This window comes from Manihot esculenta, chromosome 17 (assembly GCF_001659605.2).
Source record: "Manihot esculenta cultivar AM560-2 chromosome 17, M.esculenta_v8, whole genome shotgun sequence".
NCBI classification, from domain to species: Eukaryota; Viridiplantae; Streptophyta; class Magnoliopsida; order Malpighiales; family Euphorbiaceae; genus Manihot; species Manihot esculenta.
Window position 1 is genome coordinate 6,212,253 of NC_035177.2, and position 72,089 is coordinate 6,284,341.

The 72,089-nt window shown below is 40.6% G+C and overlaps 1 protein-coding gene across 3 annotated transcripts; it reads right to left on the bottom strand.

Annotated features, from left to right (window-relative positions):
- Window positions 1-30,184: 30,184 nt before the first annotated feature.
- Window positions 30,185-41,814, bottom strand: LOC110618100 (protein SENSITIVE TO UV 2). 3 transcript variants are annotated; one of them, XM_021761148.2, is made up of 12 exons: window positions 41,401-41,814; window positions 41,078-41,116; window positions 40,508-40,626; window positions 39,656-39,753; window positions 39,185-39,534; window positions 38,210-38,278; window positions 36,782-36,864; window positions 35,510-35,824; window positions 35,318-35,424; window positions 34,291-34,436; window positions 31,966-32,162; window positions 30,185-30,813 (listed from the first exon to the last, which is right to left on the bottom strand). In XM_021761148.2, the coding sequence occupies exons 1-12, from the start codon at window positions 41,794-41,796 to the stop codon at window positions 30,561-30,563; spliced, it is 2,172 nt and encodes a 723-aa protein (XP_021616840.1). In that variant the 5' UTR covers window positions 41,797-41,814; the 3' UTR covers window positions 30,185-30,560. The 3 variants fall into 3 exon arrangements, with proteins under 3 accessions (XP_021616840.1, XP_021616839.1, XP_021616841.1); XM_021761147.2 differs by having other exon boundaries at window positions 39,185-39,537; XM_021761149.2 differs by lacking the exon at window positions 38,210-38,278 and having other exon boundaries at window positions 39,185-39,537.
- Between the last annotated feature and the right edge of the window lie 30,275 nt (window positions 41,815-72,089).

A 72,089-nucleotide genomic window follows, 5' to 3' on the forward strand; every position in this document is an offset into this window, starting at 1 on the left:
CTGGGTGTCTATGATCCGCACTGGCTGCTCAACATAGGTGAGATCCTCTTGGATCTCCACATCAGGCTCACTAAGAACCTTGCCCGGATCTGACACAAATTTCCTCAACATTGAAACATGGAAAACCGGATGGATTCTTGCCATTGAAGCAGGTAAATCCAGCTTGTACGACACATTCCCAATCTTCTGCAAGATTTCAAAGGGTCCGATGTATCGTGGAGCTAGTTTACCTTTCTTCCCAAAGCGAACCACTCCTTTCATTGGAGACACCTTGAGCAATACCAGATCTCCCTCCTGAAACTCTACCTGTCTTCTGCGGATGTCTGCATAACTCTTCTGTCTGCTTGCAGCAGTTTTGATTCTCTCTCTGATAATGGGCACCACCCGGCTGGTGATCTCTACTAACTCAGGCCCTGCCAAGGCCTTTTCTCCAACTTCCTCCCAGCAAACAGGTGACCTGCACTTCCTTCCATATAAAGCTTCATATGGAGCCATCCCGATGCTAGCATGATGGCTGTTATTGTAGGCAAACTCCACCAAAGGTAGATGTTGCCTCCAAGAACCGCCAAAGTCCAGCACACACATCCTAAGCATATCCTCGATAGTCTGGATGGTCCTCTCTGACTGTCCGTCAATCTGAGGGTGGAAGGCAGTGCTGAAATCCAATCTAGTACCCATGGCATTCTGCAGACTCCGCCAAAACCTGGAGGTGAACTGGGGTCCTCTATCCGACACTATCGAAACCGGAACCCCATGCAGCCTGACGATCTCATCTACATATACCTGCGCCAACTTGTCCACAGAGTAGCCACTCCTGACAGGGATGAAGTGAGCAGATTTGGTGAGTCTGTCCACAATCACCCATATGGAGTCCATTCTGTTGGACGCCACCGGTAACCCCACTACGAAGTCCATAGCTATATTCTCCCATTTCCACTCTGGAATAGGCAGCGGGTTAAGCATTCCAGCCGGCTTCTGATGTTCCAGCTTCACCCTCTGACATACTTCGCAGGCGGACACAAACTGTGCCACTTCTTTCTTCATCGCTGGCCACCAATAAACCTTCTTCAAATCCTGATACATCTTGGTGGCTCCGGGGTGAATGCTGTATCTTGCATTATGAGCCTCCCTCATAATGTCTCCTTTTAGCCCTATGTCATCTGGTACACACAAACGACTCCCATAGCGGAGGATCCCCTTACTGTCAAATCTGAACTCACTGTCCTTGCCTGACTGAACAGTCCTGGCAATCTTTACTAACTCTGGGTCCTCATGCTGTTTCTGAGCCACTTGCTCTAGAAACACGGGTGTCACTCTCATCTGGGCCACTAAAGCACCGGTACCAGACAACTCCAACTGTAGACCTTCATCAATGAGCTTGTAAAACTCCTTCACCACTGGTCTCCTCTCTGCCGTGATGTGGGATAGACTGCCTAGTGACTTCCGGCTTAGGGCGTCTGCCACGACATTCGCCTTACCCGGATGATACTGAATCTTGCAATCATAGTCACTCAGCAACTCTACCCATCTCCTCTGTCTCAAGTTCAAATCTCTTTGACTCAAGATGTACTGCAGGCTCTTATGATCTGTAAAGATCTCACATTTTACCCCATAGAGGTAATGCCTCCACATCTTGAGCGCAAAGATTACTGCTGCCATCTCTAGGTCATGTGTGGGGTAATTCAACTCGTGCTTCTTCAGCTGCCTAGAAGCATAAGCAATCACCCTCTCATTCTGCATCAGTACACAACCCAATCCCACCCGGGACGCATCACAAAAGACTGTAAAGTCCTCATCACTAGATGGCAGAGCTAAAACTGGTGCTGAAGTCAACCTCTTCTTAAGCTCTTCAAAACTCTCTTCGCACTGGTCGGTCCACAGAAACTTCTGATTCTTCCTGGTTAGTCTGGTCAGAGGAGCTGCTATTTTCGAGAAGTCCTGAACGAACCTCCTGTAGTAACCTGCCAAACCCAAGAAACTCCTGATCTCCGTCACTGAAGTGGGTCTAGGCCAGTTAGCCACAGTTTCTGTCTTCTTGGGGTCTACCTCTATCCCATTCTCTGACACTACATGCCCCAAGAACGAGATGCTCCTCAGCCAGAACTCACACTTAGAGAACTTGGCATACAAGCCATGTTCCCTCAAGGTCTGCAAGACCAACCGCAGATGATGGGCATGCTCCTCTGCATTCCTGGAATACACTAAGATATCATCTATGAAGACAATAACAAAGTGATCCAGGTACTGGCTAAACACTCTGTTCATGAGGTCCATGAATGCTGCAGGGGCGTTCGTTAACCCGAACGGCATTACAAGGAACTCAAAATGCCCATATCTGGTCCTGAAAGCTGTCTTTGGCACATCTTCATCTCTGATCCTCAGCTGATGGTACCCAGATCTCAGATCTATTTTGGAGAAACAACCCGCTCCTGCTAGCTGGTCGAATAGATCGTCGATCCTTTGCAAAGGGTACTTGTTCTTGGTAGTGACTTTGTTCAACTGCCTGTAGTTGATACAAAGTCTAAGGGATCCATCCTTCTTTCTCACGAACAAAACTGGAGCACCCCAGGGTGAGGTACTCGGTCAGATGAAGCCCTTGTCTACCATCTCTTGCAACTGTTCTTTCAATTCTTTCAATTCTTTCAATTCTGCTGGCGCCATCCTGTAGGCAGGGATAGAGATCGGTCGGGTTCCAGGCATCAATTCTATCTCGAACTCTATCTCCCTAGCAGGTGGTAAACCTGGCAGCTCGTCTGGGAAGACGTCTAGAAACTCTCTAACCACTGGCACCGAGGCAGGCTCTCTAACCTGACTGTTAAGCTCTCTCACATGAGCCAAATACCCCTGACATCCCCTCCTAAGCAACCTACGAGCCTGAAGAGCTGATATCAGACCTCTAGGTGTACCCCTCCTGTCTCCTCTGAAGACAACCTCAGACCCATCCTGACCTCTGAACCTGACTACCTTGTCTCTGCAGTCCAAGGTAGCACCATGGGTAGATAACCAGTCCATCCCTAGAATGACGTCAAAATCTGTCAAATCTAGAACCACAAGGTCGGCGGACAAGCATCTTCCCTCAACAAACACAGGACTACACTGGCAGACTGACTCTGCCACTGATGGATCACACTTGGGTCCACTGACCCAGAGAGGACACTCTAACTCAGAGATCATCAACCCTAACCTCTGGACGGCTCTCGGTGTAACAAAAGAATGAGATGCACCAGGGTCCATCAAGGCATACACATCTGAACAACCAATGACTAAATTACCTGCCACCACGGTGTTAGATGCATCTGCCTCCTGTTGAGTCATCGTGAAGATCCGTGCTGGAGCTGATGGACCTTCACCTCTGAACCCTGCTGAAGAAGAGGCTGCCCCTCTCCCTCTGCCTCTGCCACTGGCCTGCGTCATGGCTGGAGCTGCTGGCTGCGCTACACTGCCTGAAGCTGTCTGCTGGGACTGAGCCATCGGGGCTGCTCTTGGACATTCTCGAGACATATGCCCCTCCTGACCACATCTGTAACAGGCTGTCGTCCCAAACCGACATACTCCTCTGTGTGGCTTGCCACACCTTGCACAAACTGCATTATCCGCACCAGAGCTTGAGCCACTCCCTAGTCCCAGACTGGACTTAACCTTGTTCCAGAACTTGTTCTTCTTAGACTTCCTAGGACCTCTGTCCCACTTCTTGCTACCTGAAGTTGCTGCATTCATAGAAGAAGAGCCTGGGGTCTTAGAACCAGAAGGCTGTGCCACTGACTGTTTAACTGCCCCCTGAACGATGGCACTGGCCTCCATTTTCCGGGCCATATCCACTATGGCATGGAAGCTCTCCCTATCTACTGACTGGATCAAGGAGGAATATCTGGAGTGGAGTTTCATGATATACCTCCTTGACTTTTTCTGATCCGTGTCAAGGCTTTGCCTTGAAAAAGGCAACAGCTCCAAAAATATGTCTGTGAACTCCTCTATTCCCATCTCATCAGTTTGCCTCAACTGTTCAAACTCTATCATCTTCAGCTCCCTTGAACTATCTGGGAAAGCCCATCCTGCAAACTCATTTGCAAACTCTTCCCAAGACATGCTATCCACTTTCGGGTTCACATAATTCTTAAACCACCCTCGTGCCTTCTTGCACTTAAGTGTGAACCCAGCCATCTGAATGGCTCTACTATCATCAGCCCCAATCTCATCTGTGATCACCTTGACCCTCTCCAGATACACAAACGGGTCATCCCCTTTTTCATACTGGGGAGCACCCAACTTCATGTAGTCAGTCATCTTGACCTTGCTCCCACTGGCTGAGCTAGGTCTAGAAGGTTGGGTAGCTGGGGCTGCTGGTTCTGCTGGAGGAGGAGGAGGTGCAGCATCCCCTGGGATAGGGTTTGCTGGATTTGGATAGTAAGGTGGAGGTGGATACATTGGGTACTGTGAATATGGTGGGTAGTAGGGTGGGTATGGCATCTGTGTGGGATAAGGGCTAAAGCTGTGGTAGTCCGATGTGCCTCCCATCGAATACCCAGGGTTTTGTGAGAAGGGTGGGTAGTAAGGTGGCTGAACAAATCCCGAGGCCTGAGTGCCTCCTTGGGATTCTCCCATTCCTTCTTCTAACATACTGACTCCCAGACTGCCATCCCTCCTCTGCTCTACATCCATATCATCCCCCATATCCTCTGATGCTCCTCCCTGAACTGTTCCTCTGACTGATCTGCTTCTACCCAGATCCAAAGACCTTCTAGGGTCTCTTACTGTTCTGTCCCTGTTGGACCTGTTTAACATTGCCCTAGGCAATGTAGGAGGACGGGCGCTCATGCCCTCATCCTCAGGTGGCACTCCAGTCAATCGTGCAGATCGACGAGTTCCTCTCATTCTGATTTCTGAAAGGTAGCACATAACAACCAAACATTAGCATCATATGGTTCATGTGGGCACACATGAACCCGCATCACACATCATAGCATATCATTAATGCACATGCATATAATCATGGCATTTCACATCATCATGTAAGACAGGACACCACATCCTATCCTAGTGGACATGACCTTTCCTATTGTGCTTGACCTTCTATAACATCTATGAGCCCGACACTCTAGGTCCGACCATATGAACTTAGGGATCTGATACCATTCTGTAACGACCCGAAAATCGGACCGCTACCGGCGCTAGGATCCGGGTCGACTTAAGGCCGCCAGGACCCGTAGCAAGCCTGACATGCAACCTGTAAACCTGTTCAATCCCATACATGATCAACAACATACATAAAAATTTAAAACTTTTTTCCTTTCATACATTCTATCATATGCCAAACTCAACCTGTGCATGCACTGAACCTGTACATAATCATAAACTTGACCCCTCTGTGGGATCTCAACAAAGCCCCCCCAATGGGTGGCATAACAAGAGTTGAGTTGGCTAAACATGGACATCAATAACATTAAGATCATGTTTTAAAGGGATTACATTAAACTATGGTCAAGCACACTTCTAACCTCAATATCATTACATTACATATCTATACATCATTATACAATCTTTCATGTCCACTTTCTAACTATTACATACATAAGACTTCTTTACTCTTCTTGACTTCTCTGTCTAACCCGTACCTGCAAACCTGGGGAATTTGGGAGAGGGGTGAGCTACTAGAGCCCAGTGAGCAGAATCATAAAGCATTTAAAACATATGATAACATGAAATGCATCACATCACAACTAATCATATCAAGGATGAACTTGTCACCATTTAGCCCTCTACATATTCCAATCATGCCAGGGGCGTAGTGCAGGCCACACCTGGTCTTTCTCTTATACATAACATAACATAACATACATATTCCATGGTGCCGGGGGCGTAGTCTAGGCCACTTCCGATCTTTCTCTTACATAGTGCCAGGGGCGTAGTGCAGGCCACATCTGGACTTCCATATCATATCATCATGTCATAACATATGAGGGCTAATGGATCACTCAACATTCATCCACATCAACAACATTTTATGCAATGCAACATATTCGTGATTTCTAATGCAAGCAACCTAAGATATCACATGGCATCCGTGATGCATGAACATGCTCAAAACTGATTTATTTATTTAAAAGCATAAGAGTCATTCCACTCACATCTGGCTAGCTCTGACACTGACTGAAGCAGTTGACTCACTGCTGAGGTCCTCGGTTCCTCGGGTCCAAACCTACACAGGTGGACTCAAATGAGGGACCAAACATACAAAAACATAACTCTAATATACTCCCCAAAAACCCCCTAAAACATCATGAAACATCCATGCAAAACATGCAAAGAAAGGCTGGACAGGGCACTTTCGGCGGCAGGTTCGGCGGCCGAAAGTCCCAGACAGATCCGAAAGTCAGGCACTTTCGGCGGCACCTTCGGCGGCCGAAAGTCCTAGACAGATCCGAAAGTCCTCTTTCGGGGGCAAGCTTCGGCAGCCGAATGCTGCCTCCACAAGAGGGTTCGGCGGCCGAAACTCCCTTCGGCTGCCGAACCTGGTTTCTCCCAAATGGGCAGAAACTTGGTTCAAACAAACCTCTTGCCTCCCCAAGCCTCAAATCATGCATAAACTTGTTTTAAAACATGCATATATATCATACATCACACCTAGGGGTCTCAAACTATCACATACCCCATCTACAACACTTCAAACACACAAAATCAACATACATTGCTCAAAATCATCATCAAAACCCATAAACTCAACTTATAACCTAACATGCATTCTAACCCATAGATCTTGCATAAAACTCACTTAAAACATAACATAAGCTAGAGATCGACTCTTACCTCTTGAAGATCGAGAGTAGAGGCGACCAAACTTGGGGTTGGGAGAGATTTGAGTTCTTGAACCTCAAAGCTCCAAAACTTTGCTCAAAAGCTCAAATCTTCAAAACAAAGTTAAAACAAGTGAAAAACTTGAAAGATCTAGAGGAAAAACATCAAAGATCGGTGAGGGGCGGCGGAGAGCTCACCTTGGCCGAAAATGGGGAAAAACTCGCCCGTTTTCGGCTAAGGGACCCTTTTATAGTGGCTGGCCAGGCCACGTTCGGGGGCCGAAAGTGCCTCCGCATGCATGCCATGTTCGGCGGCCGAACTTGAGGTTCGGCGGCCGAACCTGGACTTCCCTCACTTATGCTTTCGGGGGCCTAAAGCACACCCGCAACGCATGCATGTTCGGCGGCCGAACTTTGAGTTTCGGCGGCCGAACCTGAGCTTTCCTCCAAGGTTGTTTTTATTCAAAAACTCATTTCCTTCTTACTTAAAATCATCAAAAACATTAAAACATTTCATGAAAATATGGTTTTACCCATCTAGAGGTTTCCGACATCAGAGATTCCACCGAACGGTAGGAATTTCGATACCGGAGTCTAGCCGGGTATTACACTACCTCTATGGGGTAAAATGTGAGATCTTCACAGATCATAAAAGCCTACAATACATCCTGAGTCAAAGAGACTTGAACTTGAGACAGAGGAGATGGGTAGAGCTGCTGAGTGACTATGATTGCAAGATTCAGTATCATCCGGGTAAGGCGAATGTCGTGGCAGACGCCCTAAGCCGGAAGTCACTAGGCAGTCTATCCCACATCATGGCAGAGAGGAGACCAGTGGTGAAGGAGTTTTACAAGCTCATTGATGAAGGTCTACAGTTAGAGTTGTCTGGTACAGGTGCCTTGGTTGCTCAGATGAAAGTGACACCCGTGTTTCTGGAGCAGGTGGCTCAGAAACAGCATGAGGACCCAGAGTTAGTGAAGATTGCCAGGACTGTTCAGTCAGGCAAAGACAGTGAGTTCAGATTTGACAGTAAGGGGATCCTCCGCTATGGGAGTCGACTATGTGTACCAGATGACATAGGGCTAAAAGGAGACATTATGAGAGAGGCTCATAATGCAAGATACAGCATTCACCCCGGAGCCACCAAGATGTACCAAGATCTGAAGAAAGTCTATTGGTGGCCAGCAATGAAGAAAGAAGTGGCACAGTTCGTGTCAGCCTGCGAAGTGTGTCAGAGGGTGAAGCTGGAACATCAGAAGCCGGCTGGAATGCTTAATCCGCTACCTATTCCAGAGTGGAAATGGGAGAATATAGCTATGGACTTCGTAGTGGGGTTACCGGCGACGTCCAACAGACTGGACTCCATATGGGTGATTGTGGACAGACTCACTAAATCTGCTCACTTCATCCCTATCAGGAGTGGCTACTCTGTGGACAAGTTGGCGCAGGTATATGTGGATGAGATCGTCAGGCTGCATGGGGTTCCAGTTTCGATAGTGTCGGATAGAGGGCCCCAGTTCACCTCCAGATTTTGGCGGAGTCTGCAGAATGCCATGGGTACTAGGTTGGATTTCAGTACTGCCTTCCACCCCCAGACTGACGGACAGTCAGAAAGGACCATCCAGACTATCGAGGATATGCTTAGAATGTGTGTGCTGGACTTTGGCGGTTCTTGGAGGCAGCATCTACCTTTGGTGGAGTTTGCCTACAATAACAGCCATCATGCTAGCATCGGGATGGCTCCATATGAAGCTTTGTACGGAAGGAAGTGCAGGTCACCTATTTGCTGGGAGGAAGTTGGAGAAAAGGCCTTAGCAGGGCCTGAGTTAGTAGAGATCACCAGCCGGGTGGTGCCCATTATCAGAGAGAGAATCAAGACTGCTTCAAGCAGGCAGAAGAGTTATGCAGACATCCGCAGGAAACAGGTAGAGTTTCAGGAGGGGGATCTGGTATTGCTCAAGGTGTCTCCAATGAAAGGAGTGGTTCGCTTTGGGAAGAAAGGTAAACTAGCTCCGCGATACATCGGACCCTTTGAAATCTTGCAGAAGATTGGGAATGTGTCGTACAAGCTAGATTTGCCTGCTTCAATGGCAAGAATCCATCCGGTTTTCCATGTTTCTATGTTGAGGAAATTTGTGTCAGATCCGGGCAAGGTTCTTAGTGAGCCTGATATGGAGATCCAAGAGGATCTCACCTATGTTGAGCAGCCAGTGCGGATCATAGACACCCAGATCAGAAAGCTAAGAAACAAGGAAATCCCGATGGTGAAAGTCCTATGGAACCACCACAATATGGAAGAGTGCACTTGGGAGACACGGGAGTCCATGCTCCAGCAATACCCTTATCTTTTCTAAGGTTAGTTCTTTATGAGTTCTATGTGTTATGTATGTATGTTATGTTTTATGTTATGCATGTCCTAGTTGAGGAACATTCGGGGACGAATGTTCTTAAGGGGGGGAGAATGTAATACCCGGCTAGACTCCGGTATCGGAATTCCTACCGTCCGGTGGGATCTCGGATGTCGAAAACCTCTAGAAGGGTAAAAGTATGTTTTTATGATATGTTTTCATGTTTTTAATAATTTTAAGTATGTTTTCACATGAATTTTGTATGAAAAGTCTTTGGAGGAAAACCCAGGTTCGGCCGTCGAAAGTCAAGTTCGGCCGCCGAACATGCATGCGTTTTGGAGGCACGTTAGGCCCCCGAAAGCATGAGAAAAGGGGAGTCCAGGTTCGGCCGCCGAAACTCAAGTTCGGCCGCCGAACATGGCATGCATGCGGAGGCACTTTCGGCTCCCGAACGTGGCCTGGCCAGCCACCTATAAAAGGGGCACTTAGCCGAAATGGGGGAGCTTTCTCCCATTTCCGGCCACAGCTAGCTTCCGACCTCCCTCTCCCCAAATCTTGTGTTCTTTCTTCAAATCTCCTCCATTTTTCTTGAGTTTTAACCTCACATTGCAAGTTTTGAGCTTTTTAAACAAGTTTTGGAGCTTTGGGAACTCAGGAGCTCATTTGCTTGGATCTCCGAGTTTAGGTCGTCTCTCTCTCGATCTTCAAGAGGTAAGAGTCGATCTTAAGCTCATAGTATGTTTTAAATAAGTTTTATGAAGTTTTATGGGGTAGAAATGCATGTTTAAGTTAGTTGAGCTATGTTAGGTTTTATGTGATTTGTGAACAATGTGGCATGTTTGAGTATGTTTGAAGTGTTGTAGTTGGGGTATATGTTTGTTTGAGGCCCCTAGGAGCTTGTATGCATGTTTTGGTTGAGTAGTATGCATGATTTGAGCTTGGGAGGCGAAATGTGCATAGGAGAGTTGAGTTTCTGCCATTCGGGAGAAGCTCAGGTTCGGCCGCCGAAGGGACTTTCGGCCGCCGAACCCTCTTGTGGAGGCAGCTTTCGGCTGCCGAAGCTTGCCCCCGAAAGAGGACTTTCGAATCTGTCTAGGACTTTCGGCCGCCGAAGGTGCCGCCGAAAGTGCCTGACTTTCGGCTCTGGAGGGACTTTCGGCCGCCGAACCTGCCGCCGAAAGTGCCCTGTTCAGCCATTTCATGCATGTATTTCTATGAGTATTTCGTGATGTTTTAGGGGGTTTTTGGGGAGTATATTAGAGTTATGTTTTTGTATGTTTGGTCCCTCATTTGAGTCCACCTGTGTAGGTTTGGACCCGAGGAACCGAGGACCTCAGCAGTGAGTCAACTGTTTCAGTCAGTGTCAGAGCTAGCCAGAGGTGAGTGGAATGACTCTTATACTTTTAAATAAATAAATCAGTTTTGAGCATGTTCATGCATCACGGATGCCATGTGATATTTTAGGTTGTATGCATTAGAAATCACGAATATGTTGCATTGCATAATATGTTGTTGATGTGGATGAATGTTGAATGATCCATTAGCCCTCATATGTTATGACATGATGATATGATATGGAAGTCCAGATGTGGCCTGCACTACGCCCCTGGCACTATGTAAGAGAAAGACCGGAAGTGGCCTGGACTACGCCCCCGGCACCATGGAATATGTATGTTATGTTATGTTATGTATAAGAGAAAGACCAGGTGTGGCCTGCACTACGCCCCTGGCATGATTGGATTATGTAGAGGGCTAAATGGTGACAAGTTCATCCTTGATATGATTAGTTGTGATGTGATGCATTCCATGATAGCATGTGTTTTAAATGCTTTACTATTCTGCTCACTGGGCTCTAGCAGCTCACCCCTCTCCCAAATTCCCCAGGTTTGCAGGTACGGGTTAGACAGAGAAGTCATGAAGAGTAATGAAGTCTTATGTATGTAATAGTTAGAAAGTGGACATGACAGATTGTATAATGATGTATAGATATGTAATGTAATGATATTGAAGTTAGAAGTGTGCTTGACCATAGTTTAATGTAATCCCTTTGAAACATGATCTTAATGTTATTGATGTCTATGTTTTGCCATCTCAACACATGTATTGCCACCCTTTGGGGGCGTTGATGAGATTCCACAGAGGGGTCAGGTTTATGTTTATGTATAAGTTCAGTGCATGCACAGGTTGAGTTTGGCATATGATAGAATGTATGAAAGAAAAGTTTTAAATTTTTATGTATGATGTTGATCATGTATGGGATTAAACAGGTTTACAGGTTGCATGTCAGGCTTGCTACGGGTCCCGGCGGCCTTAAGTCGACCCGGATCCTAGCGCCGGTAGCGGTCCGATTTTCGGATCGTTACAATTTAACTGTTATTTTCATTGATCTTGTTTTAAATTTACGACTTTATTTTAATAATCTAAATAATTAAAATACTAAAAAAATTGGTAGTCAACATGTTCCTCATGGAACAATACTTCTCTAATCATTGTATTACTTATTAATATTGTCTGAACTTGTTGAAATTGCACAATGCTATCTCAATGAGGAAAGATTTTCTTAATATCTCCACTACGGGTGAGTATTCCGAACCGAATAAATTGGAAATTGAAATTTTAATATTTATGAAAACTAAATCGAATCGATTTTGATTAGAAATCGAATCGAATCGAATCAGTCTGATTCAATTCGGTTTGATTTTTTAATTAATTTTTTATTTTTTACCCTTTATTTTTAGTATTTTAAAATTTAATGAAGAGAGAGAAGGAGAAACATGCCTTTTGCCTTTTATTCAGGATGTAATGAGTTTTTACAAGAGAAAAGAGATATCTGAAATCTGTCTTAGAGGAGCTTATATACTCCTCACGTGGAGTATAACATGTGCTCAGACTCATAAAAGGACAATTATACCCATGAGACAGTAGAAGATATAATAAATCAATACAGGAACAAAATAATATGATTTCTATGATTATCTTGCATTCTCTACACGCCCCCTGTAAGTTGGAACTGGGATGGAGACTAGGGGCAACTTGGAATAAAGGCGATGATGTTGATCAGAAGATAAGGGCTTGGTGAGCAGGTCTGCAAGTTGAGCAGTGGTGGAAACATGCGAAGGGTGGATGAAGCCCCGCTGAAGCTGCTCACGGACAATATGGCAATCAATCGAAATGTGTTTTGTACGTTCATGGAAAACCGGGTTAGCGGCGATGTGCAAGGCAGCCTTGTTGTCGTAGTGGAGAGCGATTGGCAGTTGAGTAGGTACCTGCAAGTCTTGAAGAATATAAGAAATCCACAATAATTCACAAACAGTACTGGCCATGGCACGATATTCCGCCTCAGCGGATGATTTTGAGACAGTGGGCTGTTTCTTGATTTTCCAGGAAACTAATGAGGAACCAAAAAAGATGCAGAAACCAGTGAGAGATTTGCGCGAAAAAGGGCAGGAGGCCCAATCAGAGTCACAGTAAACTGTGAGAGGTATGGTGGCAGTAACAGGGAAGCATAGCCCTTGATGTATAGTGCCTTTCAAGTAGCGAAGGACATACATGGCAGCCTCCCAATGAGGCTTGCGGGGTTGATGCATGAACTGGCTCAGATGCTGGACAACATAACTGAGGTCAGACCGTGTAAGATTAACATATAGTAACCTCCCAATTAGGCGTCTGTAAAGATGTGGGTCAAGGAGAATATCTCCTGTATCCAGAGAGAGATGCAGGCCTTTAGGCAAGGGAAAGGAGGCTGGTTTGCATGATTGCATACCAGCATCCCTCAAAATATCAGAAATATACTTGGTCTGGCTTAAAAGAGTAGCAGTAGAGGATCTGACCACTTCTAGGCCAAGAAAATATTTTAGAAACCCCAAGTCTTTTATGGTGAACTTGGAATACAAGGCACTTTTAACCTCAGTCATGACAACAGTAGAGGTACCAGTAAGAAGAATGTCATCCACATATATTAACAAGGCCAAAAAATAGTCAGTAGTGCATTTAACAAATAGACAGTAGTCATGGGCAGATTGGGTGAACCTAGTGTTTGCAAAAAGCTTGTAAACTCAAGATTTCATTGCCGAGAGGCCTGTTTAAGCCCATACAAAGACTTCTTGAGGAGGCAGACTTGCCTAGGCAGGGCCTTATCATATCCCTGTGGTGGAAGCATATAGACTTCCTCATCTAAGGTGCCATGCAAGAAAGCATTGTTTATGTCAAGTTGAAAGACAGGCCATTGTTTATGTGTAGCAAGGGCTATGAGAATACGAACTGTAGCCGATTTGGCAACAGGGGAAAAACGGTCTTTATAGTCGAGACCTTCAATTTGATTGTAACCCTTGGCTATCAACCGGGCTTTGAACCTATCAATGTCACCATTTGGTTTACATTTGACCTTATAGACCCATTTACAACCTATAGTTTTCTTGCCTTTAGGAAGGGTTGTAAGGGTCCAGGTGTTGTTCTGTTCGAAGGCATGCAATTCATGTTGCATTGCATTAACCCAATCTGTATTTTGGGATGCCTGAATGTAGGTGGTAGGTTCTGGAATGCGAGAAATGTTCAGGACATATATTTGATAGGAAGGTGAAAGGTGAATGGTTGAAATGGGAGGATGGACAATGGTGATTGCCGAGGCAACAAAGTCATCTAGCCAAGAAGGTGGTTTAATGACTCTGGAAGACCTTCTAAGGCCAGAGAGATCAGGAGAAGGCTGAAAGGGTGATGATATAGATGGGGCAGGCTCTGAATCATGTACGGGAATAGGTAGCATCACAGGGGGTTGCAGATATTATGTGCTAAAAGGAAAAATGTGTTCATAGAACACAATATCACGGCTAACAAAGATAGTACCAGTAGCCAGATCATAGAGTTTGTAAGCTTTGTGATTACTGGCATAACCAATGAAGGCTGCCTTAATGGACTTGCTACCAAATTTGTCTTTGTGAGGGTTTGTTTTGGTTGCAAAACAAAGACATCCAAGTTTTTTTAGATGGAAGTAATCAGGGGCTTTCCCATAGAGATGCTCATAAGGGCTTGCCACCCAAATTGGGCCATAGGAAGTCTGTTTATTAGATAGGTGGCAGTAAGGACACATTCGGACCAAAAGGTGTGTGGGACATGAGAGTGTATATTGATAGCTCTAGCCATGTCTGAATGTGTAGAAAGCATGGTATTTACAAAGGAATGTAATCCAGGCATAGTATTCAGAATAGCAACTAATTGTTTATCAATTTCAATGGGCATAAAACTCATCTGATTCAATCTGTATAAGCCTGCTTCTTCTTTGCCCACAGCAACCACTTTCTTAGTCAGTAGGTCCTGAATAATACAACAAGTAGGAAGAAAAAAACAGCTTAGCTTACAATCTTTGATTAATTTGCTAACAGAAAGGAGATTGTAATTGAACTTTGGAACAAATAAGACATGTTTCAGGTGCATACAATCTGAAAGTGTGATAGAACCAGTGTAGCAGACTTTCATAGTATTGCCATCAGGTAAGTAGACTAAAACTTGCTTATTTAATAGCTCTAACTCATTAAAGAATGATTGATTCGAAGACATGTGGTCAGTGGCACTAGTGTCAAGAATCCAATTATAATGCTTATGAATAGATGCACGAGACATAGACTTAGAGTTAGAGGTACCTGCAAAGATAGCTGGATCTGAGTCTGAATGATATTCATTGTTGTAGTCAAATTGATGAGTATTTGCTGTGAGCACAGCCTTTTCTTTCATCAGTTTGCTTACCTCATGTTGTAAGGAGTTTATCATGATATTGAGGTCATTTATCTGAGTAGATGTGTTAGGCAGGTCAAGAGGTGTGTCCCTTTTATTTAGGGTGCCCTCAACAGCTGCCACAACCTTTCGTTCATGTCCTATGGTTCTATTTGCTTTAGAAGGTTGTCCATTATTCTTAATTTTCGTTTTAAACCACTCAGGGTATCCTATCAACTTGAAACAACCCTCTCTGACATGTCCATCCATGTCACAGTAGGAGCAATGCCCCCTTTTTTGGTCAGGTCTTTTTTGTCTCCCTTGATATTGTTTATGTGTCCTATTCAGCAAGGCTAGAGGTTCAGTGTTCCCATTAATGCTTCCTAGAATATCCTTCTGAGACTCAAATTTCAGTACCATAGAATAGGCTTTATTTACAGAGGGCAGAGGGTCCATCCCCAGGATCTGATCTCTTACTATTCCGTAGGCATCACTCAAGCCCATAAGAAATTGCATTAGCCTATTTCTATTGTTAATTTCATCAATTGCCTTTGATGCTCCATAGGTGCAAGGAGGAAGGGTCTCCATTGATCCCAATTCATCCCAAAACCCTTTCAATTTAGTAAAATAGACAGATGTAGAGGCATTGTCTTGAGATATCAAGGATATTTTCCTCCGCAACTCATAGATCATGGTTTCATTACACTCACCGAATCTTTCGATAATTTCAAGCCAGAGATCCCTAGCTAAGGCTCTGTAAATGAAGCCATCGACTAACTCTCTGGATATAGAATTTAAAATTCAGGATGTGACTATGAAGTGACATCGCTTTCATTGTTCATAGAAATCAGATCCTTTATCAGGTATTGTAACGGTGCCTTCTATAAATTCGAGTTTTTGTTTGGCTCCTAAGGCTATCCTAATGGCTCTACACCAAGATCTAAAATTTGTCCCTATCAGAGGAGCAGATACTAAAACCATACCTGGATGGTCCGAAGACTGGAGAGTCAGAGGATCTCCAAGATTCTGAGTTCCGATCTGGATTTTGTCCTTCACCTCCGTGATTTTGCCTTCTTTACTGGTATTCCCTCGCTCTGCCATAATCGACAAGATCTGTCCGTTTTAGGCACAAATCGTGGTGTAAACTTTTAGATCTGACGGAGTTGAGGTCGTCTTAAAAGGAAAAGGGAATGATTAGCGAGATCTGCTTGTCATGCAAGCCAGATTCGGTGTAAGACCGATGATGGCGTTCACCTGGCGTGTAAGCCGACTCTTTTCTGTAAAGATTGTTTTGAAGGAGAAATGGTCGAGGATGAACGGAGGAGACAGGGAAAAGTACAAACCCTAACCCGCTCTGATACCAGGAAGAGAGAGAAGGAGAAACATGCCTTTTGCCTTTTATTCAGGATGTAATGAGTTTTTACAAGAGAAAAGAGATATCTGAAATCTGTCTTAGAGGAGCTTATATACTCCTCACGTGGAGTATAACATGTGCTCAGACTCATAAAAGGACAATTATACCCATGAGACAGCAAAGGATATAATAAATCAATACAGCAATAAAATAATATGATTTCTATGATTATCTTGCATTCTCTACATTTAATTGAAATATTTTAATCTTACTATGATCTAATCTCACTATATTATTGAAAATAATATACTATTATCACTAATCGATTTGGATCGATTTTTTCAATTTTTTTCTGATTAAAACCGAACCGAATTGAAATAACCGAAATTTTTAAAATTGAAAACTGAATTGAATCAAAATGAATAAAAAACCGAATTAAAATTTCAAATTAATTCGGTTCAGTCGGTTTTTTCAGTTAAAACCGAATGCTGCTTACCCCTAATCTCCACAATTTCTCTATTTCTAGTATTAATCTCCAATTTTATTGTAATTATAAATCTCATTTCAGGAATAACATAATAAAAAGTGCAATTATACTCTATTTAATAAATAATCCTCCAACTTATCAAGAAATATTTCTCCTTCTCTAATTTGGAAATATCTATCAAGATCTTACTAGAATCATGAATTATACGTCTAACAATTTTTTTTAAAAAAATCAAGTATATGCTAATATGTATAAGTTGTAAAGTAAACACGATCCAATTAATTTTATTGCATTCTGATTGGTTCAAAGAGGCTCTTAAGTCATTTTGAATTGAAAAAGAGTCCTATAGAAAATAAAAAAGTCAATAATTTGAATTATTCTGATTCACTTACCACCAGATTAAGGATGTGAGTACTACCTTGATATTAACTTCCTTCAAATAATTAATATCCTATTTATTGAATATTAAATTTTAATCCCTCCTCGATTAAAGTGTGAACTGCTAATCCTGAGATATGTATCTCTTAAGTGTTAAATCTAAATTTAGCTATTAGTTCAATTATTGCTTTCTTTAGTTTAACTTTAAATTCAAAATCATCTCTTGATATATAGTCTAAATAATTGAATCAATCAAACATTTAGTGCTCAACATTTTTCTCGTGGAACCGTATTTTTTTCATCACTTTATTACTCGTTATTTTTTAAGTGATTTTGACTTAATTAATTTATTTAATTGCATACTTTTTTAACTAATTATATGCTTTTAGAATAACTAACTATAATTAAAAATAAAGAAGATCACTTGACGTAAAGCTCATGTTTCCTTTGACTTTATAAAGACAAATGAAAATCCTCTTTATTAGATTAAAAAAAAAAGTTATTTCACATAATCAACTAATAACAACCCTCCATTTCGCAAATGATTCATTTCATAAATAAATTTTAATAAAATTATATTTAATTTGTTTTTTAAAAACAAAAATTTTATAAAATAAAAAAATAAATTCTTTTATTTCAAATAAAAATTTAATAAAAAAGGAATTAATTAAATTAATTTTTGTTAAAACTTTGATTGTAAACAAGAAATACATATTCTCAAACTTTTTACCTTTGAAATAAACTCTAATTCATGAATAGGCACATATTAGCCTAATCTTGTATGAGATTTATTTAGACATCGTAAATAGGTCCGAATTATAGCAATTTCAAATTATGAATTGAATTGAGTTATTTTTCTGACTGCTATATGGAAGAATTTAAAGCTAATTAATTTAAATTTTTTTAATCATTTAAATTATATTGCATTTAAAAGTCCAACGGACAACGGTATAAAATCTATTAATGGAGAATAAGTGAACAACATACCCTTAAAAAATAAATATATATTAAAGCTTAGTTTCAAGACTTTCTGGTTGTGGGGATATCTTGTCCGTTTGAGGCAAAGAGCTTCGACAATTGCACAAAGCTAAGATGGATCAGTGTCTTGCTATGACTGTGCGGTCGTCGAAGCTTGCCAAGGAACGTCCTTAGACCTTTGGCATCTAACAACTATCAATTGCATTAAGAAATAGAAATACTTAATTCCAGCTACCCAAACGCATGGTAATATTGCTAGATCATGCAATTTTTTTAGTTTTTACACTAAGAGTTACTTGAGTTTGAATAATCCAAGCAATTATGGACTTAAAACTATCCAAACTAACAAATTATTACTTTGCAATCAAAAATCAATGGGCCCTATTGATCTAAACCACAAAGCAACAATGGAATTAAGCATGAAATTGCATAAATATTGAAAAATAAAATATAAACAATGTATGTTCAGATCTCCCAATCCATAAAACAACCAAATTTTCACCTAATCTTCAACTAGAAAAAAAGGTTTCAGCCACTCATGACTGAAACAAAACCAAAAATAAAGAAAGAGATGAAGAAGAGATGGTGGTCGGCGGCTTGGCTTGTAGAAGAAGTGTGGCCATTTGCAATCCTGAATGTGTGTCCAAGGGAGAGTAAAAAAGGGATGGGGGAGCTCCTTATGTGTCTTTTTATAGTTGAAAGTATTGCCCTAGGTCTCCTTGATGAGGTGGAGCCTTCTTTTGAATTTTGAATTTTGAATATTGATTACTTGGGAGTCAAATATGTCTTGATTACTTGGGGGGCAAGTATGTCTTCTTGAGATTTGGCTTCCTAAACAAGCTGAATTTTGAATTTTGAATGTGCATCTTCTGGAGATTTGGCTTCTTGAGATTTGGCTTCTTAAATAAGGGAAAGATTTCTTGAAGATTTGAAATTTGAATTTCAAATTACTCTGCTGAATGTACTTTCCTTATTTATCACTTTCCTTATTTATCTTCACTTCAGCTGCAACTTGACTTGGGCAATAAGCTTGTTCTCCTTTATCCATTTTTAGGTAGTTTTAAGAGCATTTTCACCAAATTACCTCTTTACACCATTTTCTGCAAAATAAGATTAAAACCACAGAATTAAGCAGAAAAAGTGTAAATTAACATTAATAACAACATAATAAAATGGTCTAAATTTGGTTCTATAAAATGCCCCCACACCTAACCTTTCGCTTGTCCTCAAGCAAATAAACTTAGTCAAATAAGCTCTCTTTGCTACTTGATCCTTTATTTCCACTTAACCTCTTACTCTAGACCCTTACTTTGAAGCATTTTAATGAAAAGTGTATTCACCAAGGTTACTCTCCTTCTTTCCTTGTCTCCCTTTACCTACCATGGCTAGTATTTATTTTCCTCAAGATAGAGATTATACATGCACATATTCTTGTTTAGTTAAGACTTTTTGTAGCTCTAAGAGTGATTTGCCCTTACCTTGAAGCACTTTATTCAGCCTTTTGCACTTTATTCTTGCTTGAAAAAGTCACCAACCTTTTGACGTGAAAGTACATATTTGTGATACCCACCCCCAGTTATTCAGTTGGTCACCTGTCCAAGTGGCTACTAGCTCTGTTCATAGTCTTTTGACCATTGGAACAGTTTTCAATTTGTGCTTTTGAAGTCTTTGCCTTTGCTGAATTTCTTTTTCTTAAAGAATTGGACAAATCAACACCAATTGCTAAAATAAGTCATGTTTGTTGCACACATCTTTATTATTCTCTCTAATGAGTAATGTCATATATTTTTTACCATGGCAAGCTCAAAGATTCAATTCAAAAGGAAATTCCCAACAATGAATACAACTCACTGCAATTAATTCAACATAGGTTTAAAGAGTCATCACATCAATGGGGTCATGGAAAGAAAGCTCATTCAATATAGCCTATGTGTTTGAGTAAAGCATACCAAAATAGAAAAAAGAAAAGAAAAAAACTAAGGCTACATGTGTATGCAATAAAAGCAAAAATAACAAAAATGAAAAATGTGTGCAAACTAAAAAAAAAAATTAAAGCTAAAAAGGACTTAAAATAAAAATTTAGAGATATGCACCCCCACACCTAATTCATGCATTGTCCTCAATGTATTGGAAATATTAAAGTTTAAAGGAAAATGAGTACTCCCCTGGTGTGGTTTGTGTAGTGCGATCCACTAAGCAAGCTGAGAGAAATGATTCAGTGGAACTTTTTCCCCTACTTGCACTTTGAACCCTTTATAGTATGGTTTCAGATGTGTTCATCCCAAACATGGTGTTTTGCACTCTTCTTTATTTTGTCTTCATACCATGGTTCATCAGTTTAGGCATGGGAGATTTGTTCATAAGAGTCACTCTCATTTTTTTCAGATTCTGGAAGTTGACGCATGGGGAGCTTCTGTTTGGGCAGACAAGTGTCTGTCTGCATTGGGAGGTTGGTTGAGTTGGATTCTCCCTTCTCCTTTTGTGTGGGCGATTTGAGTTCCACTTGCTGAAGTGGGATGGGCGGTCCATTGTTCATCTGCGTTTGGTCGCAATCCATCTGCTGAAGGTAGCAGACTTTTGCTTTCAGCTTTGGCTCCCTTTGGCTTCCTTCATTTTTTTGGCTAGCCTCCCTGCAAAAGTCATTGTTTAGCATATCATCTTGATTCAGATCAAAAAACTTCTTAGCTCAAACAATCAATGATATCTAAACCATAAATATGGGACGTCATGGGGATATTTCATAGCATCATAAACATTAAATTTTATTACTTCCCCTTCAAATTCCATAGTTTGTGCCATCATGCACATCTATCTTAGTTCTGGCTGTGCTCAAGAAAGGTCGTCCAAGTACGATGTCTGAAGTAGTGTTGCTATTGTGTTCCTTCATATCAATCACATAGAAATCTGCTGGAAAAACAAGTTGATCCACTTGCACTAGAACATCTTCTAGAACTCATTTTGGGTATACTACAGATCTGTCAGCCAATTGAATGACTACTCTAGTGTCTTTCAGTGCACCTGCATTCAAATAATTATAAATAGAAAAAGGCATAACATTAATTGATACACCTAAGTCACACATGGCCTTTTTGATGCCCACATTGCCAATTTTGCAAGAGACAGCAAACATCCCTTTATCTTTGTACTTGGTTGGGAGTTCTCTTTTTATGATAGCTGTCACAACTTCTCCCACACTTACCTTTTCTTTTTCAGCAAGCTTTCTTCTGTTAGTGCACAGTTCTTTCAAAAATTTTGCATACCTGGGATTTTGTTTCACAGCATCTAGCAAGGGTATGTTGATCTGCACTTTCCTGAAGGTTTCAAGGATCTCTCTTTCTTCTTTTTCTTTTTGTGATTTTTCAAACCTTTTTGGAAAGGGAGGTGGAATCTTGAAACTTACTTGCTGATTTGTATTCTACTGGTGTACTGGTGCTATTTGCCCAGTCTGTTTGGACAAACAATTTTCTGGTTATTTTTCTTCAGCAGCTTGTCTTTGCATTTGTGAACTTCCATCATCAGCCTTGACATCTTGAAGTTCTTTCCCACTTCTTAACATGATAGCACTTACATTTTGCCTGGGATTAGTTTCAGTTTGAGAAGGTAACTTACCTTGGGATTCAAGCTTGCTCACTGAGATGGCTATTTGATCCATCTGCTGTTGGAGGCTTTGCACAGAATTTGCTAATGTCTTCATCATCTCCTCAAGGTGCATATTGGAACTTGGAGGTGTTGGATTTCTTTGATAGTTCTGGTGGTTGTTGGCCCTAGCATAGCTGAAGTTCGGATGGTCCCTCCAACCTGGATTGTAGGTGTTAGAGTAGGGATCATGTCTTGGTTGGCTATTGAATCCTCCAATTGCATTTACTTGCTGGTCATCCTTATGGAGTGTAGGACATTGATCAGTCGGGTGTCCTACATGTGCACATATCCCACATGGTCTAACTCGCTGAGGTTGTTGAGCTTGACCTATAACAAGACTTTTCACAGCAGAGGTAAGTTCAGAAATTTGAGAAGTGAGAACAGATGTACTTACCTCATTAACTCCTCTTTACAGTTGCTTTTCATATCCATATTGTCTAGATGATGCTGCAAGTGTTGAAATCAACTCTCTGATTGCTTGAGGGGTTCTATCTTCAATTGAACCTCCACATGCTACATCAATGAATTTCCTTTCAGATGGTAGCAAACCTCCATAGAAGAATTCTATGAGTGATTTATCTGAAATGTCATGTTGAGGATAGCTTGTGCACAATCTCTTAAATCTGTCCCAATAATTATACAAATCCTCAGTTTCTTTTTGCTTAATGACACTTATCTCTCTTCTTATGCCTATGGCCTTGGAAGTTGGGAAGTATTTATTCAGAAAAACTCTAACCATACCATCCCAAGAAGTGATTGAACCGGGTGGTAGGTAAAATAATCAATCTTTGGCATAATCATTAAGTGAGAATGGGAATGCTCTCAATTTCACATGCTCTTCAGATATGCCTTGCGGCCTCATAGATGAACATACTATGTGAAATTCTTTCAAGTGCTTATGTGGATTTTCATTCTCCAAACCTCTAAATTTAGGTAGTAGATGTATCAAATCTGTTTTGAGCTCAAAAAAGGCTGTCAATGGCGGGTAAGTGATGCACCATAGTGCTTGATCATCCGCAGGTACTGCTAGTTCGTGAAGAGTCCTTTCTTGTGCCCTTGGAGCTCTTACCTCAGCATTTTCAGCTTCAAATTCAGCAAAGACAGCAGCTGATTCTGTTTCTTGGAACATCAAGTTTGACAGCAGATTCAGCTTTGATTTTAGCAGTAGGGGGACAAGATTGTTTTGTTTCTTAGACAGCAGTATTGACAGTAGGTGCAGAAGGTGATTGTTCAGCAGCATTGTTAGGGGTGGCTTTGAGGCTTGGTTCCTCGGATTTCTTCCCAAGTCGCTTGATTGTACGCTCAATTTCTGGATTGTAAGGCAGAGTTTCCTTACGTCCAGTCCTGGTCATGAAAGAAAAATAAATCAGTTCCCTGGCAACGGTGCCAATTTTTGACTGTGCGGTTGTCGAAGCCGGTCAAAAATAACATTTTTAGTTATCAACAATTTTACAACTGTAGATAGTGAAAAAAGGATCGAATCTACAGTGAATTGATACTTACCTATTTTCCTTATCAAGACCAAATAAACAAACTGAAAGTAAAATAAAATGAGGGTTTTGAGATTGATGAGTTGAACTAGAATTAAAAGCAACAAAGTAAAGCAAATAATAAAGTAAAGAAATTCAATAATGAGAAAAGTTCTAGTTGAAGAATTGGATCCACTTTAGTTGTTGGGATTGATCATTGACGCTTAGGTTCCTTTGTTTGATTCAATAAATTAGTTATGGGGATGGAAGACGCTTCTCACCACCATATCCCTCCTTAAGCATAAATCAATTAGGGAACGTCCTTTAATTAATCACTAATCAACAAGTTGCCAAGGAACGTCCTTGGGCCTTTGGCATTTAATAACTGTCAATTGCATTAAGAAATAGAGAGACCTAATTCTAGCTACCCAAACGCATGGTGATATTGCTAGATCATGCAATTTTCTTAGTTTTTACACCAAGAGTTACTTGTGTTTGAATAATCCAAGCAATTATGGACTTAAAACTATCCAAACTAATAAATTATTACTTTGCAATCAAGAATCAATGTGCCCTATTGATCTAAACCACAAAGCAACAATGGAATTAAGCATGAAATTGTATAAATATTGAAAAACAAAAGATAAACAATGTATGTTCAGATCTCCCAATCCATAAAACAACCAAAGTTTCACCTAATCTTCAACTAGAAAAAAAGGTTTCAGCCACTCATGGCTAAAACAAAACCAAAAATAAAGAAAGAGATGAAGAAGAGATGGTAGTCAGTGGCTTGGCTTGGAGAAGAAGTGTGGCCACTTGCAACCCCGAATGTGTGTCCAATGGAGAGTAGAAAAGGGATAGGGGAGCTCCTTATGTATCCTTTTATAGTTGAAAGTGTTGCCCTAGGTCTCCATGATGAGGTGGAGCCTTCTTTTGAATTTTGAATTTTGAATCTTGATTACTTGGGAGGCAAGTATGACTTGATTACTTGGGAGCAAGTATGTCTTGATTACTTGGGGGGCAAGTATGTCTTCTTGAGATTTGGCTTCCTAAACAAGCTGAATTTTGAATTTTGAATGTGCATTTTCTTGAGATTTAGCTTCTTGAATAAGGGACAAATTTCTTGAAGATTTGAAATTTGAATTTCAAATTACTCTGCTGAATGTACTTTCCTTATTTACCACTTTCCTTATTTATCGTCACTTCAACTGCAACTTGACTTGGGTAACAAGCTTGTTCTCCTTTGTCCCTTTTTAGGCAGTTTTAAGAGCATTTTCACCAAATTACCTCTTTACACCATTTTCTGCAAAATAAGATCAAAACCACATAATTAAGCAAAAAAAGTGTAAATTAACATTAATAACAACATGATAAAATGGTCTAAATTTGATTCTATCATGCTGCCATGGGTAATTTGCAAGGTTCTCGAGATGGAGGTGACATGCTTTCTTTCCTTGCTGCCAAAAATTGATTCCATGAGCTTCTGTCACTTCGTGAACTTTACTGGAAACAAAGAGCTAAGGAATTTTGGCTTGTTAATGCTAATCGCAATACTCATTTTCCATCGTGCAACTTCTATCCGTAATAAAAAGAATAGAATTGGTTCCTTGCAAAATGATCAGGGGGTTTAGTGCACATGGGATTCGGGTTTACAAGAGGTAATGGTAAATTATTTTCAACAGTTATTTACTGCTGGAGATTGTGATGCTAATGATGTTGTTTCGAAAATTCTTCACCTTATTACTGATGTTATGAATGCGAGCTTAATGGCGGAATATACGAAAGAAGAGGTTAAGCAGGCTATTTTTTCTATGAAGCCAGACAAGTCGCCTGGGATGGATGGATTTAATCCGGGTTTCTATCAAGCTTATTGGGATCTTATTGGTGAGTCGATTTCATCCTACTGTATTAATATGCTGCATTCTGGTAACTTTCCAACTTCTCTAAATGATACAGATATTGTTCTTATCCCTAAAAAAATAACGCCTGAGGCTATGACTAATCTCCGTCCCATTGCTCTTTGCAATGTGGTGCTCAAAATTATGATGAAGATGATTGTTAATCGACTTCGCGAATGGTTGCCATCTATTATTACTGATAATCAGAGTGCATTTGTGCCAGGGCGTCATATCCAAGATAACTGTATTTTAGCTTTTAAAGCTATGCATGCTTTTCACAGGAGATCTAGGGGCTTGAATTTTTCAGCAGCCTTAAAAATTGACATAAGTAAGGCTTATGATAGAATGGAATGGAGCTTTGTACAGGCCGTTTTGATTAAAATGGGGTTCCATATGAATTGGATTGCTCTTGTTATGCGGTGTATCTCGACGGTACGATATTGGATATTACAGAATGGTATGGAGTATGGCCCTATTGTTCCTACGAGGGGTCTTCGGCAGGGTGACCCTCTCTCCCCTTACCTATTCATTTTATTTGCAGATCGCCTCTCTTATCTTATTCAGCAAGCAGTTAGTGATGGTGTGCTTCATGGGAGCAAGGTCTCGTTTAGGGGCCCTGTATTGACTCATTTATTCTTTGATGATGACAGCTTGATATTTTTCAGGCCCTCTGTTGAGCAGGCTACCTCTCTTAAAGGGATCTTGGCTTCTTATGGAAAAGTATCGGGTCAGATGATAAGTTTTCCAAAATCTTCTATTACTTTTAGTAAGAACACTCCTCCTCAAATTCGCTCCCTAGTCTGCTCTTTATTGGGTGTTGTGGAAAAAGACTCTCTTGGCACTTATTTAGGCTTGTCTTCCCATATTGGTAGGAACCGCAAATAAGTATTTGATTTTATTAAAGACCGGATTTGAAAGAGGCTAAACTCTTGAAAGAGGAAACCATTGAGTCGGGCAGGTAAGGAAGTCATGATTAAAACAGTATTGCAGGCACTTTCCAATTATATTATGAGTCTTTTTTTGCTGCCAAAGACTTTATGTTATGAAATTGAACGTATAATGAATGCTTTCTGGTGGGATAAAGGAGAAAACTACCGTGAGGGTATAAGATGGATGGCTTGGGATCCGTTAGCGAAGCATAAAGGGGCTGGGGGCTTGGGGTTCAAGAGGATTCATGATTTTAATTTGGCACTTCTGGGCAAGCAGTGTTGGCGTTTGCTTACTCGACCTTCATCTATTATGGCTCGCATCATAAAAGCACGATATTTCCCTAGTTTGTCATTTTGGATAGCATCACTTGGTCATAATCCTAGCTATGTATGGCGTTCTATTTAGGAGTCTTGGCCGTTAGTACAACAAGGCATTGTTTGGTGAGTGGGTTCGGGTAGTGATATTTCTGTATGGCACTCTCCATGGTTACCTGATCCTTATGATTCTTTTATTTCTACACATCTTCCTGAGCCTTGTATTATTAATTGTGTTTCTGATTTAATTGTTGAGAACCGTTGAAATTTGTCTCTTATTGCCTCTGTGTTTAATGAACGAGATGTTCAATAGATTCTATCAATTCCACTTAGGCTGTCATGGGTGTCGGATTGCATTAGTTGAAAGCTTGAACGAGATGGAGAATTTTCTGTGAAAAGTGCTTATAAGCTGTAGTGTTCTTATGCTTCTCCTTCTGCATCTATCTCGGGCCTTTAGAGCAAGTTTTGAAAATGCAAGGTGCCCCCTAAAGTTCTTAATTTTGTTTGGAGGGCACTTTAGAATGTGGTACCTTGTTATGATGTGCTTCAACGACGTCAGATGCAAGTCTATAATGTATGTGCGTTTTGTCAGCGTGGAAGTGAGACTATAATACATAGTTTGATTCAATGTTCTTTTGCTCGAGAAGTTTGGATGCAAAGAGATATAGGATGGCAGTATCCAGGTATTAATTCATTGATGGATTGGTTCTTAGCTGTATTTGTTCCAGCCTCTGTTGATAAATGCACATTAATACTCATGGTTTGTTGGGCATTGTGGACTAATAGGAACTCTATTGTGTGGGAACATAAAGGACAGTCTCCCTCTCAAGTTTTCCATATGACCTCACGGTTCCTACAAAATTTGATTGTTGTTGTTGCTTCTTCCTTAGCTACTGCTGCTGCACCAAGTTCAGACCACCTGCGTTCATGGCAACGGCCACCGAAAGGATGGATGAAGGTCAATGTGGATGCATCTACCGGCTCGAGTCTGGATTTTGTGGGTTTAGGTGCTATTGTACGTGACTCATATGGGGAGTTTGTGGCGGCTAAAGTCTGGCGTTATCCAAGTTTCTTATCAGCAAAAAACGCAGAAGCTATAGACATTGTTGAAGTTTTAAGTTGGATAAAGAATGAAGGTTGGCAGCGGGTTCTGATTGAATCGAATGCCCTTTCAGTTGTTCAAGCAATTAATTTATCAGGTTTTACCGTTACATCATCCTTTGGTTTCATTGTTAGTGATTGTAAATCTCTTTTAAGTGAGATCGTTGATGCTAAATGTTGTTTTAGCTATAGGTCTGCGAATGTGGTTGCCCATTTGTTAGCAACGGGTATCCATTCCGAGTCAGGTTTGGGAGTTTGGTATGTTAATCCACCTCCTTTTATTGTAACTTCTTTAATGCAATAATAAAACAATAAATGTTTCTTTTCAAAAAAAATATATATATATATATCAAAGCCTACAAAACTAAGGAGCTCTAAAAGCTAGAACAAACAAATCAAATACCTTAGACTAATTTGGAGGATTCCTTGCATGAAGCCGTGCATGAAGCCGTGTCGTTGCCATTGTCAAAAACGTCAAAGAAAGACAGCAGCGAACACCCAAACAGCCCAAACACCCTACAATAGCCGGAAAGAAAAGACAAAAGTAGGAAAACTCCCTCTAAGAGAAAAAGAAAAATGAGGTAATAAAGGCTCTGCAAACTTATAAAAACCGCTGTCTCGATTAAAAACTTTCATACTCAATATCGACATCTACTGAGAAGAAGAGTTAGCTCATGATATTTTTAGTTTTTTCTTTATAGGCTATGGAGAAAACATTAAGAGTCATACTTTTGCTCGGATGCCTAGATGTCGTCCCTCACCACTTCCAATATCAGTCAAATATAGCCAAAAACTTAAATCGTAGTAACACTCAAACAACAAAAAGTATATCTCATCTAATAAATCTCTCTCAAAAGTACCGAAACTACTAAAAGACAAACTATATAAACATCAATGGAGAGATTGTCAAGATTGAAGTTGTACCTAGACACTTGCTCCTTTTGTCTAAGGGCAGAGATAGGGGTGAGCAGTATTCGGTTCAAACCGAAAAAACCGATCGAATCGAACCGATTTGAAAATTTGGTTCGATTTTTTATATATTTCGGTTCGGTTCGGTTTTCAATTTCAAAAATTTTGGTTATTTCGGTTCGGTTCGGTTTTGATCAGAAAAAAACCGAAAAAACCGAACCGAACCGATTAGTAATAATAATATGTTTTTTCAATAATATATAGAAATTAAATCATATTAAAATTAAAATATTTTAATTAAATTTTAAAATATTAAAAATAAAGTGTAAAAAATAAAAAAATTATTAAAAATCGAAACCGATCAAACCGAACCGAACCGAACCGAATCAGACCGGTTCGGTTCGATTCGATTTCTGACCAAAATCGGTTCGGTTCGATTTTCATAAACACTCAAATTTCAGTTTTCGGTTTATTCGGTTCGGTTCGGTTTTGAACCGAACCGACCGAATGCTCACCCCTAGGCAGAGAAGCTCTATTCACTTTTTTTAGATTATTTTTTATTAATATAAGCCAAAAATAATTACATCCAAACTTTTTTATAAGTTCTTTAATTAATTTATAAATTATGAGTATTTTGAATTAAATATTATTTTAAAAATAATAATTTAATTTTTAAATAAAAAATCGAGATAATCAATGGGAAATAATGGGATTTCCCATATTGCTCAATTCTTTTTATATTATTTATCACTTTTATTTAATTTAATATAAAAGAATAAAAAAAATAAATATTAAATTTATTTAATATCTTATTTAATTTAATATAAAAATTAAAAATAAATATTAAAAAAAAAATTCAGGCATAATCATAGAACATTTCCTAAATAAAAAAAAGTAATATAAAAACAATTGAGGAGGTTCCGTCTAGTATTGATTCTTTAATTTCTCTGATGTTGTACTTGGTTTTTGATTTGCAATACAAAATCTTTGTTGTAAAAAAAATATAATAAATATTTTTATTTCAATATTAAGTAATAGTTAATGATAGTTGTGGTGATGGTACTGCTAATTAACAATAAAAGAAATAAATCAAAATAAGTAATCGGATTACAATCGTTTGTGTATGTAAATGATTACATTATGTAATTATTATTTTATTATATTTTTTTCTAATATTATCAAACAAAATAATTATATATATAATAGGATAAATATACATTATATTTTTTATTTAATCATACCATACTTCGTAAATAGAATTATAATAGTTCAAATATACATTATGTTTTTTATTTAATTATACCATACTTCGTAAATAGAATTATAATAGCCCAAACGGTATGTTGAGCAGTTTTGATACCATGTTAAATTTAGATCGGCTCTAATTTGTCTAAAAAGCGCTTAAGTGGAAGAGCGTCTATACCCTGTATAAAACTCACCTAAAACCTAACATTTAAAAGGAAGAAAAGGAAGAGTGTCTATGCCACGTATAAGGGCACATTACCCCTTTTTAAAAAGATGTAAGATTCAACTTGCAACTAGCTAAGCTATCCAGTTCAATTATCTGCAATTGGATCGGACCAATTCACTATAACTAAATTGAACCAATTCAGTCAGTTTGATTTTTCAATTCTCACCATTTCTTAAATATTAGCTTGATTGATCTGGATTTTAAGGTCATTTAGCTATCCAGTTTTGCTTAAACCGTTTGGTTCAAAATGGAACAAACCCTCCTCTAGTTAAAAATACATTTCAAACGAGCTACAATGGACGATCCCTTTTTTTCTTTTTTTATTCCCCTTCTAAAGAAGTGAGAACAAAAGGGAAATCGGGAAAAAAAAAATACATGACAGAAGAAAAGGAAAGATTGAGAGGGAGAAGAAGAAGAAGAGAGAATAACATAAGAGGAATTCAAGTGTGTAATTGTTTAGCACAATAAGATAGAACTTGGAAACAGTAAATAACAACTCCTACCAAAATTCTTTTGCATTCTTCAAGATTTGATCAATGCACCATTAGCAAAGAATTTGTTCGATGCAACATATACAGTACACCATGTAAAATTAATCAAAGCCTATCAAAATTCTGGATTAATCCAGAGAGAAACGTTACAGCAATGGTTAGCACCGCAAAACATCTATCTACAAAACATCTCTCTGGATTAATCAAGAGAGAAATGTATTCATGACTGTTCTTATGCAGTCATGCCATGCACATACAAAAACCAAGACTTCATTTGAACTTTTCAATGGAAGTATTCATCCTAAATAAGTGTAAACCCTTTTCTTAAGTACTCTAGCTAAGTTGACAACTTCTATTTCTCTCATTTGCCGTGTGATACTGTCAGCTGATCTCAGTATCTGACCTTTTTTAGACAATCTGCTGACAATGTCGATGATCAAACTGGCTGTGTCTCTACTAGCTGTCAATGCTCTTAAAACAATAGCTGAAGAACTCAGGTTCGACACAAGTCTATTAAGTAATATCAGCCCTTCCCGCATCAGCAAAGTTCTATGTACACAAATATGTCAAAAGCATGATAAGGAATCAAAGTCTTGGCCCATGGCAAAAATAATACAATAAATGGAATGGACTAGCTAAGAATTAACACAAGGTTCAAATAAAGTTTGAAATGAATTCTCACTCAAACCAACTTGCTGTTCAAATGAGGCAAACACTAAAATTCAATCATTAAGAGGAGGAGGAGGAGGGAGGGGGGGGGGGGGGGGGGGGACAAGCTGCATCTACTAGGCTTTTCAAAAAAATTAAAATAAATGACATGGAGAAATTCTGCAAAATAATCAAAAACTTCATAACATAATAACCCTATGTTGGGAATTTGTGTTCGTGAAATCCAAAAATGAAAGAATTCAATTCAATTTCACCAATTCTCACACTTGGAAAGTTCAAAGTTGTTAGAATTGGATTCTTTTCAATTAAAATAAACAAGTCATTGTGAAAAATGCTAGTTCACGCCAAAAGAATTCAATTCATTTAATGAATTCCTACTAAAACCCCCAAACTCCCAACTATTTTGTATTATGGAAAAATTTATTCCTTGAATTTATTTCAATCTTTTGGCTAAATAATGTAGCCACTTCTCCACATTGTACCTCGTGAAATATCTATGGAATGCTGAACTTTTCCATCATAACATTCGTCTAAAAGATAGAACAAAAGCAAGCAGGACATTTTTTCTCTAGATAAATCTTCTCACGCAAGTGTTATCATATGTTCTTTTAGGCTAGACCTAGACTTTCTCCTAGCAACTATCCAGAACATTGACATATATATCATTTGATTAGACTTCTTTGCAAATTTTATATTCTCAATGTTTACACATTATGGTTCCTATTCCGGAAAAAGTCTGAAATTGACTTCGACCTTTTCCTGTAAATGAATAACTCACAAGACCAACCAAAAAGTTTAGTGCTCCAACAGTTATTGAGATACAATGGATATAATGATTCATTTCTTTGGAATCAGAAACCATATTGCACAAAGAAAAGATGTTAGGAGAACTGAACAAAAATCCAAGTTTCAACATGATTGTGCAGCTTGCAAGGTTTGAGAATGAAATTGAAAAATCAGAACATTTTAAGGAACCAACTACACAATTAACCCACATTTTTAAGTAAAGAAGATATTAAATTCATGAAGTACCTTGCTCTAATATTTTCTGCTGGCTCAGAAGAGAGCGATAATTCTACATCCATCTCTGATATCAAAACTTGCAAAATCAACATAAGAAAGTTCTTCTCTCCATGTAACTTGTGATTCACCAGAATTTCAAACCCAGATTTTACTGATGAAGCTAGAAAAGCCATCATAATAATAGCTCTTTTACGAAGTTCTATATCCTGAAAAATGCATCATCAAAGACTAACAGATTACATTTTGTAACTATCACCATATACATGTTTGTGTGAGGGTGATAGGGAACAGATCTAGAGCTCATTTTCAGATTTATTTGAAAGCTAGGCAAGGTAGGAAATTGCAGACAAACAAGGTTGGCAAAGGGAAATTAGTAGGGCCACACATAAACAAGAAAATAATGGTTGCAGTGCACGTTTGAGACTACATAGCCCCCCTACAGTAGTTTGAAGGAAATTGGGGCTCAAATATTTGATAAAAAAAATAAATTAGCATTTGATAGGAAGTTTCTAAGTTTTGATGGGAAGAATTTTTTATCTGAATTCTATCAAGATCAGATTGCATGAAGAAAATGATGAGATTCAGGTCATCATAATCAATTTATTTGAGAAAACTACTCAACTATGTCGCAAACAGGCATATATATGAAATATACACCATGATTCTTAAATCTCTAAACTAGCTTTTACTTTTGTCTAGTTCCATAACTGCATCATTCTCCTTGGTTGGAAGAAAACTCAACCAAGAGCTCTGCAATGTCAAAGGAGCAAAATCCCTTTGACTTTGCAGATCCTTCATGTACTTGTTACCACTTTCCAGTTTCTTCTCTTTCTTACCTGTAGCAGTGATGACATTATTTCAATATCCTATCAGGTCTAGGTGGAACATGAAATCCTGACTAATCCTCAAGTTGATTACTTAACAAAGAGGATTGAGGTGCAAGGTCCACAAAGTTGAAAGGGATCTGGAAGTATAGGTGCAAGACACAGGGCAAAGGTGAGCGCCTGACTGATACTATTTTCAAAAGAAATAAAATTAGATAACTAATCTTGCAGAAGCCATCTCATGTTAATAACATAACTCATTTAGCATTACATAACCAATGTTCTTGAAATGCAAATAAAAATAAAACTAACAGAACAAATGTTTTTAACTCCTAAATCATATTCCCTAAGTTCCCACGAAATAACAGGAAGTCCTTCTAGAAAGAACAAAAATCACCACCAAAAGCAACTTAGTCCTTTTCATTGTGACAACAAGTGTGTTGTATGTTGTCATCTAACCTCTTTTCTTTCCTTAATTGCAAATTGCTTACATCCAAATAAATAATATAACATTAATTCACACAGGCCATATTAATGGTCATTATCTTCTCCAATAAAAATTAAACAATAGAAATGCCAACATCCCAAAGAGGAAGAGAAGGGGGAACTGGGGGAGCAATCTCAGACAAGGGTTAGTAACAAAGAGGCATATAGAAAAAGGAGCAAAGAAAATCGGAAGTCAATTCATGACAATTTAGAAATTTGCAAATAGAAATGTCAGCTCGTAAGGAGAAGAAAGACCATGGGAAACTTGAAATTGGAAAGTCAACTCATAACAATGAGATTTTAGGACTTGAAATTCCAAAAATTAAAGGAATTTCAGTCATATGCTCGCAAAAATGATTTAGCCTCATGGATTTAAGTATTACTGCTGTTGCCTGACAAATTTTGGGGATTACACTCTTCACACAACAACAACAACAATAACAACAACTAAGCCTTAATTCTTACCACCCGAAATTCTTGTTTCTTCGTTAATAAAGAATATAAATCATGGATTTAATACATTAATCAGATGTATTAATGTTTATTATTTTAATACAAAGATGGGGAATTGGATAAGGATCACAAATAAACAAAAGAAGACAACAATACAGACTGTTTTCAATTTTGTAGTGCCATTTGGAACAGAGAACAGTACAGGGAAGAGTAATGTGAAGGAGATTTAAGGTTTTGATGGAAGGCTAATTAATAAAAACCACTTTCCCTGTGAATCATGTAGAGATAATTTAGACCTTTACTATCACCAAAGCAACAAATGGAGTTTTTTCTTTCAGGCCCTATGCCAGCATTTCCAACGCCTTCTACACAATTTAAGTTGTTCATTATTGGGCAATGATGGTAATTACAACAGTGAATCTTCCAATAACAATGAGAACATGTGAAAACTCACAAGCAGAAGCCAAAAATCAGGCAGGTTGCACCATTGAAAGCTTAATAAAAGTAAAGAAGCTCAGCATCAAAAACCATTGATACTATTTTAAATCAAGAAGTAAACTATCCTGCATACCTGTATGCTATTTCCGTTGCAGGTAACACAGTCCACCAAACCTTCAAGGATCGCATTGAAATCTTCACAAGGAGAAGCATTATCTTCATTTGCAGTATTATCCCCCTCTTTACAACTAGGACAGAGAGCACTCAATAGCTTGGGACCTTAAAAACAAGAACAGGATTTGATTTGCGAACGAAACAATCAATTTTGATACAAATATTAAATTCTAGAAACAGGAAATAAAGCAAATGAAAGAAGCTAATCCAAGAAAGGTAGTTTGATATTTATATTCAGCTGCAAGGAGAGAGAAAAGTCCCACAAAGTGAACCCAATAGCTTTTCTCAGCTTTAGTTCACAGGACAATCTGTTAATGATCAAGTAGAACTTCAACTCACTATTCCTTAAAACCTACAGCACCAAATATTCTAAAAGATTATTAAAGAAAATAAGCAAAAGGGTATTGTAAAATTGATTATATAAACATCTGAGAAATAAGCAAAAGGGTATTGTAAAATTGATTATATAAACATCTGAGAAGAACTATGAATTCATTAACAAATGTTTTCTACCTTATTTTTTTATATAACTCATTCATGCAGAAGATATTATGCAATTACACTTTCAAAGGTCATTTAACATAACCAAAGAACTGTTAAAAATGTTCTATTGCAAATTTTTAGCTATGAGTCACTAGGAATCAACTATTTGCATATGCCGCCAAAAGATATGAAAAGCTACCCAAGCCACTACATGCTTAATCATTTTCATAAAGTTTCGGGGTGCCTTCGTGTGGGTTCATGAGCATATAGTCATCCACATCTATAAACCATGTCACAGCTGCTATTCCTGGTTAAAGTCACAAGGATATTTAGTTTTCAAGAACATCATAGTAGTTTTGAGTACAACCTAAGCTAGTAACACTATTTTATCCCCATGGGGGAAGTTATATGCGAGAGTAATAAGCAAATTACAACTAAGTACTACATGTAAGCTTATGAAAAAACAAATGGACGAAAAGAAATATAAAAATAAAATTGCTCACAATTTAGTAACAAGTATAGTAGATGAAGAGCTTCCTTTTGCACATGTGAACTAGATTCCTTTTTTAAGAACTGTGCAATGCTTTTAAAGACTGGTGCCTTGCCAAATCTGTTCAAGCAAAACCATATTTAGGATATAAAAGAACATTATATACAGTCAGAATAGGCAACAAATTGGTTTCATAGAAACTCACATTTCCCTTTCTGCATAAGCATTTGTTCTCAGAAGAATTACATTCATGATAGACACCGTCTCCAATCTCACACGTTCTTCAGTCTTTTGCACAGCAATTTGAAGCAACAAATAAAATAAAGAAACCCAGTCCACAGAAGAACACGGCAATCCACTGTCAATATTCCAGACTCCATTCTTGCAAAGCATTTCAGGACCAGAAGGTTTAGTCCCAAACAGCCTATAGCTTGCACAAGATGCCTCCTCACTCCCACTACACATGCCTGCATCCTTGAAGTTGTTCACAGATTTTACTCCCTTGACCTTGAAACTGTCCCTGAGTAGAGTGACTGGAAAGATCAAATCAAAGTTCATAAGCACAAGAACAGTAGGAACTTTTAGAAACATCACTCTACAGACATAAATCAGCCCAAAAATGAAGATATCCAAAAAAGTAGAGCTCAGCTCCTTTTTTCCAAAGCAAGGTTACAAATTTCAACGGAGTTATCAGTCATGACGTTTGACGGAAAGCACTGAATTGCTATTATCCTATTTTTTAAAAAAAATTACTCCTTTTGTCACATAAAAATAAGGTTACATTCCCTTTTTATCCGTCCCAAATTGTACTCCACTTTCTTTTTTGTTATAGCAGTTAATTTGTTAGCTTGTTAATATGTATGTATTAAAAAAATTAAATCCATCATTTCCAAGAATAATTAAATAACATGAATTATTTAATTTTTAACAGAGCAATATGAGTGTACGGTATATTAAAAAAGACTAAAAAAATGCTTCTACGGTATATTAAAAAAGACTAAAAAATTGCTTCAACCATATTAACTACATTTTCTTAATATGTGTAAAATAGAAATGAGCTAATATTTATGAAACGAAGGAAGTATTACAATAGTCAAGAATCAATGCTGGCATGAGGACTTTTATCCTTTTAGGAGGCACCACACCTATCAATTATCATGCATCATCGTGCAATTTGAAAATTTTTGTTATTAATTTTTCAATATATTAGGAAACACTCTAATTATGCATTAAATTAGGCAGTAATAACTCAAACTAATTAGAATAATTTTTTTTTTCCTATGTAGGGACTTTCAAAAGCTTGAGGGACTATTTTTTTATAAAAAAAGCCACTTAATCCACAGAATCTCTTCCAAGTTCAAAGCATCTGCTCAAAAAATGGCTTTGCCAAGCATAGTCTCAAATCTTTTGTTCCAACTAAATGATAAGAGTTCAATTAATATAAAAAGGGAAAAAAAATAACCCAATATAGATGTACCTCTTCTCCCATTTTCCTCTCAAGGTAAACATGTGCTTCAGAAACACGTGCAGTATGCTTAGAGAACTACAGAGAATATAAACCTGTGGAAAGAACGAACAAACTCATGGACATGGACGTGGAAAAGTTCCCAGGAGAAGAAGGGTAGCTCAAGTATAAAAGTTCGCAATTATTTAAATTCCAATAAGGAAAGAACCAAAGACTGACAAACTCTTAGGGAAACAATATAACATTCAGTATTAACGATATTTAAAAAAAATAATGGACCAGAACAATATACATCTTAAGATAAAGAAAAGGACCATGTGACAAACTCCTAAATGAAACGATATATACAAGGACCCTTCAGCATGAGCACTCAGCACTATATCCAAGAAAATAATGTTACTAAATGAAGAGGTTTAGAAATAGTAGGAGAAGATTCTTGAAGGTAAGTGTTAAATTTGGGTCAGGCCTAACTCACCCCAAAAGCTAGCTTAAGGGGAAGGAGTGCCTATGACCCATATAAGGGGCACATTACCCCCTTTCCACAACCGATGCCGGGATTCAACAATCATGCCCAGAATTTTACTGGTGCCTGATATATTTATGGGAGGCCCAACATCAGATGGGGAGGCTCTGATACCATGTTAAATTTGGACCATGTTAAATTTGGGTCAGGCCTAACTCACCCCAAAAGCTAGCTCAAGGGGGAGGAGTGCCTATGGCCCATATAAGAGGTACATTACCCTTTTCCACAACCGATGTGGGACTCAATAGTAAGAATGGGCGGAAAAGAGCAGTTAGCAGTTCCTAAGATCTGTTGTAACTAATTGAGGTAGTTACTGAGCTACATAATCTCACAGCAACTCTCTTGTGATTCATTCCAAGAATTATCAGGAAATATACTCTCTCCTCTCTACTCTCTATCTCTCTCTCTCTCTCTCTCTCTCTCTCTCTCTCTCTCTATATATATATATATATATATATATATATATATATATATATATATATATCTACTCTCTTCTCCCTATATTTTATTCTCAACTCTGTTAGGATCAGCAACCCTAACAAATAACAGACCAAAATTTCAAGGCAAAGCATGAAGAAAACAATATTATAGTGAGAAGTACACCAGCAAGCGTATGTGAATTTGCTTTAAAAGATCACCATTGCACTATAGATGCAACCAATAGTTCGGCAATGCCTATACGTGTAAAATAATGTATCAATTTTTCAAATCTCTGCTGCCAAAAGAGATCTCTCTAGCCATATGTATACAGGTATATATGACGGTTATTTCAGGACAAGTGAAAAACATAATATTAATTCCACCAAAGGACCTAGGCACATAGGGGCATCAATTGAAGAATTTGGAAAGGCAAATAAATATATATGGATTTTTCAAGGGGCTAAGTATGGGAAAAGCAAAAGGATTTTGTAACTCACATTTTCAAGATAACAGAGATCAATCAAAGGCTGAAGCAAAGCCTCCAAAGATAACAATCCATTGTTGATCTACAATTCAGAAGAACATAGAACCAGAAGCAAACTTATCAAATTCTCATAATGCAATTGAGCTCAAAAATTACTATTAAAGAGCGAAGATGTCCTTAGCAAAATTGGGTTCGACTGCATGCAACAAAGTAATATAAGATTGTTGACCTCAAACAAAGGGAAGTTGTTAGCCTCTGCGTAAAGGCCCTATACTATAGGGTGATGACATATCAGCACCCATTGTTAAGTTCAATAACATTAGTCTTAGGTGCCAAACATTCAATTACAAAAGGCTAATATTACTGACACAACCACACAAGTAAACAAATGTTCTTTAAAGAAAAATTTGACAAGGAGCACAATTAGAATTTAAACCATCAAGATCAACATCAATAGTTATAATAGGAAGGCTAAGGAGAAAAATGTCACACAAGGATCTTCCATCAAATTAACTTGAGATCCACTAACACAAAATTCTGCACCACAAAAGTCAAGAACAAAAAGGAAAGAAGAAGAAGATATAGTTTACAAGATAGGAAACCTACAAATGCTCATCAGCATCAAGAAAGGTTTAGCTATACCAATATTTGAGTTTTAACAAACTTTCAAGTCTCAAAAATGGATTCAGCTATATAACAATAATTTTATGCAATTTTTCTATTTGTAGGGTATCAGCCATTTCCCAAAATCAATCTCGTCGAAGATAAATATGGGGAAGAGTTAAAGTTGAGAAAATTCACAACACATATATATCTCACACAGTTACACCCTATGCAAGTAAAACGAGACTCCTCAAACTTCTTCCTAAATAGAAACCCTAAATCTTTGAATGGGCACAGCAAATTTTCAACACCTACCATCTCTCATTAGCTCTACCTCAAACATAAGCTAGGTTTCTATCAAAAGAGTTGATCTCATCAACCATACCTTAGTTAGTACAGAGTACAGACAAGATACTTTTGCAGCTTCAGAAGCATGAAAAGAGTGCATATGGGACTGCAAAGCTGCATTGGATGACCATTCATCCAAAACAGCATCAGCTGATTTGGTCAACGCACTAATGGTCATGCGACCAAAAAGAAAATGAAAATCTGCTGGACATGCCATGAACAACTTGGAGGTAAGATTTCTTCCTAAATTCTGGTCACTAGTGGAGCCCCATATCCCTAGCAACTTGTCAGAAAGCTCAGTTCTGGAAGGTGAAGCATCATTCAAGTCCACGTTGCTAGATTCACCAGCTTTGTCTGTTTGAACGCCTATGTCCTTAGACGATGACGCTGCTAACCAACACAAGAATATGATGTACATATACACAAAGAGTAGTAGAGAAATAAAATTGCAAAACAAATGGAAAGACTGATTATAGAATTAGAAGTGTATTTGACTCATGCACCTTACCTAAACAAACCTGATATCCAAACTTGTTCCCTAACGATTTTGCATTGCTAAATTGCTGTGGAAACCCATGATTATTGAGAGAAGGAACTCCACATTCCCTGCATTAGTCATGCCATTCCCAAATTTATAAATTTTTGCATGGGCACACTAGCTGATTATGATCTTATATTAGAGAAGCTAACCACTGAATCCTCACAAAAATGAAATAGAAAGCTATATGGAGAGAGAGAGAGAGAGAGACCATAACTACTCCAAGTCTGTCATAAAGGGAGTGTTGCTTTGCCAGTGCCGTGTAAGAATCATAATGAATTATGATCATGTGTTTATAAGAGATAATAGCGCTGTATCAAGAGATAATAGATATGTACATCTACACACACGCACACACAAAGAGAGACATATGTATGCAGACACATACACACACAAAAAGTGTGCATGTGGGTGTGTATAACAGGCTACTAGACTTAGCACGTAAAATCCACTTGAAACATTTTGCTTAAGCAACATCCAGGAGAAGAAACAATGTCTTTGTGACTAAGTTGAAACATTTCCATGCATAATCATTAACTTAATGAACCTAGCAAACCACAGGAAGGTGCAGGAAAAAAAAAATTTCCCCTCTTTGTTTGTCTAGCTCATAAAATTTTCTTGATTGCTGTTACTTTAACAAGGGAATATTTTGAAAACACAGATGAAAAAAGAAGAAAGGGAGAAACAGATAATGAAGAAAAGCATTTGCATGATTAATCAAGTTTAAGCCAAGTCTTTTGTCATACACCAAACAATAATGGAGGGAATAACAATGAAGGATTTCAACATTCTTCAGTGCAACAAAAAGCCTGAAAAACTCACAGGTTTGTATTTTTCAAGCAATGGATGCCCATATCTTTTTCCGCAGCGCGTGAATATACAAATTTAATCTGTTCCTCTTTTTTGTTTCTCTCATTCCTAAGCTCCAAGCATTCTTGTTCCTGAAAAGGTACAGTAAATTAGGAAATAAGGAAATAACCAAAAATTGGTATTGATGCAAGATTATGCACCTGAAATCTATCCTTCAAAAATAAAATTCAGAACAAACAGAAGGTGGGATACAACTGAGTGCATTAAGCGTAATACGCAGCCACACCGTAACTTTAAATAAACAAATAATAAACTGTACCAAAGAGTCCAAGGACTACTTAAATCTTTAAAATGTTTCTCCTTTTCACTTCCTCAATACATTCTTCCATCAATAAATAGCAAACTGATGCTTAAAGAACAATAAATTTGTTGAGTTAGCCACAAATTTGTTGAGTTAGCAGTATAATAATTTTGTTGAGATTCTGATTTGAACTACCAAGAAAAACAAAAGCACATCATTTTACTCAAGTACAAATAGGTGTAACACCAGAAATACATGTATAAATTATAAACCGGACATACCAGGTCCAAAAGCTTCTTTGTCACATGTCCCAACTCCCTCTGCAACTTGCAAGTAATTACACTTCAATCAGAACTTGTATAATCAACATGAAAAACTCAAATCATTTACTATTCACAAAAATAATAAGAAACAACCCACACCCTTTGGACCCCTTGCCACAAGGTTTCCACTTGCATATCCAATATTATCTCATCCCAATATAATGCAACATTTCTCAAAATACTAAAATATGAAAACATCTCAGTTATATTTTGTTTGCAATGATCTCTTTCATTGATTTTCTAATCAATCAAACAAAACCTAAAATCTCAAAAACCCAAACCTTTAAGCTGTCAATTTCTCGATCTTTGGCGTCATCTTGGGGGAGAGAAATGGGAGGAAAGACGGAGGAAAAGCCATTGGAGAAACGATTGTCGGAATCAATCGGTCTTTGAGAAAGCTCTCGTGGAGGAGAGTGAGTAATGCAACTAATCTGCTGATGTTGAAACGGTGGGATGTGAGAAGAAACGGCAGTAGGTTGAGAAGAGACTAATGGCTCAGGATTTAGCTTTGAAGCAGAAGAACATGAAGAAGAAGAAAGAGCGATTTTTTCAACTTGGAGTAATTGGTCTAAGAAATCTGCATCCCAGTCTTCAGAACCCTCTCCGTTCATTATTCTTCTCAAACGTTTTGCAGACAGTGAGTGAGCAAGCGAGCGAGTGTATCCTTTATGCAGCATTTCAAGAGAAGGAAAAACTGCCCTTTATTTGTCGACTTAAGCCTCTGTTCTAAATAAATAAATATGATGAATTTTAATTAATTTATTTATAATTTGAAAAAACAAAAGAAAATTCAAAAGCTTACTAACTTTTACATTTATATTTTAAAATTCAAATCTTTCAATTTTTTTTCCATACTAAAATTTTTTTTAATAAATGTCATAACATTTAAATTATTATTCAAACATTTATATTAATTTATAAAATTTTAAATTTTAAAATTTAATCTGATAATAAATATATTTAAATAAATATAAGGATATCAAATTCTATTTTTCTAATCCCATTTTAAAAAAAAATAATTTAAATTTTAAATAATAAATTTAAAATTTTTCAATTTTATAATTATAATCAAAATATTAAATTAATTTTAAAAAATTAACCATAAACTATAATATAATTTCTTTTTTTTTGAAGTCAATAATATAATATAATTTCTAAAATTTTATTGAATTATATTATAATCTTTAAAATACAAATTTTTATCTCAACAATGTCACGGACTGCAACACCAGATCTAAATTAAAATATAAAGAAAAAAAACAAACTTTATAGACTAATATATATAATTTTATATTTTATTTAATATTATTAATTTAAAATATAATTTTTCATATATTAATATACAAATAATTTATATTGTTGAGCATAAATATTTAATAAAATATTTTAATATATAATATTTATACATGATATTTTTTATAATATGAATTTATTTATAATAAATATTTATTCAATATAATATATTCAATATTTCATTAATAAATATAAAATAAATTTACATTTATAATAAATTAAAGAACTATATATTATTAATATAAAATATTACAGATTACATAATAATTTACCGTTAATTTTTTTATATTCAATTTAATTCTTATAGTTATAATAATAGTGACAAATTAAAAAAGTTTTATTTTATTATTTAAAATTTAAAATTTTAGATATAAATATAAATTAATGTAAATATTTGAATTTTTTATTTAATAAATTTTAAAAATGATAATTTATAAGTTATGACATGTGGATTAAAAAAATTGTGATCAAAATTGATTGAAAATAATACCTAAAATTAAAGTAAATATGAAAAAAATTGGTTTTATTATTTAAAATTTTAAATTTAGAATAAAATATGAAAATTTGTAAAATTTTGTAATTTTTTTTTACAGTAGGCCTAGGAAAAATGTAGAAGAACTCAATCAATAAGGAATGGACACATCGATGAGAGCATTATTTGATTCAAAATAAAACAATCGATAGAATTAATTTAAAATTTTAATTTGATTTTTTATTAATTTTAGTAGAGTTCGATTTAATTTTTAATTTTAAAAATTTTAATTATTTCAGTTTTAAACAGAAAAAAAAAAAGAATCGAACCGATTAATGATAATAATATATTATTTTCAATAATATAGAGATATTAGATCATATTAAAACTAAAATATTTCAATTAAATTTTAAAATATTAAAAATAAAGTATAAAAAATTAAAAAATTTATTAAAAATTCAAACCGATCAAACTGAATCGAATCAAATCGAATCAGATCAGTTTAGTTCGATTCGATTTCTAATCAAAATTGATCCGGTTTAATTTTTATAAACACTAAAATTTTGATTTTTAGTTTATTCGATTTAATAAAAAATTGATGATTGATTGAGACTAAGGCCGCTATGTATGAGTTTTCTTCTATCCGATAATTATATTAATGAGAAAATATAGTGAATACGTGGTTGGTGAAAATTTTTTGGCAGTAATTCTTCCTTTTGCATGAAAATATGTTTTGTAGACATTTTTGGTTTGGTTATTACCACAAATAAATATTTGATGCCTAATTCATAATCATCGCAAACTAAATCCTTCTATGTGTACCAACGATTTTATATTTTCCAAGCGTGCATATCTTAGTGTAATCTATTTTTATTTATGTGCTTGGAGCTGAAATATTTTTAAATAAGTTCAATTTTCTTTAAAAATTCTTGTACTTTCATTTTTATTCAACAAATAATGCAAGAAGTAAACATCTCAATATTTATTTTGCATGAATTGTGTGATATTATAATTATAAATAGTGGTGAGTGTCGAATTCACCAAAAATAAATTATGCTTTTTTTAATAATTATGAATTGGAGTAGAGTCGAATTTACAGAAAACGAGTTAACTACTATTTTGTTTGTAGAAACAGATGTGGAAGGAGACGAAAGATAACCTGCTAACCGACTTGTCTTCGATCCACCGACAACCAACTAGCTGACGGTTATATGCCTTAATGAACTAATGTTTGACCTTTCGACTTAACGACCATCCGCTTAACTAAAGATAAGACGATCTGCTCTCTTGTTAACAGATGGCCAGATGACTACCTTGATGCCTTACCTGATGACCGACCACTTAATGATTTTATGGCCGACCACTTAGTCATTGACCTATCTACACTACTAAACTGATGTCTTGGACTTATGCTCTTACGACTAGATAGTTTGATTTATTGATCGGATACCCGATTGATTTTTGACCTGACAACTTGGCAAACAATAAACTAGACTATCCAACTGTCTGACCTCTTGGTGACTTTTCTAACGTGACAACTTGTTGAGTACATGACTTAATGACTTGATGACTAGAAGACCTGAAGTCCGACCTGTTGATTACACGTTCTTAAAGACCTACCTACCAATCTATCGAGCGTCTGATCTTATGTCTGACTTCAAAACAAAACAAACTAAACTGTAAATATAAAAAGGGGGTTTTAATTGAGAAAATTTAATTGAAAGCAAAAGTAATATAATAAAGAACAAATAATTAAATAGATTAATCATAGTAGGAAAATATTTAACTTCAAAAATATCTCGGTGTGAATGTTTTGGATTGATCATAGACACAAGGATATTCAATCTCAACTTTTGGTCAGCCAGTTATAACGGTTGACAGAGTCTAACAACCTAATCTCTCTTTAGATAAAAGACTAAAAAGGATTAGCTCACTAATCAACCCCTAATCATCAAACAAACTATATGATCAGCTCAATAAGATTTTAAATTGATAACAACATTGAAAACTAGGAAGACCCAACTCCGATCAATAAGCTCATTCAGCGCGGCTATGAAATCAGAATATGTTATTTCACAATAAAAATATTGTTGTCACAAATATCAAATTCACAAGTAGTCACAGACTTAATGAATCTGAATGACTGTATATTATTTATTCAACTGAACAATTGATCAGACTATATCAATCAAATAAATAATAATATCAAGAATAAAAAGAATAACATAGAAACCAAAAATGAGAGGGAAAAGTTAAGCTCGATTAATCTCACAATCCGTGGGAATTACACCTTGAAAATCCCTTAGCTAGATAAAGAAGCTTAACTATTGAAGCTCATGATAAAACTCTTAAACACTCTCAAACTCTAAATGAACTCCGAATTCAGACTTGTCCAACATAAAGAAGCTTCCCCTTTTTAAAGGGAAATCCTAAACTAAAGAGGAAGAAATTTGTAACGACCCGGAAACCGGACCGCTACCGGCGCTAGGATCCAGATCGGCTTAAGACCACCGGGACCCGTAGCAAGCCTAACATACATTCTGTATACCTGATAAATCCCATACATGATCAACATATACATGAAACTGTAAACTTTTTCCTTCCTTTACTAAGTTTAACCTGTGCATGCACATAACCATAAACATAAACCACATACTGGAGCCCTCATCAAATGCTCCAATGGGGTATCATAACATATATTAAGCTTGGTTAAACATGAACATCATAAAAACATTTTATAGATCATGTATCAAAGGGGATACCATACATATAGGGTCAAGCACAATTCTAATCCTCAATATCATTATTACATGACTATTCAATACTTTACAATTCATCATGTCCACATCTAACTATTACATAAACATAATTTTACTCTTCTTGACCTCCTGGCCTATCCCGTACCTGCATACCTGGGGGATTAGGAAAATGGGGTGAGCTACTAGAGCCCAGTGAGCAGAATAATAAAACATTTAAAACATATGCTATAATGGAATGCATCACATCACAGACAAATCACATCAAGGATGGTTTTGTCACCAATAGTCCTCTACATATCCAATAGTGCCAGGGGCGTAGAATGGGCCTCGACCTGGTCTTTCTCTTAACATAACATACATAACATAACATTCCTATAATGCCAGGGGCGTAGAATGGGCATCGACCTGGTCTTTCTCTTAACATAGTGCCAGGGGCGTAGAATTGGCCTCGACCTGGACTTCCATACCATGCCATATCATATCATATCACATCATATCATACGAGGACTAAAGGATCATCCAACACCCATCCACATCATCGTCATATTATGCAATGCAACATATTCGTGAATTCTAATGCAAACAACCTAATATATCTCATGGCATTCGTGATGCATGAACATGCTCTAAAACTGATTTATTTACTTTGAAACATAAAGAGTTATTCTACTCACCTCAGGCTAGCTCTGAAAAGACTCGGAAGCAGCTAACTCACTGCTGGGGTCCTCGGTTCCTCGGGTCCGAACCTACACAGGTGGACTCAAATGAGGGACCAAACATACAAGAACATGACTCTAAACAACTCCCCAAAAACCCCCTAAAACACCTTAAAACAATCATAGAAAACATGCAAAGGAAGGCTGGACAGGGCACTTTCAGCGGCCGAAAGTCCCTCCAGAGACGAAAGTCATGCACCTTCGGCGGCACTTTTGGCGGCCGAAGGTTCCTTCCAGAGATGAAACTCATGCATGTTCGGCGGCACCTTCAGTGGCCGAAACTCCCTTCCAGAGCCGAAAGTCCACTTTCGGGGGCAGGGTTCGGCAACCAAAGGCTTGCCTCCACAGGCAGGTTCGGCGGCCGAAAGTCCCTTCGGCTGCCGAACCTGAGTTCTTCCAAAGGGCAGAACTCAGCCTCCAAGATGCACATTTGCCTCCCAAACCATTCAACTCAAAACCAACACTTCCACAACATGCATACACACATACATTGTAATACCCGGCTAGACTCCGGTATCGGAATTCCTACCGTCCGGTGGAATCTCGGATGTCGGAAACCTCTAGAAGGGTAAAATCATGTTTTATGAAATGTTTTTAATGTATTTTATGCTTTTAAGTGAAAAGGAATTGAGTTTTTAATGAAAAAGACCAAAGGAGGCTTTGCCAGGTTCGGCCGCCGAAAGTCAAGTTCGGCCGCCGAACATGGTGGGGTTTTGGGAGCGCTTTAGGCCTCCGAAAGCCTTGTTTGAAAGACTCAAGGTTCGGCCGCCGAACCTCATGTTCGGCCGCCGAACATGCATGAGATGTGGGGGCACGTTAGGCCGCCGAAAGGTGGCAGAACCAGCCCTATAAAGGACCCCGTGACCGAAACAGGCGAGGTTTTCTCTCCCATTTCGGCCGACGGTAAGCTTTAGCCCTCCTATGGTCATTTTAAGTGTTTTTCCTCAAATCCTTTAGATCTTAACAAGTTACATCTTGTTTTTGAAGAGTTTTAAAGTTTAAACAAATTTTGGAGCTTTGAGGTTCAAGAACTCGAATCTCCCCATCTTCGAGCTAGGATCGTTTCTCTCTCGATCTTCAAGAGGTAAGAGCCGATCTCTAGTTCTATATGTGTTTTAAGTGAGTTTTATGCAAGTTTTTGGGGTAGAAATGCATGAGTAGGCTTGATGGGTTTTTATGAAAAATCCATAGTTTTAATGTGTGTTTATGTGCAATGTGGCTTGTTTGTGTGTTGTAGTTGGGGTTTAAGCTTGTTGGAGACCCCTAGGAGCTTGTATGCTTGAGTATGCTTGTTGTAGAATAGGTTTATGCATGATTGGTTGTGTAGGGGGGTTGTTTTGGGCATGAAGAACCAAGTTTCTGCCCTTTGGCAGAAACCAGGTTCGGCAGCCGAAGGTACTTTCGGCCGCCGAACCAGCTTGGGAGGCAGCTTTAGGCTGCCGAAGCTTGCCCCCGAAAGTTGGAGTTTCGGCTCTGTCCGAGACTTTCGGCCGCCGAAGGTGCCGCCGAACATGCATGAGTTTCGTCTCTGTCTGGGAGTTTCGGCCGCCGAAGGTGCCGCCGAACCTGCCTGACTTTCGGCTTTGGAGGGACTTTCGGCCGCCGAAGGTGCTGCCGAAAGTGCCCTTCCCAGCCTTTTCTTGCATGTTTTCTATGATGTTTTGAGGTGTTTCTAGGAGGTTTTTGGGGGTATGTTTAGAGTTATGTTCTTGTTGTTTGGTGCCTCATTTGAGTCCACCTGTGTAGGTTCGGACCCGAGGACCCGAGACCCCCGGTTGTGAGATAGTCTTTCAGAGTCCGTCGTTAAAGCTTCGGTCACCAGGTGGGTGGGATTTTCCCTAAGTTTTTAAGTAATGAATAAATGAACAAATGAATGAATCTGATAGCATACTCATGCATCATTAATGCCATGCGATGTTTCAGGATGTTTGCATTAGAAATTCACGAATATGTTGCATTGCATAATTTGATGTTGATGTGGATGGTTATTGGGTGATCCATAGTCCTCTAATGTTATGTTATGATGATATGTTATGGAAGACCAGTGAGGCCCATTCTACGCCCCTGGCACTATGTAAGAGAAAGACCAGCGAGGCCCATTCTACGCCCCTGGCACTTTGGAATGTTATGTTATGTATGTTATGTAAGAGAAAGACCAGCGAGGCCCATTCTACGCCCCTGGCACTTGGAGATGTGAGGACTAATGGTGACAATACCATCCTTTATGTGATTAAATGTGATGTGTTGCATTTCATGAAAGCATGTAAAGTAAAAGTTATGTCATTTAAATGTTATTAATAAAATGAATAATAATATACCTAAAAAGTGTGGAATTAAAGCAAATGATAATAATAATAAAATGAAGAATAAAATACCTAAAAAGGGAGGAATTAATATCATGTTTTTACTTTTTACTCACTGGGCTTTTTAGCTCACCCCTCTCCCCTAACCCCAGTCTTGCAGGTACCGTGTAGATAGAGAAGTCAGAAGAGTAAGAGAAGTTCATGTAATAGCATAGCTGTGGACATGGTTTATTCATAATGTAAAAGTATGTTATGTTATGTAATGTAAGTTTTATAGTGTGCTTGACTAGAGTTTGTTGTAATCCCTTAAATACATGAGATAAATGTTTTATGATGTTTATGTAACCTAAGCCTGCTATATGTTATGTACCCCATTGGAGTATTTGTTGAGGACTCCAATGAGGGGTTTATGTTATGTTTATGCATGCACAGGCTAGGCTGGGTAAAGAATGTTTGAATGAAAGAAAAGTTTTAATTTTTATGTATGTTTTGGATCATGTATGGGATTAAACAGGTTTACAGGATGTATGTTTGGCTTGCTACGGGTTCTGGCGGCCTTAAGCCGACCCGAATCCTAGCGCCGGTAGCGGACCGGTTTCCGGGTCGTTACAGAATGGTATCAGAGCCCTAGGTTCATATGGTCGGACCTAGAGTGTCGGGCTCATAGATGTGATAGAAATGTCAAGCACAATAGGAAATCATGTCCACTAGGATAGGATGTAGAGTCCTGTCTAGAATGAAAGTATGTATGCCATGAGATATGCTATGAATATGATGTGTATATGATGTGGGTTCATGTGTTTCCACATGAACCATTTGATGCTAATGTTTTGTTATCTGTGCTGTTTTTCAGTAAACAGAATGCGAGGAACTCGTCGATCAGCTAGATTGACTAGAGTACCACCGGAGGATGAGGGCACGAGCGCCCGTCCTCCAGCATTGCCAAGGGCAATGTCAAGCAGGTCCAACAGGGACAGAACAGTGAGGGACCCTAGAAGGTCTTTGGATCTGGGTAGAAGCAGATCAGTAAGGGGTACAGTTCAAGAAAGGATGTCAGTTGATGAAGAAGTAGAGATGGATGTGGATCAGAGGAGGGATGGTAACCTTGGTGTAAACATGCCAGAAGAGGGCATGGGTGAGTCACAGGGAGGCACTCAGGCCTCGGGGTTTGTTCCACCACCCCAGTACCCACCTTTTTCACCATACCCCGGGTATTCAATGGGAAGTACATCGGATTACCCCAGTTTTAATCCTTACCCTTCTCACATGCCATACCCACCTTTCTACCCACAGTATCCACAGTACCCTATGTACCCACCTCCATCCTTCCATCCAGGCACAGCAAACCCTATCCCAGGGGATGCCGCACCTCCACCACCAGCAGAAACCGCAGTTACAGAAACCCAAAGACCGCAACCTACCTCATCTGGAGGGAGCAAGGCCAAGATGACCGACTATATGAAGTTGGGTGCTCCCCAGTTTGATACAGGTGATGATCCGTTTGTATACCTGGAGAAGGTCAAAACAATTACAGATGAGATAGGTGCTGATGACAGCAGAGCCATTCAGATGGCTGGTTTCACCCTGAAATGCAAAAAGGCCCGTGAGTGGTTCAAGGGCTATGTGAAACCGAGGGTGGACAGTCTTTCATGGGAGGAGTTTGCGAACGAGTTCGCAGGATGGGCTTTCCCTGACAGTTCCAGGGAGCTGAAGATGATTGAGTTTGAACAGCTGAAGCAGACAGATGAGATGGGTGTCGATGAGTACACCGATAGATTCTTAGAGTTGTTACCGTTTGCTGGGCAACATCTGGACACAGATCCGAAGAAGTCAAGGAGGTATATCATGAGGCTCCATTCCAGGTATTCCTCCTTGGTTCAGTCAGCTGATAGAGAAAGTTTCCATGCCATTGTAGACATGGCCAGGAGAATGGAGGCTAGTGCAATCATCGAGGGGACTGTTAAACAGTCAGTGACACAGCCTTCAGGTTCTAAGACCCCAGGTGGGGGAAGGATAGACCCTTCATCCTTGAGTTCAGCTAGTAAGAAGTGGAGCAGTACCACTAAGAAACCAAAGAAGAGTAAGTTCTGGAGCAAAATCAAGTCAGGTCTGGGATTAGGAAGTGGCTCAAGCTCTGGTGCTGATAATGCAGTGTGTGCAAGGTGTGGTAAACTACACAGAGGGGTATGCCGGTTTGGGACGACGGCCTGCTACAGGTGTGGGCAAGAGGGACACATGTCCATGGAGTGTCCTAGAGCAGTTCCTATGGCACGGCCCCAGCAGACTACTTCAGGTAGTGTGGCACAGCCAGCAGCTTCAGCCGCGACACAGGCTAGTGGCAGAGGCCGAGGGAGAGGGTCAGCCTCTTCTTCATCAGCTTACAGAGGGGAAGGTCCGTCAGCTCCAGCACGGATCTTCACAATGACACAGCAGGAGGCAAACGCATCCAACACCGTGGTGTCAGGTAATATCATCATTGGTTGTTCAGATGCTTATGCCTTAATGGACCCGGGTGCATCCCATTCTTTTGTTTCTCCGAGAGCGGTCGAGAGGTTGGGTTTGATGGTCTCTGGGTTAGAGTGTCCCCTATGGGTCAGTGGACCCAAGTGTGACCCGTCAGTGGCAGAGTCAGTCTGCCAGTACAGTCCAGTTTTCATAGAGGGAAGATGCCTATCCGCCGACCTTGTGGTTCTAGACTTGACAGATTTTGACGTCATTCTAGGGATGGATTGGCTATCTACCCATGGTGCTACCTTGGATTGCAGAGACAAGGTAGTTAAGTTCAGATGTCAGAATGGGTCAGAGGTCGTCTTTAGAGGAGACAGGGGGAGTACACCTAGAGGTTTGATATCAGCCCTACAGGCTCGTAGGCTGCTCAGGAGGGGTTGTCAGGGTTATCTAGCTCACGTGAGAGAGCTAGACAGAGATGTCAGAGAGCCCGCCTCAGTGCCTGTGGTTAGAGAGTTCTTAGATGTCTTCCCAGATGAACTACCAGGTTTACCGCCTCCGAGGGAGATAGAGTTCGAGATAGAATTGATGCCAGGAACCAGACCGATCTCTATCCCTCCCTACAGGATGGCGCCAGCAGAGCTGAAGGAGCTTAAGGAACAGTTGCAAGAGCTGGTAGACAAGGGTTTCATCCGACCGAGTACCTCACCTTGGGGTGCTCCAGTGTTGTTCGTGAAAAAGAAGGATGGATCCCTTAGACTTTGTATCGACTACAGACAGTTGAACAAGGTCACTACCAAGAACAAGTACCCGTTGCCTAGGATCGATGATCTATTCGACCAGCTATCAGGAGCAGGTTGTTTCTCCAAAATAGATCTGAGATCTGGGTATCATCAGCTGAGGATCAGAGATGAAGACGTGCCAAAGACAGCTTTCAGAACCAGATATGGGCACTATGAGTTCCTAGTGATGCCGTTCGGGTTAACAAACGCCCCTGCAGCATTCATGGATCTCATGAACAGAGTATTTAGCCAATACCTGGATCACTTCGTTATTGTCTTCATAGATGATATCTTAGTGTATTCCAGGAATGCAGAAGAGCATGTCCATCATCTGCGGTTGGTCTTGCAGACTTTGAGGGAACATGGCTTGTATGCCAAGTTCTCTAAATGTGAGTTCTGGCTGAGGAGCATTTCGTTCTTGGGGCATGTAGTGTCAGAGAATGGTATTGAGGTGGACCCCAAGAAGACAGAAACTGTGGCTAACTGGCCTAGACCCACTTCAGTAACAGAGATTAGAAGTTTCTTGGGTTTGGCAGGTTACTACAGGAGGTTCGTCCAGGATTTTTCAAAGATAGCAGCTCCTCTGACCAGGTTAACCAGGAAGAATCAGAAATTTCTGTGGACCGACCAGTGCGAAGAGAGTTTTGAAGAGCTTAAGAAGAGGTTGACTTCAGCACCAGTTTTAGCTCTGCCATCTAGTGATGAGGACTTTACAGTCTTTTGTGATGCGTCCCGTGTGGGACTAGGTTGTGTACTGATGCAGAACGAGAAGGTGATTGCTTATGCTTCTAGGCAGCTGAAGAAGCATGAGTTGAATTACCCCACACACGACCTGGAGATGGCAGCAGTAATCTTTGCACTCAAGATATGGAGGCACTACCTCTATGGGGTAAAATGTGAGATCTTTACAGATCATAAGAGCCTGCAGCACATCCTGAGTCAAAGAGATTTGAATTTGAGACAGAGAAGATGGGTAGAACTGCTCAGTGACTACGATTGCAAAATCCAGTACCATCCGGGTAAGGCTAATGTGGTAGCTGATGCCTTAAGCCGGAAATCACTCGGCAGTCTATCCCACATCACAGCAGAACGAAGACCAGTAGTAAAGGAGTTTTACAAGCTCATCGAAGAAGGGCTACAATTAGAGTTGTCGGGTACAGGTGCCTTGTTGGCTCAGATGAAAGTGACACCCGTGTTCCTTGAGCAAGTCGCTCAGAAACAGCATGAGGACCCCGAGTTAGTGAAGATTGCCAGGACTGTTCAGTCAGGCAATGATAGTGAGTTCAGATTCGACAGTAAGGGGATCCTCCGCTATGGGAGTCGATTATGTGTACCAGACGACATAGGGCTAAAAGGAGACATTATGAGAGAGGCTCATAATGCAAGATACAGCATTCACCCCGGAGCCACCAAGATGTACCAAGATCTGAAGAAAGTTTATTGGTGGCCAGCAATGAAGAAAGAAGTGGCACAGTTCGTGTCAGCCTGCGAAGTGTGTCAGAGGGTGAAGCTGGAACATCAGAAGCCAGCTGGAATGCTTAACCCGCTACCGATTCCAGAATGGAAATGGGAAAATATAGCTATGGACTTTGTAGTAGGGTTACCGGCGGCGTCCAACAGAGTGGACTCCATATGGGTGATTGTGGACAGACTCACCAAATCTGCTCACTTCATTCCTGTCAGGAGTGGCTACTATGTGGACAAGTTAGCGCAAGTATATGTGGATGAGATTGTCAGGCTGCATGGGGTTCCAGTGTCTATAGTGTCTGATAGAGGGCCCCAGTTCACTTCCAGATTTTGGCGGAGTCTGCAGAATGCCATGGGTACTAGGTTGGATTTCAGTACTGCCTTCCACCCCCAGACTGATGGACAGTCAGAAAGGACCATCCAGACTATCGAGGATATGCTCAGAATGTGTGTGCTGGACTTTGGCGGTTCTTGGAGGCAGCATCTACCTTTGGTGGAGTTTGCCTACAATAACAGCCATCATGCTAGCATCGGGATGGCTCCATATGAAGCTTTGTACGGAAGGAAGTGCAGATCACCTGTTTGCTGGGAGGAAGTTGGAGAGAAGGCCTTGGCAGGGCCTGAGCTAGTAGAGATTACCAGCAGGGTGGTACCCATAATCAGAGAAAGAATTAAGACTGCTGCAAGCAGACAGAAGAGTTATACAGACTTCCGCAGAAGGCAGCTAGAGTTTCAGGAGGGGGATCTGGTATTGCTTAAGGTGTCTCCAATGAAGGGAGTGGTTCGCTTCGGGAAGAAAGGTAAACTAGCCCCACGATACATCGGACCCTTTGAAATCTTGCAAAAGATTGGGAATGTGTCGTATAAGCTAGATTTGCCTGCTTCAATGGCAAGAATCCATCCGGTTTTCCATGTTTCGATGTTGAGGAAGTTTGTGTCAGATCCGAGCAAGGTTCTTAGTGAGCCTGATGTGGAGGTCCAAGAGGATCTCACCTATGTTGAACAGCCAGTACGGATCATAGACACGCAGATCAGAAAGTTAAGAAACAAGGAAATCCCGATGGTGAAAGTCCTGTGGAACCACCACAACTTGGAAGAGTGCACTTGGGAGACACGGGAATCTATGCTCCAGCAGTACCCTCAGCTCTTTTAAGGTTAGATCCCTATGTGTTGATGTGCTTTGTATGTATGTTATATGTTTGCCATGTTATGTGTTGTTTGGTGAACATTCGGGGACGAATGTTCTTAAGGGGGGGAGAATGTAATACCCGGCTAGACTCCGGTATCGGAATTCCTACCGTCCGGTGGAATCTCGGATGTCGGAAACCTCTAGAAGGGTAAAATCATGTTTTATGAAATGTTTTTAATGTATTTTATGCTTTTAAGTGAAAAGGAATTGAGTTTTTAATGAAAAAGACCAAAGGAGGCTTTGCCAGGTTCGGCCGCCGAAAGTCAAGTTCGGCCGCCGAACATGGTGGGGTTTTGGGAGCGCTTTAGGCCTCCGAAAGCCTTGTTTGAAAGACTCAAGGTTCGGCCGCCGAACCTCATGTTCGGCCGCCGAACATGCATGAGATGTGGGGGCACGTTAGGCCGCCGAAAGGTGGCAGAACCAGCCCTATAAAGGACCCCGTGACCGAAACAGGCGAGGTTTTCTCTCCCATTTCGGCCGACGGTAAGCTTTAGCCCTCCTATGGTCATTTTAAGTGTTTTTCCTCAAATCCTTTAGATCTTAACAAGTTACATCTTGTTTTTGAAGAGTTTTAAAGTTTAAACAAATTTTGGAGCTTTGAGGTTCAAGAACTCGAATCTCCCCATCTTCGAGCTAGGATCGTTTCTCTCTCGATCTTCAAGAGGTAAGAGCCGATCTCTAGTTCTATATGTGTTTTAAGTGAGTTTTATGCAAGTTTTTGGGGTAGAAATGCATGAGTAGGCTTGATGGGTTTTTATGAAAAATCCATAGTTTTAATGTGTGTTTATGTGCAATGTGGCTTGTTTGTGTGTTGTAGTTGGGGTTTAAGCTTGTTGGAGACCCCTAGGAGCTTGTATGCTTGAGTATGCTTGTTGTAGAATAGGTTTATGCATGATTGGTTGTGTAGGGGGGTTGTTTTGGGCATGAAGAACCAAGTTTCTGCCCTTTGGCAGAAACCAGGTTCGGCAGCCGAAGGTACTTTCGGCCGCCGAACCAGCTTGGGAGGCAGCTTTAGGCTGCCGAAGCTTGCCCCCGAAAGTTGGAGTTTCGGCTCTGTCCGAGACTTTCGGCCGCCGAAGGTGCCGCCGAACATGCATGAGTTTCGTCTCTGTCTGGGAGTTTCGGCCGCCGAAGGTGCCGCCGAACCTGCCTGACTTTCGGCTTTGGAGGGACTTTCGGCCGCCGAAGGTGCCGCCGAAAGTGCCCTTCCCAGCCTTTTCTTGCATGTTTTCTATGATGTTTTGAGGTGTTTCTAGGAGGTTTTTGGGGGTATGTTTAGAGTTATGTTCTTGTTGTTTGGTGCCTCATTTGAGTCCACCTGTGTAGGTTCGGACCCGAGGACCCGAGACCCCCGGTTGTGAGATAGTCTTTCAGAGTCCGTCGTTAAAGCTTCGGTCACCAGGTGAGTGGGATTTTCCCTAAGTTTTTAAGTAATGAATAAATGAACAAATGAATGAATCTGATAGCATACTCATGCATCATTAATGCCATGCGATGTTTCAGGATGTTTGCATTAGAAATTCACGAATATGTTGCATTGCATAATTTGATGTTGATGTGGATGGTTATTGGGTGATCCATAGTCCTCTAATGTTATGTTATGATGATATGTTATGGAAGACCAGTGAGGCCCATTCTACGCCCCTGGCACTATGTAAGAGAAAGACCAGCGAGGCCCATTCTACGCCCCTGGCACTTTGGAATGTTATGTTATGTATGTTATGTAAGAGAAAGACCAGCGAGGCCCATTCTACGCCCCTGGCACTTGGAGATGTGAGGACTAATGGTGACAATACCATCCTTTATGTGATTAAATGTGATGTGTTGCATTTCATGAAAGCATGTAAAGTAAAAGTTATGTCATTTAAATGTTATTAATAAAATGAATAATAATATACCTAAAAAGTGTGGAATTAAAGCAAATGATAATAATAATAAAATGAAGAATAAAATACCTAAAAAGGGAGGAATTAATATCATGTTTTTACTTTTTACTCACTGGGCTTTTTAGCTCACCCCTCTCCCCTAACCCCAGTCTTGCAGGTACCGTGTAGATAGAGAAGTCAGAAGAGTAAGAGAAGTTCATGTAATAGCATAGCTGTGGACATGGTTTATTCATAATGTAAAAGTATGTTATGTTATGTAATGTAAGTTTTATAGTGTGCTTGACTAGAGTTTGTTGTAATCCCTTAAATACATGAGATAAATGTTTTATGATGTTTATGTAACCTAAGCCTGCTATATGTTATGTACCCCATTGGAGTATTTGTTGAGGACTCCAATGAGGGGTTTATGTTATGTTTATGCATGCACAGGCTAGGCTGGGTAAAGAATGTTTAAATGAAAGAAAAGTTTTAATTTTTATGTATGTTTTGGATCATGTATGGGATTAAACAGGTTTACAGGATGTATGTTTGGCTTGCTACGGGTTCTGGCGGCCTTAAGCCGACCCGAATCCTAGCGCCGGTAGCGGACCGGTTTCCGGGTCGTTACATACATAAGCTCCTAGGGTCTTCAAACTATCCTAAACCTTCAACTACAACACATCAAACATACATAAACAACCCACATTGCTCAAAAACTCAACATTAACCCATAAACTCAAAAATAACCTAAACATGCATTTTTACCCCACAAATCACATAAAACTTGTTTAAAACATAGAATGAGTTAGAGATCTACTCTTACCTTTTGAAGATCGAGAGGAGAGGCGATCCAACTCGGAGATGGGAGAGATCGAGCTCCTGAGATTTCCAAGTTTCCAACTTCACTCTTTTTGCTCAAATATCTTCAAACCAAGTTAAAACTTGTTAAAACTTGAAAGATTTGAGGAAGGACATCAAAAATCAACCATGGGAGAGCATGGACTCACCGTTGGCCAAAAATAGGGAGAAAGCTCGCCCGTTTCGGCCATGGAGCCCTTTTATAGGGGCTGGCCAGACTACCTTTCGGCAGCCTAAAGTGCCTCCAAAACTCATGCAAGTTCGGCGGCCGAACATGAGGTTCGGCGGCCGAACCTGAACCACTTTCGGAAGCCTAACTTGCCCCCCTAAACTATCCAATGTTCGGCGGCCGAACTTAAGGTTCGGCTGCCGAACCTGGAAATGCCTCCATGGTCTTTTTCATTTAAAATTCAGTTTCTTTCTTACTTAAAATCAATAAAACACATTAAAACATTTCATAAAAATATGATTTTACCCTTCTAGAGGTTTTCGACATCCGAGATTCTACCGGACGGTAGGAATTCCGATACCAGAGTCTAGCCGGGTATTACATTCTCCCCCCCTTAAGAACATTCGTCCCCGAATGTTCACCAAACAAACATGGCATAGCATAAAACATAAACATGCATACTAAACACAAAACTTACTTTAGAAGAGATGAGGATATTGCTGGAGCATGGACTCCCGTGTCTCCCAGGTACACTCCTCAATGTTGTGGTGATTCCAAAGGACTTTCACCATCGGGATCTCCTTGTTTCTCAACTTTCTGATCTGGGTGTCTAGGATCTGTACTGACTGTTCAACATAGGTGAGATCTTCTTGGATCTCCACATCAGGCTCACTAAGAACCTTGCCCGGATCCGACACGAACTTTCGTAACATGGAAACATGGAAAACCGGATGAATTCTCTCCATTGAAGCAGGTAAATCCAGCTTATACGATACATTTCCGATCTTTTGCAAGATTTCAAAGGGTCCGATGTACCGTGGAGCTAGCTTACCTTTCTTCCCGAACCGAATCACCCCTTTCATTGGAGACACTTTGAGCAATACCAAATCCCCCTCCTGAAACTCTACTTGCCTTCTGCGGATGTCTGCATAACTCTTTTGCCTGCTCGCAACAGTCTTGATCCTTTCTCTGATTATGGGCACCACTCTGCTGGTGATTTCTACTAGCTCAGGCCCTGCCAAGGCCCTTTCTCCAACTTCTTCCCAACAGATAGGCGACCTGCACTTCCTTCCATACAAAGCTTCATATGGAGCCATCCCTATGCTAGCATGATGGCTGTTATTGTAGGCAAACTCCACCAAAGGTAGATGCTGCCTCCAAGAACCGCCAAAATCCAGCACACGCATTCTGAGCATATCTTCTATTGTCTGGATGGTCCATTCTGATTGTCCATCCGTCTGTGGATGGAAAGCAGTGCTAAAATCCAACCTGGTACCCATGGCATTCTGCAGACTCTGCCAAAATCTGGAGGTGAACTGGGGTCCTCTATCAGACACTATTGAAATAGGAACCCCATGCAGCCTGACAACCTCATCAACATACACCTGCGCCAACTTGTCCACATAATAGCCACTCCTAACAGGGATGAAGTGAGCAAATTTGGTCAGTCTGTCCACAATCACCCATATGGAGTCTAATCTGTTGGACGCTGCCGGTAACCCCACCACGAAGTCCATAGCTATATTCTCCCATTTCCACTCTGGAATAGGTAGTGGGTTAAGCATTCTAGCCGGCTTCTGATGTTCCAGCTTCACCCTCTGACACACTTCGCAGGCTGACACAAACTGTGCCACTTCTCTTTTCATAGCTGGCCACCAATACACTCTCTTCAGATCTTGATACATCTTGGTGGCCCTAGGGTGAACACTGTATCTGGCATTATGAGCCTCTCTCATAATGTCTCCCTTCAGACCCACGTCATCTGGTACACACAATCTATTCCCATAGCGGAGGATCCCCTTGCTGTCAAATCTGAATTCTTCATTCTTGCCTGACTGAACAGTCCTGGCAATCTTCACTAACTCTGGGTCCTCGTGCTGTTTCTGAGCCACCTGCTCCAGAAACACAGGTGTCACTCTCATCTGGGCTATCAAAGCACCTGTACCAGACAACTCCAACTGTAGACCTTCATTAATGAGCTCGAAGAACTGCCTCACCACTGGTCTTCTCTCTGCTGAAATATGGGACAAATTGCCAAGTGATTTCCGGCTTAAGGCGTCTGCCACAACATTCGCCTTACCCGGATGGTACTGAATCTTGCAATCATAGTCACTAAGCAGTTCTACCCATCTTCTCTATCTCAGATTCAACTCTCTCTGACTCAAGATGTACTGCAAGCTTTTATGATCTGTGAAGATCTCCCATTTCACCCCATAGAGGTAATGCCTCCACATCTTGAGTGCAAAGATCACTGCTGCCATCTCTAGGTCATGTGTAGGGTAATTCAACTCGTGCTTCTTCAGCTGCCTAGAAGCATAAGCAATCACCCTTTCATTCTGCATCAGCACACAACCCAGTCCCATACGGGACGCATCACAATACACTGTGAAGTCTTCATTACTAGTTGGCAGAGCTAACACCGGTGCCGACGTCAACCTCTTCTTTAGCTCTTCAAAGCTCTCTTCACACTGGTCGGTCCACACAAACCTCGGTTCTTCTTAGTCAGTCTGGTCATAGGAGCTGCAATCTTAAAGAAGTCCTGAACGAACCTCCTGTAGTAACCTGCCAAACCCAAGAAGCTCTTGATCTCTGTCACTGAAGTGGGTCTAGGCCAGTTAGCTATGGCTTCCACCTTCTTGGGGTCCACCTCTATCCCATTTTCTGACACAACATGCCCCAAGAATGAAATGCTCCTCAGCCAGAACTCATACTTGGAGAACTTGGCATACAAGCCATGTTCCCTCAAGGTCTGCAAGACTAACCTCAGATGATGGGCATGCTCCTCCGCATTCCTGGAATACACTAAGATATCATCTATGAAGACAATAACAAAGTGATCCAGGTACTGGCTAAACACTCTGTTCATGAGATCCATGAATGCTGCAGGGGCATTGGTTAACCCGAACGGCATTACAAGGAACTCATAGTGCCCATATCTGGTCCTGAATGCTGTCTTCGGCACATCCTCTTCTCTTATCCTCAGCTGATGGTACCCGGATCTCAGATCTATTTTGGAGAAACAATCTGTTCCTGCTAGCTGGTCGAATAGATCGTCGATCCTTGGCAACGAGTACTTATTCTTGGTAGTGACCTTGTTCAACTGCATGTAGTCGATACAAAGTCTAAGGGATCCATCTTTCTCTTTCACAAACAGTATTGGAGCACTCCAAGGCGAGGTACTCGGTCGGATGAAGCCCTTATCTACCAGCTCTTGCAACTGCTCCTTAAACTTCTTCAATTCTGCTGGTGCCATCCTGTAGGGAGGGATAGAGATCGGTCTGGTTCTAGGCATTAACTCAATTTCAAACTCTATCTCCCTAACAGGTGGTAAACTTGGCAGCTCGTCTGGGAAGACGTCTAAAAACTCTCTGACCACGGGCACCGAGGCGGGCTCTCTGACATGACTATCCAGCTCTCTCACATGAGCTAGAAAACCCTGACAACCCCTCCTAAGCAACCTACGAGCCTGTAGGACTAATATCAAACCTCTAGGTGTACCCCTCCTGTCTCCTCTGAAGACAACCTCTGACCCATCCTGACATCTAAACCTGACTACCTTGTCTCTGCAGTCCAAGGTAGCACCATGGGTAGATAGCCAATCCATCCCTAGAATGACGTCAAAATCTGTCAAATCTAGAACCACAAGGTCGGTGGAAAGGCATCTCCCCTCAACAAAAATGGGATTACACTGGCAGACCGACTCTGCCACTGACGGGTCACACTTGGGTCCACTAACCCATAGGGGACACTCTAACCCAGAGACCATCAGACCCAACCTCTCGACGGCCCTTGGAGCAATGAAAGAATGAGATGCATCAGGGTCCATTAAGGCATGAACATCTGAACAACCAATGATGAGATTACCTAACACCACGGTGTTTGATGCATTTGCCTCCTGCTGAGTCATCGTGAAGATCCGCGCTGGAGCTGATGGACCTTCACCCCTGAAACCTGCTGAAGAAGAGGCTGCCCCTCTCCCTCTGCCTCTGCCACTGGCTTGAGTCGCGGCTGGAGCCACTGGCTGAGCCACACTACCAGAAGCTGTCTGCTGAGACTGTGCTACAAAAGCTGCTCTAGGACACTCCCGTGCCATGTGTCCCTCCTGCCCACATCTGAAGCAGGCGGTCGTCCCAAACCGACAGACTCCCTTGTGCGGCTTCCCACACTTCATACATACTGCATTATTTGCACCTGAGCTCGAGCCACCTCCTAATCCCAGACCTGACTTGATCTTGCTCCAGAACTTGTTCTTTTTGGACTTAGCTTTACCCCACTTTTTACTGCCTGAAGCTGCTGCACTCAGAGAAGAGGGATCTAACTTTCCCCCACCTGGGGTCTTGGAACCAGAAGGCTGTGCCACAGACTGTTTAACTCTCCCTTCAATAATTGCACTAGCCTCCATTCTCCAGGCTATATCTACTATGGCATGGAAACTCTCCCTCTCTGCTGACTGGATAAAGGAGGAATACCTGGAATGAAGTCTCATGATATACCTCCTAGCCTTCTTCTGATCTGTGTCTAAATTTTGCCCAGCAAACGGCAATAGCTCCAAAAATCTATCTGTGTACTCATCCACACTCATTTCCTCAGTCTGCCTCAACTGCTCAAATTCAATCATCTTCAATTCCCTTAAACTGTTAGGGAAAGCCCAACCTGCAAACTCATTAGCAAACTCCTCCCATGATAGACTATCCACCCTCGGGTTCACATAATTTTTAAACCACTCTCGGGCCTTCTTGCACTTCAGTGTGAACCCAGCCATCTGAATGGCTCTACTGTCATCAGCTCCTATCTCATCTGTAATCATCTTGACCCTTTCAAGGTACTCAAATGGGTCATCACCTGTTTCATACTGGGGAGCACCCAGCTTCATATAATCGGTCATCTTGACCTTGCTCCCTCCAGATGAGCTAGGCTTAGGGATTTGGGTTTCTGGGACAGTAGGTCCTGCTGGTGGTGGAGAAGGTACAACATCCCCTGGGGTAGGGTTTGCTGGACCTGGGTAGAAGGATGGGGGTGGGTACATAGGGTACTGTGGGTATGGTGGGTAGAAAGGTGGGTATGGCATGTGAGAAGGGTAAGGGTTAAAGCTAGGGTAATCTGATGTACCTCCCATCGAATACCCGGGATTCTGTGAAAAGGGTGGGTACTGGGGTGGCTGAACAAATCCCGAGGCCTGAGTGCCTCCTTGAGACTCTCACATGCCCTCTTCAGACATACTCACTCCAAGACTGTCATCCCTCCTCTGATCCACATCTATATCATTCCCTACATCTTTCGACATTCCACCTTGAACTGTTCCCCTTCTGCTCACATCAAAAGACCTTCTAGGGTCCCTTGACGTTCTCTCCCTGCTTGACCTGCAGGACATTGCCCTTGGCAATGCAAGAGGACGGGCATCCGTGCCCTCATCCTGAGGTGGTACTCCAGTCAATCGTGCAGATCGACGAGTTCCTCTCATCTTGCTTACTGAAAAACAGCACACATCACATAAAACATTAGCATCAAATGGTTCATGTGCAAACACATGAACCTACATCACATACATCACATACGTAGCATATCATCAATGCACATGCATATAATCATGGCATTTCACATCATGATTCAAGACAGGACTCTACATCCTATTCTAGTGGACATGATTTTCCTATTGTGCTTGACCTTCTAGAATATCTATGAGCCCGACACTCCAGATCCAACCATATGAACCTAGGGCTCTGATACCAATCTATAACGACCCAGAAACCGGATCGCTACCGGCGCTAGGATCCAGATCGGCTTAAGGCCGCCGGGACCCGTAGCAAGCCTAACATACATCCTGTATACCTGATAAATTCCATACATGATCAACATATACATGAAACTGTAAACTTTTTCCTTCCTTTACCAAGCTTAACCTGTGCATGCACATAACCATAAACATAAACCACACACTGGAGCCCTCATCAAATGCTCCAATGGGGTATCATAACATATATTAAGCTTGGTTAAACATGAACATCATAAAAACATTTTATAGATCATGTATCAAAGGGGATACCATACATATAGGGTCAAGCACAATTCTAATCCTCAATATCATTATTACATGACTATTCAATACTTTACAATTCATCATGTCCATATCTAACTATTACATAAACATAACTTTACTCTTCTTGACCTCCTGGCCTACCCCGTACCTGCATACCTGGGGGATTAGGGAAATGGGGTGAGCTACTAGAGCCCAGTGAGCAGAATAATAAAACATTTAAAACATATGCTATAATGGAATGCATCACATCACAGACAAATCACATCAAGGATGGTTTTGTCACCAATAATCCTCTACATATCCAATAGTGCCAGGGGCGTAGAATGGGCCTCGACCTGGTCTTTCTCTTAACATAACATACATAACATAACATTCCTATAATGCCAGGGGCGTAGAATGGGCCTCGACCTGGTCTTTCTCTTAACATAGTACCAGGGGCGTAGAATGGGCCTCGACCTGGACTTCCATACCATACCATATCATATCATATCACATCATATCATACGAGGACTAAAGGATCATCCAACACCCATCCACATCATCGTCATATTATGCAATGCAATATATTCGTGAATTCTAATGCAAACAACCTAATATATCTCATGGCATTCGTGATGCATGAACATGCTCTAAAACTGATTTATTTACTTTGAAACATAAAGAGTTATTCTACTCACCTCAGGCTAGCTCTGAAAAGACTCGGAAGCAGCTAACTCACTGCTGGGGTCCTCGGTTCCTCGGGTCCGAACCTACACAAGTGGACTCAAATGAGGGACCAAACATACAAGAACATGACTCTAAATAACTCCCCAAAAACCCCCCTAAAACACCTTAAAACAATCATAGAAAACATGCAAAGGAAGGCTGGACAGGGCACTTTCGGCGGCAGGTTTGGCGGCCGAAAGTCCCTCCAGAGATGAAAGTCATGCACCTTCGGCGGCACTTTCGGCGGCCGAAGGTTCCTTCCAGAGATGAAACTCATGCATGTTCGGCGGCACCTTCGGCGGTCGAAACTCCCTTCCAGAGCCAAAAGTCCACTTTCGGAGGCAGGGTTCGGCAGCCAAAGGCTTGCCTCCACAGGCAGGTTCGGCGGCCGAAAGTCCCTTCGGCTGCCGAACCTGAGTTCTTCCAAAGGGCAGAACTCAGCCTCCAAGATGCACATTTGCCTCCCAAACCATTCAACTCAAAACCAACACTTCCACAACATGCATACATACATACATAAGCTCCTAGGGCCTTCAAACTATCCTAAACCCCTAACTACAACACATCAAACATACATAAACAACCCACATTGCTCAAAAACTCAACATTAACCCATAAACTCAAAAATAACCTAAACATGTATTTCTACCCCACAAATCACATAAAACTTGTTTAAAACATAGAATGAGTTAGAGATATACTCTTACCTCTTGAAGATCGAGAGGAGAGGCGATCCAACTCGGAGATGGGAGAGATCGAGCTCCTGAGGTCTCCAAGTTTCCAACTTCACTCTTTTTACTCAAATATCTTCAAACCAAGTTAAAACTTGTTAAAACTTGAAAGATTTGAGAAAGGACGTCAAAAATCAACCATGGGAGAGCATGGACTCACCGTTGGCCGAAAATGGGGAGAAAGCTCGCCCGTTTCGGCCATGGAGCCCTTTTATAGGGGCTGGCTAGACCACCTTTCGGCAGCCTAAAGTGCCTCCAAAACTCATGCAAGTTCGGCGGCCGAACATGAGGTTCAGCGGTCGAACCTGAACCACTTTCGGAAGCCTAACTTGCCCCCCTAAACTATCCAATGTTCAGCGGCCGAACCTGGAAATGCCTCCATGGTCTTTTTCATTTAAAATTCAGTTTCTTTCTTTCTTAAAATCAATAAAACACATTAAAATATTTTATAAAAACATGATTTTACCCTTCTAGAGGTTTCCAACATCCGAGATTCCACCGGACGGTAGGAATTCCTATACCGGAGTCCAGCCGGGTATTACAAAATGAATTATCCCTTTAAAAGGGGAAGAGACAATCCCTAAAATTATGGTCTTTTTGAAATCTTTCCTTTCCAAATTGGTCTTCTTTTATCATGTCCAGAAATCCTGTGATATATCATAAATCGTGCCCGCAGTCTTGTGAATGAGGTCTGTCTTGTGAGAGGTCTGCTCGACAACTCCACGCCTGATTTTTGCGTACATCTTCCAATTAATATTTTTTTTCTTTCCAAAGAGTACCAAATATGTCAATATCGCAAAAAGGAAAAAAATATCCATAATTTAGCATAATCAACTCCAATTTCATATGCACTAAAATAGAAAAAAATATACACCCTATCAAATTTCCCGACCCTTGGTTCATGTTTGCCCTCAAGTATGAGATATATGTAAAAATTCATGTCCATATATAACTCCTTAGCTCGGCCTTCCCTGTTTGAATAAAGCTTGAGCCAATAAGTTTCAGGAGATCAACCCAAAGAGCAATGTAAAGTTAGGCAATAGTAGAATACCCCTATAGAGCCCAAAACTCAAGCATAAAAAATACACAAAGTAGAGCCTCCATATTTAAGCACACAATTAGGATTTTTAAGTGATTAAGTAAACTCAAATCAAGTTAAATACCAAAACTAGCCAGGCTATAAAGCATACAACACTTCATATTTTATTTTCTGTTAATGCTAAGTGTCAGTGAACCATTCTTGTAATACCCGGCTAGACTCCGGTATCGGAATTCCTACCGTCCGGTGGAATCTCGGATGTCGGAGACCTCTAGAAGGGTAAAACCATATTTTCATGAAATGTTTTAATGTTTTGATGATTTTAAGTAAAGAGGAAATGAGTTTTTGGAATAAAAACACCCTTGGAGGAAAACCCAGGTTCGGCCGCCGAACATGCATGCATTTCGGGTGTGCCTTAGGCCCCCGAAGGCATAGGTTGAGGAAAGTCCAGGTTCGGCCGCCGAACCTCAAGTTCGGCCGCCGAACATGGCATGCATGCGGAGGCACATTCGGCCCCCGAACGTGGCCTGGCCAGCCACTATAAAAGGGTCCCTTAGCCGAAAACGGGCGAGTTTTTCTCCCCATTGTCGGCCAAGGTGAGCTCTCCGCCGTTCCTCACCATCCTTGAGTTTTTCCTTCAAATCTTTCAAGATTTTCACAAGTTTTTACTTTATTTTGAAGATTTTCGAGTTTAAAGCAAGTTTTGGAGCTTTGAGGTTCAAGAACTCAAAAATCTCCCACCTCCGAGTTTAGGACGTCTCTCTCTCGATCTTCAAGAGGTAAGAGCCGATCTTAAGCTCATTTCATGTTTAAAGTAAGTTTTATGCAAGATCTATGGGGTAGAATGCATGTTTAGCTCATAGTTAGGTTTTTGAGTTAATGTTATGTTTTGAGCAATGTATGTTGGATTTGTGTTGTTGTTGTGTGTTGTAGTTGGGGTTTAAGTTAGTTTGAAGCCCCTAGGAGCCAATGTATGTATATTTGCATGTTTTGGTTGAGCTAAATGCATGATTGGAAGTTTTGGGAGGCAAATGTGCTTAGAGGAGCCAAGCTTCTGCCCTTTGGCAGAAACCAGGTTCGGCAGCCGAAGGAACTTTCGGCCGCCGAACATGGCTGGGGAGGCAGGCCTTTCGGCTGTCGAAGTTGCCCCCAAAAAGAGACTTTCGTCTCTGTCTGGGACTTTCGGCCGCCGAAGGTGCCGCCGAACCTGCCTGGGTTTCGGCTCTGGAGGGACTTTCGGCCGCCGAAGGTGCCGCCGAACCTGCCCTGTTCTGCCTTCCTTTGCATGTTTTTGCATGATTGTTTGAGGTGTTTTAGGGGGTTTTTGGGGGATGTTTTTAGAGTTATGTTCTAGTTGTTTGGTCCCTCATTTGAGTCCACCTGTGTAGGTTCGGACCCGAGGAACCGAGGACCCCAGCAGTGAGTTAGCTGCATCAGTCTTTGTCAGAGCTAGCCAGAGGTGAGTAGAATAAACCTTATGTTTTAAAGCAAATGAATCATACAGTTGAGCATGTTCATGCATCATGAATGCCATGTGATGAAATAGGTTGTTTGCATTAGAATCCACGAATATGTTGCATTGCATTTATGATGTTGATGTGGATTGGTTATTGGATGACCCTTTAGTCCTCATATGACATGATGATGCTACGGCATGAGATGGTATGGAAGTCCAGGTTATACCCATTCTACGTCCCTGGCACTATGTAAGAGAAAGTCCAGGTTGTACCCATTCTACGTCCCTGGCACATTGGTATGTATGATATGTTATGTTAAGGGAAAGACCGGTTGTACCCATTCTATGTCCCGGCACTTTGGAATGTAGAGGACTATAGGCGACAATACCATCCGAGATGTGATTTGTTGTGATGTGTTGCATTACATGATGGCATAAAATTTTAAATGTTGTTTTTCTATCATTCTGCTCACTGGGCTCTAGTAGCTCACCCCTTTTCCCTAATCCCCCAGGATTGCAGGTACGGGCTAGACAGAGAAGTCAAGAAGAGTAAAGTCTTATGTTTGTAATAGATAGATAGTGGACATGATAAATTGTATAATGATGTAAAGTTAAATAGTTATGTTATGTATAATGATATCGAGGTTTAGAAGTGTGCTTGACCATAGTTTATTGTAATCCCTTGTTGATACATGATCTTAATGTCTATTGATGTTTATGTTTAACCAACTCAACTTATGATGTATTGCCCATTGGGGCATTGATGAGATCCCACAGAGGGGTCAAGTTTATGATTATGACTATGTTTAGTGCATGCACAGGTTGAGTTTGGTGTATGAGGAATGAATGCCAGAAAAGTTTTTAATTTTTACGTATGATTGTTGATCATGTATGGGATTAAACAGGTTTACAGGTTGCATGTCAGGCTTGCTACGGGTCCCGGCAGCCTTAAGCCGATCTGGATCCTAGCGCCGGTAGCGGTCCGATTTTCAGGTCGTTACAGAATGGTATCAGAGCCCTAGGTTCATATGGTCGGACCTAGAGTGTCGGGCTCATAGAGGTTATAGAAGGTCAAGCACAATAGGAAGATCATGTCCACTAGGATAGGATGTGGAGTCCTGTCTTGCATGATGATGTGAAATGCCATGATTATATACATGTGCATTAATGATATGTGATGTATGTGATGAGGGTTCATGTGTGCCCACATGAACCATATGATGCTAATGTTTGCTTGTTATGTGCTGCCTTTCAGAAAACAGGATGAGAGGAACTCGTCGATCTGCACGATTGACTGGAGTGCCACCTGAGGATGAGGGCATGAGCGCCCGTCCTCCTACATTGCCTAGGGCAATGTCTAGTAGGTCTAATAGAGAAAGAGCAGTAAGAGACCCTAGAAGGTCTTTGGATCTGGGTAGAAGCAGATCAGTCAGAGGAACAGTTCAGGGAGGAATGTCAGAAGGCATGGGGGATGATATGGATGTAGAGCAGAGGAGGGATGGCAGTTTGGGAGTTAGTATGTCAGAAGAGGGAATGGGAGAGTCCCAAGGAGGCACTCAGGCCTCGGGATTTGTTCAGCCACCCCACTACCCACACTTCTCACAAAATCCCGGGTATTCGATGGGAGGTACATCGGATTACCCTAGCTTCACCCCTTATCCCACACAGATGCCATACCCACCCTACTACCCACCATATTCGCAATGCCCAATGTATCCACCCCCACCTTACTATCCAAATCCAGCAAACCCTACCTCAGAAAATGTTACACCACCTCCACCACCTACAGAACCAGCAGCCCCAGCTACCCAACCTTCTAGACCTAGCTCAGCCAGTGGGAGCAAGGTCAAGATGACCGACTACATGAAGTTGGGTGCTCCCCAGTATGAAAAAGGGGATGACCCATTTGTGTATCTGGAAAGGGTTAAGGTGATCACAGATGAAATTGGGGCTGATGACAGTAGAGCCATTCAGATGGTTGGGTTCACTCTTAAGTGTAAGAAGGCGCGAGAGTGGTTCAAGAATTATGTGAACCCCAGAGTAGACAGCATGTCTTGGGAGGAGTTTGCAAACGAGTTTGCAGGATGGGCTTTCCCAGATAGCTCAAGGGAGCTGAAGATGATAGAGTTTGAGCAGTTGAGGCAGACTGATGAGATGAGTGTAGAGGAGTTCACAGACAGATTCTTGGAGCTGTTGCCATTTGCAGGGCAGAATCTTGACTCAGACCAGAAAAGGTCAAGGAGGTATATCATGAAACTCCATTCCAGATATTCCTCCTTGATCCAGTCAGCAGATAGGGAGAGCTTCCATGCCATAGTGGATATGGCCCGGAAAATGGAGGCTAGTGCCATCGTTCAGGGGACAGTTAAGCAGTCAGTGGCACAGCCTTCTGGTTCTAAGACCCCAGGCTCTTCTTCTTTTAGTGCAGCAGCTTCAGGTAGCAAAAGGTGGAGTAACACCACTAGGAAGCCCAAGAAGAACAAGTTTTGGAACAAAGTCAAGTCTAGTCTGGGACTAGGGAGTGGCTCAAGCTCTGGCGCGGATAATGCAGTTTGTGCAAAGTGTGGTAGGCTACACAGGGGAGTTTGCCGGGCTGGGACAGCAACCTGTTTCAGATGCGGGCAAGAGGGACACATGGCTCGGGAGTGTCCTAGGGCAGCTTTTGGAGCACAGTCTCAGCAGACAGCTTCCGGTAGTGTGGCTCAGCTAGCAGCTCCAGCCATGACTCAGGCCAGTGGCAGAGGCAGAGGGAGAGGGTCAGCCTCTTCTTCAGCGGGTTTCAGAGGTGAAGGTCCATCAGCTCCAGCACGGATCTTCACGATGACTCAGCAGGAGGCAGATGCATCTAACACCGTGGTGGCAGGTAATTTAGTCATTGGTTGTTCAGATGTGTATGCCTTGATGGACCCTGGTGCATCTCATTCTTTTATTGCTCCGAGAGCCGTTCAGAGGTTGGGGTTGATGATCTCTGAGTTAGAGTGTCCTCTCTGGGTCAGTGGACCCAAGTGTGATCCATCAGTGGCAGAGTCAGTCTGCCAGTGTAGTCCTGTGTTTGTTGAGGGAAGATGCTTGTCCGCCGACCTGGTGGTTCTAGATTTGACAGATTTTGACGTCATTCTAGGGATGGACTGGTTATCTACCCATGGTGCTACCTTGGACTGCAGGGATAAGGTAGTCAGGTTCAGAGGTCAGGATGGATCAGAGGTCGTCTTCAGGGGAGACAGGAGGGGTACACCTAGAGGTCTGATATCAGCTCTTCAGGCTCGTAGGTTGCTTAGGAAGGGATGTCAGGGGTATTTGGCTCATGTGAGAGAGCTTAGCAGTCAGGTTAGAGAGCCCGCCTCGGTGCCAGTGGTTAGAGAGTTTCTAGACGTCTTCCCAGACGAGCTGCCAGGCTTACCACCTGCTAGGGAGATAGAGTTCGAGATAGAATTGATGCCTGGAACCCGACCGATCTCTATCCCTCCCTACAGGATGGCTCCAGCAGAGTTGAAGGAATTGAAAGAACAGTTGCAAGAGCTGGTAGACAAGGGCTTCATCCGACCGAGTACCTCACCCTGGGGTGCACCAGTCTTGTTTGTCAGAAAGAAGGATGGATCCCTTAGACTTTGTATCGACTACAGGCAGTTGAACAAAGTTACTACCAAGAATAAGTACCCATTCCCAAGGATCGACGATCTATTTGACCAGCTAGCCGGAGCAGGTTGTTTCTCCAAAATAGATCTGAGATCGGGGTACCATCAGTTGAGGATCAGAGAAGATGATGTGCCAAAGACAGCTTTCAGGACCAGATATGGGCATTTTGAGTTCCTTGTAATGCCGTTCGAGTTAACCAACGCCCCTGCAGCATTCATGGATCTCATGAATAGAGTGTTTAGCCAGTACTTGGATCACTTTGTTATTGTCTTCATAGATGATATCTTGGTGTATTCCAGAAATGCAGAGGAGCATGCCCATCATCTGAGGTTGGTTCTGCAGACCTTGAGGGAACATGGCTTGTATGCCAAGTTCTCTAAGTGTGAGTTCTGGCTGAGGAGCATTTCGTTCTTGGGGCATGTAGTGTCAGAGAATGGGATAGAGGTGGACCCCAAGAAGACAGAAACTGTGGCTAACTGGCCTAGACCCACTTCAGTGACGGAGATCAGGAGTTTCTTGGGTTTGGCAGGTTACTATAGGAGGTTTGTTCAGGACTTCTCAAAAATAGCAGCTCCTCTGACCAGACTAACCAGGAAGAATCAGAAGTTTCTGTGGACCGACCAGTGCGAAGAGAGTTTTGAAGAGCTTAAGAAGAGGTTGACTTCAGTACCAGTGTTAGCTCTGCCATCTGGTGATGAGGACTTTACAGTCTTTTGTGATGCGTCCCGTGTGGGACTGGGTTGTGTGCTGATGCAGAATGAGAGGGTGATTGCTTATGCTTCTAGGCAGCTGAAGAAGCATGAGTTGAATTACCCCACGCATGACCTTGAGATGGCAGCAGTAATCTTTGCACTCAAGATGTGGAGGCACTACCTCTATAGGGTAAAATGTGAGATCTTCACAGATCATAAAAGCCTGCAGTACATCCTGAGTCAAAGAGATTTGAACTTGAGACAGAGGAGATGGGTAGAGCTGCTGAGTGACTACGATTGCAAGATTCAGTATCATCCGGGTAAGGCGAATGTTGTGGCAGACGCCCTAAGCC

Coding starts and splice junctions, on each gene's coding strand:
- LOC110618100 (XM_021761147.2), bottom strand. CDS start 41,796: ATGCTGCATAAAGGATACACTCGCTCGCTTGCTCACTCACTGTCTGCA. Junction 36,865..38,209: donor ATCTCTGTTATCTTGAAAAT/GTGAGTTACAAA, acceptor TTCTTTCCACAG/GTTTATATTCTCTGTAGTTC. Junction 32,163..34,290: donor GCAACGGAAATAGCATACAG/GTATGCAGGATA, acceptor TGCATTTTTCAG/GATATAGAACTTCGTAAAAG.